This window comes from Panthera pardus, unplaced genomic scaffold, assembly GCF_024362965.1.
Source record: "Panthera pardus isolate Hobbes unplaced genomic scaffold, ASM2436296v1 HiC_scaffold_12, whole genome shotgun sequence".
NCBI lineage: Eukaryota > Metazoa > Chordata > Mammalia > Carnivora > Felidae > Panthera > Panthera pardus.
The window spans coordinates 99,315,432-99,376,379 of record NW_026526677.1 but is presented as its reverse complement, the minus strand read 5'-3'; the positions used below and the strand labels follow the sequence as shown (position 1 = coordinate 99,376,379).

Sequence of the window (60,948 nt, the reverse complement as noted above, 5' to 3'; positions counted from 1 at the left end):
GAGAGAGCGCGAGCGAGGGAGCATGCACGCCTCCGAACATCTCCGTCAGCCAGCACCCGGCTGGGGGGGGGGGGCGGTGGGGGGATGTCATTCAGGCGGGAAGGCTTTTTGCAACATCTTAGGTGTGTCACCTGCTCTGGGGCCAAAGGCCACGAATGACTCCAGGTGTGTCCCAGCCCCTACAATGGGTGTGAGGTTACAAGACACTTAATCATTCCAGTTTGGCAACTTCACCTGTAGGGTTGTTTTAATCAACTGGCCAGCAGTCCCCAAATCACTCCTGGAATGCAGCGGTGGAGGCAGCGGGGTGCTGAGGGGAGAGGGATGCCTGACACGCGGGACCAACGCCTGCCCTGCACTTAGGCCTCTTCCGGCCAGTGCTGCCCAGGGCGGCTCTGACCCGCGGACCAGCCAGGGCCCGATCCAAGGAGGTCCTCCTCCCGACCTCAGCTCCGGCCTGTAGAGAAATATGGAAGATCGCAGAACCGGCATGGTGAGTGTGGGGGTCCCCTGCTCCGAGTCCTGCAGGAGGGCAGGTCTCCCCAGAAAGGGCCCTTCGAGCAGCCTGAGAGTTTTGTAACACCTTCCCGGTTAAAAAAAAAAAAAAAAAAAAAAGAGGGGACAGTGAATCACCCCCACATGCCAGCCCTTGCAAGTCTCCGTGCCCGTCTGCCTTCCTCTCCCTTCCCTGCCAGCAGCCCCTGCACCAGCACCGAGGATGCCGGGACACAGAGGCCAGGCTTCCCCTCCCTGATCCTCCTCCTAAATCCTTCGTGCTCTTTTGTCCAAGGTCTCTTGGTCTGTTGGCTGGAGGTTGGCACTGTTTTTCCAAGGGCAAGGGGCTGTTTTGATGGCCCTCTGCCGCCTCCGTGGGGAAATGGACTCCCTTTCTTCCTACAGAAAACAAGGGACAGTTGCCTCAAAACAATCTAAGATGTTTGTGGAGATCCACTTGGCCTCTTTTTAGACCCTGCCCTCTCTCCTCCTCCTCCGAACGCCCAGAGCACCTGCACTGTCTTGGGACAAAGAGAATCAATCCCATCTCTCAAGGACATCTGAGGACAGGGAGGGGAAGAGATCATATCCGAGTCTGAGGTAGAACTCAGGGAATCTTTCCATCTCTAATTCTTGGCAAAGATGCTGCAGTTACCCAAAAACCAACACGAAAATGAAAGGGGAGGGAAGGGGAAGCTTTCCGTCCAAGGGGAACAGAGGTGACCTGCTGGGGCCCCCCCAAGTGGCATTCTCCTGGCGAAACTCTAGACCCAGGGCTGGGGTAGCTGAGGATCAGAGAGGGGAAGGGCTTGCCTGCTTTCCTCTGTGATCCAGCCAGGATGGAAGCACCAGCTTCCCACAGCCCCATCCAAGGAAGCACCTAGAAGCCGAGCCTGTGTGCCTAGAAGCTGCATCCTGCTGGACTCTCAGGAGAGAAAGGAGGCACTGCCTGCCTGCGCGGCTGTGAGCTGCTTGTTGGTGACACCGAGGCAGTCTGAGTGCCTCTCGAGGGAGTGACGTGGGAGGGGGCAGTTTCTATGGCACTTAACCAGAGCACAAACTGTAGAATCAAAAGGTCGAACAGCCAGCTCCCTTCTTAGCGTATTATTCTTGAGACTTTGCTCTTCCTGAGACTCATTTTCTTCCTCTGTAAAATGGGAATCTTATCCATGCCACGCCTATGCATGCCGACGACTAGTGGAACGATTGGGCTAGTAAGCGTAAGGATGTGGGGCCAAAGAGGAATCCCCTCCAGGAAGTGACAGGTGGGCGGCATGGCCCGACTGAACTTCACCAGCCAGGCAAGGAGCTGGGCGTTGCTGGCAGTGGCATTGCCGGGGTCCCGGTTAGGACCAGAGAGCTTCTGGCCCCTGAGCCAGCCGTGAAACCACCTGTGCCTAATAACCCAGTCATTTCCCTCTAACGAGGCTGGGAGGGCCATAGCGCCCAGCCCTGGGGAAAGATGAAACAATTCATGCTGGGGCCCAGCCCTTCCTTCCCCCTCCCCGCCTCTTCTCACCCCTGCCAGCCCCGCCCTGGACAGACAAGTCCTGCACAGTTACTACCTCATAGCAGTGGGCAGAGGTCTGAGCCCCATCTCTGTCCCCGAGGGGAATGTTTCCCTTGATATTTCAGCTGCGGCTGAGGCCTGGAGGGAAGCCTGGGACCCTGGGACTGGCCATCCTGGTCTTGACTCCTTACTGCCCACGAGGCCCCAGACAGACCATGAGCCACCAGAGTAGAGTGTTAAACACCCGAGGTCAGTCCCAGCCCTCTGGCTGCTCTAGAGGAAGCAGGTTCTTCCTTCCCTCTCCCCTTTTCCAGCTGGTTCAGACCAAGGAGTTTGCTAGGCTTGGCCAGGACTCAGGAATGTGCCAGGTCAGTGGGCCAGCCTGCGGCAATGGGGGGTCTAGGAGCACGGGCAGGCCCACCACTCAGCCCTGGTGATGCCATCCTGGGCTCCGGAAAGACCCTAGAGGGCAAGCTCAGCAAAGAAGGGCTAAGGCCCCTGCCTGCTCCCCTACCTGTGCCCTCCCTACCTGGGTGGGGGGCTTGCTGCTGCTGTGACCCTCGAAGTAGCTCCCTCCACGTAGCCATTTAATCAGTCCCTACAACTGGCCAGCCTCCAGAAGGCAGCAAGGGGGGCACAAGGGTACAATGCCTCAGTTCTGCCCTGGAGCTTGCCCAAATCCAGAGGAAGGAGAGCTCCTTAAGCCAAGGATCCAAAGAGACTGTGGCAAGTCCAATACCAGAGGTGATGACAAGGGACCCCTAGAGCAGAGAAGGCAGTGAATCCTCTCCAGGGTGGTTGTGAAGTTGTCCCAGAAGAAACAGTATTTGCACTGGAATTTGAAGGATGAACAGGCTCTCTCCAGGCAGATAGGGTGGGAAGCGGCAGGCGGGGAAGAGTAAGGGGGAAAATTGGGGGGGGGGGGGGGGGAAGACATGAAAACAGGTCTCAGGAACTCTGGACAAACTTTCCAAAGCCCCAGAGCCAACCCGGGATGGCAAGAGACAGAGGCGCTCAGGCCTGAGAATCTGCGTTTCACATTTCCCAGCAGCTCCCCCCCTGGGGCTTCCTTCTTGCTCACATAAAAACATCTACCCAGTAACACCCCTCAAATGCCCAAGCAACCATCCCCAAGACGGCAAATTCCTCACAACCTAAAATGCATTCCGCTGCCACGTTTTCATGTAAACGTGTGGCCACCAGACTGGGAGCTTCTTGAGGACTGGGTTTTTCCCACTTTTAGCCCCAAACCTGGCACAGGGCCGGACACACAATAGCCATGTGATGAATGCTTGCGAGTGAATAACAAGTAAGTGACAAAAGACTGGATTCCCAGAACCTGCTGATGTATCTGACACTGATAACAAAGTCAGTCAAGTCCGACTGGAAAAGATGCCAGAATCTACCAGGGGTGTCACCAAAGTGCTTTCATCCCAATCAGGGCGGGGGGTGGGAGTCGTGGGGGGCAGGGGGTGCGGAAGTGGAGAGAGACAAGCCCAAGCCTGTCTGGAAACCCCAGGGACTGGAAAGAGAGCCTGAGCAGAACCAATGTGGCAATCCCTCTGCGACGTGCTCAACTCCACCTCACAGCCTGCGGCTCTGTCTTGATTACAGCAGAGAAATCTGTAAACAAGCCTCAAAACCGCAACACCCCTCCCCTACCACTCCTTCCCAAAGCAGCTTCCAGCTCCCGGGCCTAATCCATGCACAAGCAGGGACGCGCACAGGGTAGCGGATGAATGGAACGCTTGAGGGAGGGGGGGCGAGAGACTGACACGGCACCTGTCCAGGGCGGCAGCGGTCTCCCGTTGTGCCATGTCCCGCACATCGGTCAGGCTGGCCTCTGCCCGCTGGTGTGGCTGAGCTCGCCACAGGGTTAGGCACTTCCTGGGATCTCAATTTCTCCTTTACAATACGCATTCACTCGTTCGTTCGTCGCGTGTTCCTCAAGCATCAACTGCGTGCCAGGCACTGGCAAGACTCCGGAAGGTTCAGAGAAGAACACACCCAAGCGAAGCCCTCGGTTCCGTACAGGTGGAACAGAGGCAGAGCCGAGTGCTGACCCCACCCCAGGCAGAACAGGCCACTTATTCACCCACAGACCTCAACACAAAGAGGATGATGCAGCTGAGGTCACCCCACCCCAGCCTACTCTCACCCTGACACCGGGGCCTTCACTCATGATCACGTCTCTGATCCCCAAGGAGGAGGGTACCCCGCCAGGCCATCGGGAGCACCTCTCCCGGTGAGTAGGACTCGCTGAATGTGTCACCCCTACCTGAACGCAGCAAGTGCAGCCTGAGAAGCACGTTCACCTCCCAAATCTCCCCGCATCTTACACCAGCCGAGACATCATGACCCTCGTTCTAGAGATGAGAAATGCCAAGACTCAAGAGGCTCATGACTTGAAAGGGTCACTCCGCCAAGATCTCTACGTTCTGGGACTTCAATATCAAGTGCTCAGATTTTTTCATAATGCCCTCCTTCTCCTCCCAGATGCGAACCCATAGACCTGAACTTGAGACTAAACCTCGAACTTGAACTTGCAGTGGAAACTGCAGAGCCAGGGAGCCCCGTATCTCCCTACCTAGAAGCTGATCAACTTTGTAATATAAAGTGTGCACTGAGTGAAGACTGCATCAGCTGGCGTGACCAAGTGGAGGAAAGACAATGTCCTTTCTGTCCAGAGACCTTCATCCCTCACTACCCTGCCAAAGGTCACTAGGAGGAAAAGGACACACGGCGAAGGAAACCAACGGACAGAATTAACTTAGACTTTCAAGAATACCAGGAAAAAGCTTCATACCCAAAGCCGCTCGGGAAAAAAACACGCAAGTTACCATGAGATCACTGAGGATAGAAAACTAAGTGAGAGAGAGGAAATTATAAGTAAATCAGGCTTTGAACTAGTCTTCTCTGTGGGAGGGGGCAACAGAAGCTGCAGGCTAACATCAAGCGAGCTCTTCGGAGTCACAGGCCCTCAGGAAAGGACCTTAGAGGTCTTCTTGGTCAACGTTTTCCCCAAATTTGTTTCAGCCTCAGAGCCTGTTGCCCAGCAAAATCTAACCTAGAACCCCCACATGGAAAACAGACCCCCACCCACTCCTGCCCTGCCTCCCTCCTCTTGCAACAACCTCACGGGTCTCCATCAAGTCCCCAGGGGTGCCATAGAGCTCTCATCTGGCCTTGCCCTGTCTACTGTGGACATCTACATGAGCTTCTACTCACACACCTTCTGTTGCTTAGATGATCTGCCCTTCACTGAGAGAGAGAGAGAGAGAGAGAGAGAGAGAGAGAGAGAGGAGAGGGAGAGAGAGAGAGTGAGGAGGGGGAGAGAGGGAGGAGGGGGAGAGAGGGAGGGAGGGGGAGAGAGGGAGGGAGGGGGGAGACGGGGGGGGGGGAGAGAGAGAGAGAGAGAGAGAGAGAGAGAGAGAGAGAGAGAGAGAGAGAGAGAGAGATCTTTCCTTTCTGTAATGTCCCTCATTCATCCTGGGCATCCCTTTGGCCACTTCCTTGACACAGCCCTCCACATGGTCAAGGACCACGTTTGTGCTACCAAAGGTCTTTGCTTCTCTGGCCTGAAGCCTCCTCCCTTTGTTCATAGAGAGGTCAGGTGACATCTCAGGACACCTAACTGCCCTGGCGCCTCTCCACCCAGTGCGCTCCACTGCATTCATTGATTCCCTCCTGAAGGCAGGCCTCTGGGCCCAGGGAAATCACAGAAATGGCCACCATCTGCCCAGCACCCGTTACGTGTGAGGCCCCCTGCCAGGCTCTTCCCGCTAATAACTAATGATTTTTTAGCATGGGCTATGCCAAGCCCTTACTAGCTTCTATAGTAATAGTTCTATGGTGATAGTTATTAATTACTTATAAGAAGTAACGGAACATATGCTTCATGGGCACAAGGACTTTGCCTTTTTTATTCACTGCTGTATAACCAGCCCCCAGAACAGGGCTTCACTGGATGGATAAAATAGTCTTGTTGTGGTTATTTTTATTGTTACTGACATTTATCGCATTCTTACTGTATACCAGGCAATGCGCTATAGGCTACGCATATTTGGGTGTCATTAAGACGACTTAGAATCAATCTCTCTGTCGCACGCACGCACGCACACATGTGGCTCCCAGTGCCTAAATAACTTGCGTAGCCAACGGCAGACGGGAGAGGAAAATCTTACGAAGCCTCACTGAGTTACTGAGTGGGCAGGAAAGGTGGTAAAAGTGGTAAAAGGGAGCTTCGGTTATGTAATCCCCAAGCACTAGCTGCAGAGAAGTCACTGGAACACCACGGCAGCACTCTTTATGGGATCACGAGTTCGGAGTTCACAGGAGAGACCCAGGAGTCACTGCAGACGTTGGCCAGGAGACGGCGGCGGCTCTTTGCTGCTGCAGCAGCCAAGCCAGCCCCCTGGGGCCGCTTCCCCGGGAGCATCCAGAACACTCAGTCCTGCCCTTGAACAGCACCGCCATGCACACCCTCCTTGAACGCCATGTGGAGGTCTGCTCCCCAAGCCTCCAAGGTAATTGGAGCTGAGGGCAATGCCCAAGCACTAAATTTAAATTTGTCTCTATGCTGAGCATCTCACCAGGGTCACTACCTTGTTCGTCCATCACCCACAACATCAGGAGGCAGATCACACCCTACCCACTTTACAGATGAGGAAACTAACGTGTCAGAAGCACATGAGTGGTCAGGGCCAGAGCTGGACTCAGGCCAGAGCCCCCGACACAGAGCTCAGAAGAGCAGACACAGGGTCAACCCTCCATCTGCCCAGAGCAGCTGAGACCCCTCGAACCGCAAAGACCAACCGAGGGCGACCGTGAGGAAGTCTGTGAAATCATGAGAGGACCAGACAGGGTTCCTGTGACCTTGAAAACGCACGTCATCAATGGCAGGTAGAACCCCTCCCACAACCTCTCTCTCTCTCTCTCTCTCTCTGGTCTTATCATCACAGGTTTATCACACCCACTTCCAAAGGCAGAAACGGGGTCCGGGAGATGTTAAGTGATTTGCCCAAGGTTGCTGAGCAGGTAAATTGTAGAGTTCGACTTTATGACCCCAGAGCCCCTCTTCTCACCCCACTACTTAAAGGGCAATTTGGAATAAGCAGAAGAGAGCATGATTTTTCAAATGCAGTATAAAATTCACGGGATTCTTTTATAAACGCCAGACTCTACCTGGGGTGGCAGCTCTTTAGTTCAGGTAAATTGCAGTGTTTGGAAACAACCCTCCCCCAAACTTCAGGCTCCATAAGCACCACCTAAAGGCAAACCTCCAAGAGTCCCCATCAGGCAAACCCCTGGGGTCGTCTTCGATCTGAGCAGCCTGACTCCTGATGGCTCTCTCATGGCCCCTTCAGCCACTGCCCACGCAGTGCCCTCGGGTGTGCAAAGGTCCCCCTTTCCAAGAGACCTTCCTGGGAGGGAAGGCGGGGCTGGATTGGCCCGCCACCCTAGGGCAGAAAGTAAGTAGAATGAAATAGAATGGTGGAGAATTCAGGCTGCAGAGAACGGGGCTACTTCCCCACCCCTGCACCACGAGAAGGACCTTGGCGGGATTGGTACCCGTTAGAGTTAACAATAGCATCACCTGGAGGCAAGGTCAACTCAACCCAATGGGCATGTGCTAAGACCTCACTCTGGCACAGCACGTTGTCTTGCCACGTGACCCGGGGAGAGACAACAGGACGAGTCCGTGCCTCGGTTTCCCCATTTGTGAAACAAGAAGAGCTGCTATACCTTCGACCTCACCCCGTAACCCCAGCTGGAATCAAGACCTACGCCTAAACACAAGGTCTGATCCGCAGAGGAGGGCAGCTGAGCAGCAGGCTGGCAGCAGAATAATGGCAGGTCACCCGACACCTCCCGGCTGCCCCAGGCCCCGCCCTGGAGCCATTGTGTGCCGCCGTGGGGGTCGAGGTGCTCAGCTCAAATTGCCAACAGGTCAGCACCTATGTGGCTTAGAACAAGGCCCAGCGGTTTCTCATGTAGCAGCCGAGGCGGAGGTTAGCCCTGAAGGAAAACGCGCCGCCGTGGGCACCTGGCACAAGGCACAGCGAGTGAGAACGTTCGCAGAGACCCCTGCAAGGGAGAGCTTGGTTACCCACCTGTGTGTGGCCCCGGATGGGTGGGGGCGGGGGGGACCTGTCTGGATAGTTCCGAAGGTCCTGGAGAGCCGGCCTGATTTTCCATCTCTGAGAACTTTCTGTACGCTCAGGGCTGCCGTGTCACAGCCAAGCCCATCTCCAGAAACCCATACCCCCTCTTGTGACTCACAACCACCCAGCCCTCGTGGCCCCACTCCTCGCCTTACCTGTCATGGCTGAAGCACCCAAGACAGAGGGTACTTGCTCAGCCCCGGTCAAGGCATCAAACAGCCCTATCTCTGCTGTAGGTGGAGAGCTCACAGCCACCTGCTGCCAGGTCGGGAGCGGGATGTGTTTTCGGGGTCAGGGAACCACGCAAGGCACCCTCGGAGTAGCCCCTGAGCCAGCCAGTGGCCGAGCCCTTCTCTGCGAGCAAAGAGCAACCTCTGGGTCTCCTGGCACACCCGAGAACTCTCCCCACCTGGTCCCCTGGGTCGCCCCTGCTGCCGTGTCCCTGACCTCAGCAACACAGCTGCCACCTGCTAGAGCCACGGAAGGCCTGTTTATCTCATCACCTAGCAACAGAAGCATCCCTGCCTCTAGCCTCTAGGTGTTCCCCGGGAGACCGTGGGAAGCTGGGGCTGGAGCCCCCAAGGGAGCCTGAGATTGTCACACACCAGAGCAGGGCCAGAAAGCCCCTCACCGCGGGCCTCTGCTTCTCTCCCTTCCTCTACACCTGCGGTCATCCGAGCTCTGCCCCTGTGGACTTCTTTCCAGAACAAAGAAGCTCAGAGTCAGCGCTGCAGAGAGGAACAGAGAAATAAGGCCCAGGGGCAGGCCGCCTGGCAAGGAGAGCAGACAAAAGAGCTGGCCAGGCTTTCTGTTCCCTCGGCCTCTACGAGCGGTCACCTCCGCTTCCCCTCATTATTAGGCTGGTGGAGCGCCTGCCTGTGTCGGCGTGTGGTTATTAACCCTCTTACCCGCTTTACCATCCCTCAAAGAGAGTTTCCAATCACCCTGCGGTCCAGAGAGGTTGAGGGGTGTTCCCAAGGCCACACAGGGAGTCACAAGACAAGGCAGTAAGAGAACTTCTACTCCCCGGGCCGGTCTTCTGGGTCGCCTCTGCAGCACACTTAAAAACAAGAGCTGCCTGGTGTCCGGGTTCATCACCTCTGAGCTGGAAGGTTAAAGCCGAGCTAAACCCCATCAGGATTCTCCAAGATCTGCAACACCAGGGGCTGAGGGGAAGCGAGGGGAGGAGGAGGAGCGGAGAAACGTGCAAACCTGACGGAAGAGAGGGAGGAAGGGACGCTGAGAACAGTGAAGTCCCTGCTATCGGCACCAAGCAAGGCAGCGCCTTCCCCAGATAAGGGGACTTCTGACCCTCGTTCTTGGAAGACTCGGCAGAGCCAGGAACCAAGCAGACAGGGGTTTGCCTTCAAACCGATGAAGGGCGGAGGAGATGCCGGGGTGACCTCTGCACGGCAACTGCACGCTGACTATATGCAACCAGACTTCGTGCCAGGGAGTAGAGAACCGAAAGGACCCAGTGCCAGCTAATATCACTTCCCGAAATAGGTTTCTGCAACTGGATAGGGGAGGTGGGGGTGAAAACAATAGTCCACCGAGTCCAAAACCCTGGCCCCAAGAGCTGGATCGGTTACTTACTTGCTCTGAGGCTATAGCAGCCACTTAATCTACATGGGGCTTGCTTTTCTCTTCTGGGAAATGGGGACAGTTTCTCAGAGTTGTTTTGAAGATTAAAAGGGACAGCACTGGGGTACCTGGGTGACTCACTTGGTTACGTATCCGACTTTTGATTTCAGCTCAGGTCACGATCTCCCGGTATGTGGGACTGAGCCCTGCGTTGGGCTCTGCACTGACAGCACAGAGCCTGCTGGCGGTGCTCTCTCTCAAAATAAGTATTTTTTAGGGGCGCCTGGGTGGCTCAGTCGGTTAAGCCTCCGGCTTCGGCTCATGTCATGATCTCGCGGTTTGTGACTTCGAGCCCCGCGTCGGGCCCTGGGCTGACAGCTCAGAGCCTGGACCCTGCTTCAGATTCTGTGTCTCCTCCTCTCTCTCTGCCCCTCCCCTGCTCATGCTCTGTCTCTCTCTCTCTCAAGAGTAAATAAACTTAAAAAAAAATTTTTTTAATATTTTTAAAAAAAGGGACAGCATTTACGAAAGATACCGTAAGCTCTGTAATAATCCCCAAATGTAGTAGTTAATTGTTCTGCCTCAACCTTTGGGTTTTGGATTAACGTCTTTCTGTGACCAGTGACCAACTGAAAAACAGGGAAAGGTGATTCTCTGAGCAATGAGGCAATCAATAGGTGATTTTTCTGCCTTCTAACACCCGCCTGCTAACTTCTCCTTCCCCACTCCCCACCCCCGCCTTGTCCAGTCCAGCACTCCTGGGCTCTGGGGGCCCAGGCATTCCTGCCCTTCCATTGTAATCCAGACAGCAGGAGCTTCCTTCCCAGATGAACCCCTCAGTCCGACACCGGTTGGGCTGGACCCATGAGTCAGGGCTCTGTAGCAGACTGAATCAACACAGCAGACAGGCCTGCCCCGCCAGCAGCCCCAACAACACGGGAAAGGCCGGTGCCTTTCCTAGGGTTGGGCTGGGCTTGGACTGTGGCAGTTGTGGTCTGAGGCTGAGTTCAAGTTGGAGATAAACTGAGACACCTCCCACAAGGCAGAAGGCAGCACAGTTGGTCTTGGGTGGCCTCTCAATCTCCTTCCCTCTATCAACTCCAGGGCTAGGCATCTCCCCCATCTGGCCTGTTATTGGAAATGAGGGAGTTGCCTGGGATGGTCCTCAGAACCCCTTTCGGCTCTGTGCCCTCTGATCACGGCATGGACTCACCCAGTGATGGGGGATGGCCAGGCTCCTGAATCTTACCTGGTGTCCTCGTCTCTCGGCCCCAGCTCGGGATGGATTCTGGACTGAAAGGCAACACGCTACCGTGCATCCCCTCCCATCTCCACCCTCCTCAGGAAGGTCATTGACATGGACATTCCCCAGTTGCCACTCTTAGACCTAAGTGTGCCCACCTCCCTGCCCATGACCCCGGATGCTTGTGACCTTCAGCAGCTCCCCTTCCCAGAAGTTTAGCAACCCAGCATCTCTGATCTCACTGTGTCCGAGATGTGTGCCAGAGAGGCTTCCAGAAAGCCAGACAAAGAGCAGGCCACTTGACAGAAGAACTTGGGCAGCATGAGAGTCAGAGTAGAGCTCAGGAGGATGGGAAGATAGGAGTTTGTCTCCTTAACCGCTCAGCACAGCCAGGCGACTGCTTTCTTATTTTCTCTTTGAACCTCAGGTGCACACCACAGGACAGATCCTAACCCTGGATTCAAGCCATTTTCTTTTTCCACTGTCAGTCCCTGCAGGGCCCCCTTGTAACTCTCCAGCTCATTAGATGGCTCTAACAATGTAAGCCTCCATAAATCCACCTCCCCAGACAAAAGCTGCATCTAACCATGAGATTCCCCTGCGCCCCCCCCCACCCCAACACACACATTCCCTCCCCTGCTCAGGTGGGTGGGCAAGTCTGATGTTTAATAATTCAGCAAATATTGATTATACATCTTTGTGAGGCCAGGATGCCCCCTTGAAAGTAAGCACCATCCCCAACCCCATGTTGATCCTTTCCTTGCTCCCTTATGAAAAAGATTCTGTGTTACGTGTCATCTTTTGGGATTTGCTTTTTCCTCTGACATTAAATTACTAATGCCGTCCGTACTATTCTGTGGCCCCATGGCTCATTTTGACGGCAGTATAATATTCCATTGTATGCATGTGCCACCGTCAGCTTCTTCAAGGCTGGCCTGGGACTGAGCCCTGAAACCAGGATACTTTCCTTAAGTCTTTCGCTCAGCAAATATTGATTAAACGCCCACTCTATGCCGGGCATCGTAGGAGACACCTGGGATGCCATAATTACCGATTAGTCACAGTCTGTAATTCAAGCTTGTGGTTTTGATTTAGTTTATTTTCTGTTTTCAAAAAGGTGTGGGATGTTTTCTGTGCAACCACACTGTTCCGTGGGCCACAGTCGAACACGTATCAGCTAAAGGGGCACTGAGGTCACTTCCACTCACAGACGAGGAACCAAGAGAGCGCAGACCGTAAGCCTCTTTTGTTCTCTCTGTGTCTCGGCCTCCAGCACAGTTCAGGGCCCGTCAAAGGCATACAGTCAATATTTGCTGAATTAATAATAAACAAAAGAGACTCGCCCTACCTACCTCAACTAACGCAGGCATGTAAGCACAGGAAGACTGAGTGAAAAAGAACGAGCGGACAGGGAAGGGCCACTAAATGGGTGTTCTTGACCCCTCTAACCTTCCCCCCCCCCCCCGCAGCCCTTGTATCTCAGCAAATACCCTCCTACCTGCTCACTCAAGACCAAAGAGCGTCCGACCCACTGGCCACGGCTGCCGCTTTTCTCTTCCAAACACACGGTGACTTTCCCCACCACCACCCTCGTTCTCCTTCCTCTTGTCCTTGCTGATCTTCTGTCCCTCCAGTGTCAACCTTGCTCCTCCCTGTCATTCAGATCTCAGCCCGGAGGCTGTCCCTAACCACCCTGGCCCCTTCCCTAGGCCTCCGGCCCTAAGCACCCACCAGGCGTGCTCTCCCATGGCCCGCTTCACTCTGCATGGCACCTGCCACTCGGGCTTCATCTGTTCACACCTGCCCTCCCCCTGCCTCCCAACACCCTCTACTCCCGATTCCCCAGAGGTGAAGGCACGACAGGCCTGGCCCGGCCTGTCTGGGCACCTCTCCCGTCCTATTGTACTTATTTATTAGTCTTTGAATCCACAGCCCCTAGAGCAGGGCCTGGCCAAATATTTAATTGAACACTTAACTACCCGTACTGGTTATCAGACAGCTGGTATCCTTTGCACCCCTGAACTTGAACTGAGTCAGACAAAAGAATCTGGTGAAGCGTTACACGCCAAGATGTAGATTAAGTACCGTTGATGTTATTGTTACCCAACTCTGCAGCCACAGCAATGCAGTGGTGCAGGATTTGTGCTCATCTGTATCCTGGAAATAGTCCCCACCCAGGCCCTGGAGACGGTGGAGGGGAGGTGGCTGGGAGTCATCCACAGGACAGAGCCCAGAGTCCAGTTCCCTCGAACAACCATTGATCCGGTCTTTTGCTGGGGACGAGCCCGGTGCAAAATTCTGAGGGCACAAGGGCAACAAGGGGGTGCCCAGTGGGAAAGTGCTGCAGCAAATGCCAGGGGGCCCAGGAGGGAAGGGAGCTCCCACGCGTGAGCCAGCCCCTTTCCGCTCCACGTCTCACTTTCAGCCTCACGGGAGCATTTCCGAGTAGGTGTCATTTCCCCCACTTTGAGGAGGGTGAACGTGAAGCTCGGAGAGGTTAACCATCTTACACCCAAGGCTCACACGTAATAAGACGCAGGACCTAGAGTCCAACTCAGCCCCTGCAGACTCCACAGCCTGCTGTCTCTGCTACGTCCCCCCGCAGCCCGAGTCCCCACGTCACCGAAGGGCCAAGCCAGGCACGTCCCTCCAGCAGGTTAGAGAGTCCGGGAGATAAGGAAGGGGCTCCCTCTCCCAAAGAGCATGTCTGCCGCGCTAAGCCATGGCAAACACCCAGGGACACGCACACACCACCACCAGACCTAATCCGGGACCCCCACACAGGGGTTAGAAGCAAGCCGGTCACTCCCAAACGGGACTAGAAAAACTCCCAGGCGGAAGTGTTCAGGGTCCTGCAACTCTTCCACCGGCCAGTGGAACCGTCATGACCTCAGCACAATGGGCAGACCGGTCCCAGGATGGAGACCCAGACCTCAGGCAGGCCCGCCGCTCCCCCGGCCCAAGGACTCCAGATCCTGTACCAGCTGGAGACGGAGCAGAGAGGAGAGATTTCTGGGAGGAACAAGAGTGAGGCATGAGCCTTGGCAGTCCCCCCGCACCCACTGCTTCCCCTAAACCTTCGCTTTGCAGGAAAGGGGGTGTATGGACTTCGTATGTGAGCCCTGTGTGCGCGGCGCCTGTGTGTGACCCTGTGTGGCTGTGTGTGTGCTGAGTGCACACGTGAAGTGGTATAAGTGGAAGAACAGAGGCTTGCGTGTATTTGGGGATGTGCGTCAACGGTGACCTAAGGCGACACTTGCAGAAATGCCGTAGTGCTCTCGTATGGCTTTTTGTCTGTTTGTAAATAACTGACGTCATGATGCCATGACACACATTCAGTAAAGTACTCGGATCTAAAGTATCCCCCCTCCATGAATGTTCAACATATGTACCCCCGTGTAACCAACACTTCAATCAAGACCTATGTGTTTTCTAATATTCCGGAAGGTTCTATCGTGCTGCTTCCAATAACTGCCCCACCCCCCAGTGGTAATCCCTATTCTGACTTATATCACCATAGATTAACTTTACCTTGTGAAATTCATACATATGAAATAGTGAATATATTCTCTTGTGTCGCATTTCTTTCCTTCATCATTATGTCTATGAGATTCATCACACTTAGCACTAGGTTATGCTTGTCTATTCTTGAAACACATTCCATGATATGAATATACCACAATTTAGGTATCGATTCCCCCAACGATTGACGCTGGGTTTTGCCAGTTTTTAGCCATTACGAGTGCAGTCACTACACCCATTCACGTACAGATATTTTGCTAGACACACACCCACTCGTTTCTCTTGGCTAATTCCCGGGTCACAGAACCGTAGAACAGTCATACAGCGTGAGCAGATTCAGCCAAACCATTTCCCAAAGTATCCGTGCTAATCGATCCTCCCAACGACAAAGTGTAAGAGCTCCAACTGTTCCACATCTTCGTCAACACTTAGCACTGTCAGTCTCTTGAACGTTAGCCGTTCTGGTGTCCGTGGGGAGCGATCTCATTGCGGTGTGAATTTGCATTTGCCTGGGCGAGTAAGGATACCGAGCACCTTTTGGCGCCGACTGGCCATCGAAGTATCCCCTTTTGTGACGTGTCCAAGTGTTTACAGAACTACAACATCGACTGAAGTAGACAAACGGTGGACCAAAACAGCAGAGCAGAGAATCGCCCTCAGAGACTCAGCAATACAACAGCCCAACGGCCAGTCATTTCTACAGTTGCCGACTAGTTGCTACAATTAGTAAGCGAGTTGTACCAGGTAATATAGATGCATAACTGAATTTTATTTTTTGAACCGATTGGGTATCACAGAGCCCACAGAGCCCTCCCCACTTAGATTCAGCAGGAAAAAGGGGATGGAGATAAGAACCAAGAGCCTCCCCTGGGCTCTTGGCCCCAGCTTGACAGGTTCCCTCACTCAACTCACTGACTGTTTTTCCTTCAATTACAGGATCCTGGCAGCGATCAACCCCTGAACAGCTTTGGTAAGCTCAGGTCCGGCTTTCCCTTGACCACCTCAGCCTCCAAGTTTCAATCAGTTACCAGATAGGTACTAAACCCCTCTTGCATGGCCCTCACTGCCACCACCAACGGCTAAATGGCATGGAAGATATCCATCCACCCACCCATTCATCATTCAACAAAAAAGTATGAAGCAACTCTAAGGTCCAGGATAATTCGAGAAGTAGGAAGCAAATAGGAGAAATAGGACCAACAACCCCAAAAGCAGTTCTTCTCCAACTCATTCGTTCAGTTTCTGCTTTTCTTATTCATTCAACGACACTGTGGGTGCCTGCCATGTGCCAGGCTCCGGGCTAGGTGCTAGACTAAAGCAGGAGATAAGACAGCCAAGTCCCTGCCCTCGTGAAGTTTACACAGTCTGACCATGCTGCCACGGAACAAGCTGGACAAAGCTATTTTCTCTGCTAGACTAGAAAAGTATAGTGTTTGCCTGAATAACTTAAGAGATGAAGTGTTCCCAAATTTAGGGGGCTTTTTCCCCTCCCATTCCATTTTCTTAAACCATTGACAGCTACTCCTGATAGCCCGCTGTATCAGCGAAACAAGGGAGCAAAGAACAAATTAATACGGCAGATCACAAGGAAATAACCGATCCCACTTCCTTCAACAATTTCGGGGTCCCAAGTTAATAATGATCGGAAACCACACAATCTCCCCCAAGTAAGATGGTACCTACTTTGGAACTGGATATAGCAAAAGACCACAGTGTCCCCAGAGAACACCAGACATCCAAGCGCTCCGCCAGCTGAGAAAGCCCCAGAACTGCCAAACCAGAAAACAAGTTAAATTTGCCACCAACGTCCGTGTGAAGGGAGCTCGAGAGCGAGAGATTAGTGCCAAGTGATCAGAGACCATAGCGTCGTGGGTCGGGCGAGCTTTGACGAAGTCCCCACGGGAGTAAAGGATCAGAAGGAAATGATGGGGGTTTCAGGGGCGGAGGAAAGAACAGGTGCCAAAGTTCAGAGGGAAGAATGACCAGGGCATGAGTCGCCTGTGTGGCGCCGGGGGCTGGCGAGGATCGGCAGTGCGGAGTCCACGTGATGAAGAGAGGGAGGCCAAATCACGCTGGCTTTCAAAGTCTGGCAAAGAGTGTGGTCTAGAGACAGAAGCCATGGAGGGTTCTCAAGCAGGGAAATGACAGGACAACGATATTTGGGGGGGCTCTATCTGGCAGCAGTGTGCAGGGCAGGCTGGAGAAAGGAACAGTGGCAGGTGGGGAGGCTCTTCATAGCTCACGGTGGCTTTGTTAACCTTAAGTATGAAACGCAAACCAGGAAAACTCTACCCGTCCTGGTGATGCTCTCCCTGAGAACCTCAGGGAGGCAGAGACAGCAGGACCTGGACACGGGAACTCATTGAAGGGCTCCCCATAGATGATTCACCTCTGAGAAAACAAGCCCACCTCGTGTCCCCAGTGGTAGGTGCTCAGTAAAGAAATCATGCATGAATGGATGCGCAAAATGTCACCAAATCCACGGCCACAGGAAAGAGGACAGTTCTGCACACTGACCACTGGGACTCTAAAACAACATCTGCTAAGATTGATAGCCTCCTCCCCTTGGGGCGCCCGGGTGGCTCAGTCAGTTGAGCAACTGACTTTGGCTCAGGTCATGATCTCACAGTCAGTGAGTTTGAGCCCCGCGTCGGGCTCTATGCTGACCGCTCGGAACCTGGAGCCGGCTTCGGATCCTGTGTCTCCCTCTCTTTCTGCCCCTTCCCCACTCATCGGTCTCTCTCATGTAAACAAACATTTAAAAAAATTAAAAAAAAAAAAAAAAGATTGATCGCCTCCTTCACCCCAGCTCCTGGGGCTAACAGGCAATACCCGTCCACACCCCCCAGGGCCTGCGCTCTGTGTCTAAGGTTTAAACTCTCCCTTTGGAGGAAACACAAAGTTTTCTGTGCTTTCCCTTTCAACAGATTCAATGATATCAGCACTTACCGGGCACCCAGGCTCTGGCTGGGCGCCATTCTCTGCTTTTGAAAAGCTGAGGAAAGAGAGCAAGACAGACGTAGAACTAGCCATCGTTCAAGCCAGAAAACAAGACCCGTAAGAAAGACGGAAAGGATATACTTACAAGATCAAGCCAAGAACAATTCATGTATTCTCTCAGCAAATATCTGTTGAGGCACCAGGGACTCAGCAGTGAACAAAAAAGACAAAAACCCCTCTCTTCGTGGAGCCTTCACTTCAGAGTGTGTTAGAGTTGTAGAGTTATAGAGCGTGTTAGAGCTGATGGGTGTTTAAAAAAAATAGGGGAGGAGGACAGGCAGTTGGAGAAGTACCTTTGAAAACGGGAGGTCAAGAAGGTCTCACGTGGAAGGTGACATTTGAAGGATAACTGGAAGAAGATGAGAGAACAAGCCATGGGAGGTGAGGGGCAGAGAGCTGACCTATTGTTTTCCAGGGATTCTCAGGGTTGCCACACTTCCTGCCCTAGCTCGCCCCGGAGGAGAGGTCCCGAGGCACCTCCTCCAGCTTATTGCCTGCAAGATGAGGGCGTGTCAGAGAACCAATCGCTCTGGGAAACTTCCTGAGAATTTAACTTTTTCAAATCTTTGCCCCCGCACCACCTCCTTGGATAACGATATGAAATGGACAGTCATTATGGCTTCCGTTTTAGGCATCTCCAGGCTCCTACCTGTAACTCCTAACTCCAAACTCTTGTTCATCTTTCTAAGCGTTAATGGGATCGTGTCTCTCTGCTGCTCAAAAGCTTCCCCTAGCTCCACACTGCCTTCAGCATAAAATCCAAACTCCTGGCGTGGTATTCAAGACTCTCTACAAAGTGACGAGGCCAGTCCTGCCTCCACAACATGCGTTTGCCCCCGTCACGTCCCAGGCACATGGGGAGCTCACGGAGGCCCACCCCCGGGCCTTTGCCCAGCTGGTCTAGCCCCCCACCCACCCATCTCCACCTACAGAGACCCATTTAAGAGCTCTGATGATATCTGGGGTTAGCGGCAACTACGTCCTTGTTTGCTTCTTCCCCCAAACCTCCATCGCCTTAAAGACAAGGACCGTTCTAGGGACTCACTGGTTTGTTGAGTTGGAGATGGAGGCCACGAGGACACATTCATTCACAAGTATTTATTAAGAGCTTCAGGTCCCTGCCCTCGTCAAGCTTCTAGTTTCATCAAAAGAGAAGTCAGAAAAGAGGATCAAGGATAGGAAAGTGAGTACTTGCCTCTCCTGGGGCAGGCACGGGGCAGACGGGACAGGGTGAAACACCCCAGAAGAGACTAAGTCAAGACAAGGGAAGGATATCATGGTCTGGAGGCTCATTTGAAGGGCGCAGGTGAAAGATGGCTAAGCCTGGGTAAGTGAAGGAGGTGGAGTGACCCTGTGCCACTGAAGCTAAGCCCAGTCTGCAAGAAGAAACCCCCAGTGCGAAGCAAAACCGTCCCCAAAGCATCCTGTGGCTCAGCACCAGGGCCAGAGGGCAGGGAGGCTGTGGGCCGTGGCAGGGGCAGTCTTCAAGTGCTGACTGTAGGCTCTTTCCGTCTCACAGATGTCACCCCTCTGCGCAAACCCCGCACTCCCCTGGAGACCTTCAAAAAGGTGGGAGTCCCCATCATCGCAGCGCTGCTGAGCCTGGCGACCATCATCATCATGGCTGTCCTCAGTAAGTGGCCGCCCCCACCCGCCTCTCTGAGCACAGTCCTACCCTCCACCCTTCCAGCCAGCAGTCACAGGCAGGTGATCTGCATAAAGCTTGTGTGCTTTGCATCCACCCCTGCGCTGAAGGGAGTGAGAGGGGGAGGTGAGCTCAGCCCCCACCTACCCCCAGATGATCTCTGCCACGGGGAAAACACAGCAGCACATGTTACAAACCCACGCAGGCCACTGGCCGGGCCGGCGGGGGAGGGGGCGGCCTGCAGACCCCTGAGCAGCCCTCCTGGCTAGAGCAGCAGAGAGCCCCCTGGCTTGTGAGATAGACACTGAGAAAAGACCCTGGGGAAGCCACCCCCCACCCCACCCCCGGGGCAGACAGCACACCATCCCTGCCTTTAGTGCTGTCTTCCTCTCGGCCAGTGCCTAGACCCAGTGTGATCTCCCCTAGGCACTCTGACAGAGTGACCCGAATGACCTGTGATGCCCGCAGTCCCTCCTCGCAGCTCCCACTCCTATGACTGCCTTTGCCTTCACCTCCCCATACTCACACTCAGGGTGGGGAGCAGGGCACGGGGGGCCTTGGCAATGGGTTTTCAGCAGCAGCAGCAGACTTGCTGTGGTCCTAGGTCTGTTCTATGGAGACTAGTAAGAAGGAAAGCTTGCTTTCTCTGCACACACGTCCTGCCACACTGGAGAGGGACAACGGAGCCAAATTCCTCCAGGGGACGCCAGGCAGGCAGTGGTGCCAGAGTAAGAACGGGGGTCTCCCCGTCCCACAAGGGCCTGTGGGGCTTCCATGCCCTGGGCCCCCAGGTTCTGCAACCAGAGGAGGTAACCCAAACCTCCGTCCCAGGCTAGGCTCCCTCAACGTCTTGGTTTCTGGGGTCTCGACGGGCGACATGGTGTCCTGGCTTTGTCCCAGGAAGCTGGAGTGATCCTGCCTTACCCTGGCTCCGGACCATGAACCCAAGTCTGAAGGTCTAGGAAATACTCAGCCTGCTCCTCCCTTGCTCACTCGCACCAGAGCCACCAAGGCCAGTGGATCTCATCGCGAAACCCCTCAGGAAAGGTGTGGAGAGGCAGAGAGAGAGCGAGCTTTGGAGTTAGACCCTGGCTGGGATCCCGGCTCTCACCTAAGTGCTGTGTGGCCTTGGGAAATCAACCCTAACTCTCCATACCTCAGCGTCCTCACTTATTTTGTTAAGTTTATCGTCAAGTTAGCTAACATAGTGTATACAGTGAGCTCCTGGTTTGGGGGGAAGGGGGTAGATTCCCATGATTCGTCGCTTACATAAAACACCCAGTGCTCATGCCAGCAAGTGCCCTCCTCAATGCCCATCACCCATTACCCCCCCTCCGCCCTCAGTTTGTTCTCTGCATTCAGGAGTCTCTTATGGGTTGCCTCCCTCCCTCTAACTATTTTTCCCCCTTCCCTTCCCCCATGGTCTTCTGTTAAGTTTCTCAAGTTCCACATATGAGTGAAATCATATGATATCTGTCTTTCTCTGACTGACTCTTTCCACTTAGCATAATACCCTCCAGTTCCATCCACGTGCTTGCAAATGGCAGGATTTCATTCTTTCTCATCGCCGAGTAGTATTCCATTGTATATATAAACCTCATCTTCTTTATCTATTCATCAGCTGATGGATCAGTGTCGTCCCTTACAACGTGAGTTCCTCACGGCACCTGCCTCCGAACTTGTCAAGATTACAGGAGGCACTGCAGGGAAAGCTCTCAGCAGTGACAAGCAAGGCCATGGTCAGACCGAGGACCGCCACTTGTGGGGCCCGCCAGGAGTGATGGTGGACTGCAGGGGGGGAGCTTCGGGCCAGGGGAGGGTTCGGCTAGGCGAGAGGCTCTCTTCCTACCAGGAGACCTTAGAAATGTGTTGAGGTATCTGTTCCCTGAAGAGTTACAAACACGAGACTCATTCCCATCAGCCCGAGACAGCAAAGGAGCCACCGAATTCGAAAGCGGCGGGCAGAAGACCCAACAAAACACCAGCCTCTTCCCGGGTCCTTCAGTCCCAGATAAAAACACCCAGTTCTAGAACGGCACTTAACAGTTACAAGACACTCACAACCACCAGCTTGCCAAATGCCGTCGACGACCTCAGCTCAGATGAGGCCACGAGGCCCCAGGAGGGGAACTGATGGGTCTAAGGTCACACAGGAGGGGGCAGGCCCCGTGCTGTCTTTTCGTTACCAGCACCGGAGAGCAGGAGGCCAGTGGGGGCTGTTTCTAAATTTCTCCCACACATCCTCTCGCTGAACTCCTCACCCATCTCGCAGGTACAGGACAGATGTTACTTGACATCTAAGGAAACTGAGGCTCAGGACCAAGTACACAGACTACCAAGTGGAGTAACTGGGTCTGGAACCCTCATCCGCCTTAGAGCCCAGCATATTTTTAGGGGACACAGCCTCTCCCGCCCCCCCTGGCTGCCTGCTTGACTGTCAGCCCTCACAGCCCCCTCCCTGCCCCTGCCTTCCAGTCAAGGTGATTCTGGACAAATACTACTTCCTGTGCGGGCAGCCTCTCCACTTCATCTCGAGGAAGCAGGTGTGTGACGGCCAGCAGGACTGTGCCTCAGGGGAGGATGAGCAGCTCTGTGTCAAGAACTTCCCCGATGGGTCCCCGGTGACAGGTGAGTCCAGGGGCACGGGCACAGCAGGAAAGCAGCTCAGGTCCCCTTGGTCCACAGCCTAGCATCTGCCAACTGGTCAGTTCCCATCCTTATTGTAAGGTTCTCAAGGACAGGACCAGGTCTTGCCAACTAGATCCTAGTACTTACCATGCAGCAAATACTCAGTGAATATCTGATAACAAGTGGGGGAACCAGAGGGGACAGGAAATTGTAACACAGTCTGTCCCATTCTGCTGCACCGGGGTGGAACTGAGGCAGGGGGCTGGATTGGATGACCCTGGGGAGTTTCCTCCTCTCTACAGGAGACCAGAAAGGGGACTAGGAAAGTAAGGTCAATAGCCATAGCCATTGACTAGCTATTGATTCCTCTATCCATTAGGTAAGTGCTCACTGTAACATGCTATACAACGAGACTGAGCAACAAGGACGCTATGCAACAAGGACTGAGGTCCTTCAAAGGAATAGGGGAGGTTTCATACAAAAACTCCTATTCTTTCTTGGATGGGGCCAGCCCGGCATCATCCATCTAGTACTTGGGCTCTGGAGAGAAAGGATAGCCCAGGAGATGGGTGTTGGGGCTTTTGAGGGGCAGGACGAAGGGACTTCTTGCATATATCCTTTTTTATTTTTTTTTTTAAATCAGAAGTCAAATGCATATGGGCACCTGCCATTCTACTGCCAATAGTACTTCCCTCTCAACCCCTCCCTCTGACCTCACGTGGAAAAAGGAGCTAGGTTCCCCACCGAGAAGTTCCCTAGGCTGGGCAAGCTGTGTGTAACCATGAGGAGAGCCACAACCTATCACCAAAACTGATACCTATAAGAGCAAAAGGAAAAGTTATTAGCAATTGTCCCAGGACAATAGGTCAACATGGAGGTTGTTCCCAGGACATCGGGTCACCCTAGCTACCATCAAAACGAGGCTCAATTGGGCAAAGCCAAATGGAAGAAGTTCCCTTGGGGCTGAAAGGGTCGGTGTTCTATGATGCTCCAGGGTCTGGGTATAGGGAGGGTGTGCTGGTCTCATGATGAATGCTGAGGGAGATGGGCCAGACGGGCCCCTGCCACATGCAGCTGACCCAATTTCTTGCCTTCTCAGTCCGCCTCTCCAGGGACCGATCCACTCTGCAGGTGCTAGACCCGGCCACAAGAAGCTGGGTCTCTGCCTGTTTCGACAACTTCACAGAAGCTCTGGCCAAGATAGCCTGTGGGCAGATGGGCTATGACAGGTACCCAGCCCAAGCCTCCAGAGGCTGTCCCCTCACCCTTAGGACCTCCTCCCTGCCTCCTCCTTTCCCAAAAATATAGATACTGGAGTCAGACAGAACCAGTCTTGAATCTGAGCACTTTCACATACAACAACATGAAGTTCAATCTCATGAGCCTCAGTTTCCCCAAGAGTCAATTGGAGAAACCTCATAGGATGCCTGTGAGGTGCAGCGAGAGAAAGTAAGCCTCACCATGACCCCCAACACACAGTTCCGGCTCCTTGCCAGCTTCGCTCCTTCTTGGCTCTGCAGGAGGCCACCCTGTCCCAGAATATAATTTACTTATTCAATGTCCCATCAATTAAAATCTCGTTTAAATGATCCTGATTTCATTGAGCCCCATCAGCAACCCCAGCTCTCTCAGCAAATTTCAAAAGCAATTTCAAACCTTCGGTGGATGAAGAGTTATGTAATCATAACAAGGGTATCTGCATGATGAGTTTATATTCGTTTGATCCTGGCAAAAGCAAAAAGGTCGTTTTCATTGTATCTATTTTAGAAATAGGTTTGGCGAAAATCAGGAACTTGCTTGGGTAGGAGAGGCCTGGAATTTGTGCCCAAGACCCCTGAACTCCTGGGCATCCCGAGTTCCAGCAGCATCTCTGTTTCTAGCTTGGGTCATTCTCTCCTCTCCCAAGGTTTTACCTGTAAAGGGAGGAGAGGGGAGGCCACTGACCAGAGAGCCTAACCAGAGAGGAGGAAAAAGAACCCGTTTACTCGGCTGCAGAGTGGGGCACCCGCTCCCTGGCAAGCCCCAAGGATTCTAAGAAACTGGACCCAGAGTGGAGGCAAAAATGAGAAATGCCAGGCAGACATCATCAATCAATCACAGAGCCCTCTCCGGTCGACCCTTAAAGCAGCCTCAAGGTCCTTCTTACAATAAATGCTCCAGGCAGCGTCACTGATCCATCAGATCGTTTCGCCCCCTCTGCTTCCTGGTTACCAGGTTTTTGCTGCTCCCCGCTGGCCACAGTGCACAACCCCGGACAGGACACCTCTGCCTCCTTCAGTTCTGAGGCGAGCTGGAAAGGCACGCCCTGCCCCTGCTCTTCCCTGGGCTCCTCCAGCAGCCACCCAGCCCAGCCTCCCCGGCAGCCAGCCCCTCCTCCCCCCTGCAGCCCAGCCCACTGCGGCGTCAGCAGCAGGAGCGCCCGGCCCTGCAGGCTGCTGCGGCTGGGTTATGCAACCAAGGTGTCTCCGGGGCTCCTGAAGGTAATAGGTTCCTGGAGTTTCTGTCCTTCCAGAGTTCACTAATGCACCAAACCAGCCGGCTCTTGAGTTCTACAAAATCAAAGCTGGTCGGTTATTCATTAGGATGTAAGCGGTGAACAGAGGTCAACTGTCCTGAGACTGTCCATTTCCACCCCCGACCCTCCTTCTGGGTCTAGATCTCTCTACTTTCCTTCCTCCGCCTAGACAGGAAGCCCTTCTCGCTCAGGACCGTAAGACCCTAGATGGTTCAAAGTGGGAGGGGCTCTGGAGATCATCAGGTCCACCTATCATTTTACAGAGGGAGAAACTGAGGCTTAAGGAAACCCGGAGAAGGGTGTGTGTGACCTGTCAAGGTTACCCATCAAGCTAGTCTCAGAGCCAGGACAAGAACCTCCATCTCCAGGGCTCTTAAACCCAGCACCAGGGCGCCTGGGTGGCTCAGTCAGTTAAGCACGTCCAACTCTTGATTTCGGCTTAGGTCATGATCTCACGGTTCGTGAGTTTTAAGCCCCGCATCAGGCTCTGCCCTGACAGTGCAGAACCTGCTTGGGTATGCATATAGTCTCTCTCTCTCTCTCTCTCCCCCTCTCCTTCTGCCCCTCCCCCACTTGCCTTGCTACTGGAGAAGCAAGACCACATCCACACTGTGCCCAGAGCAGTGTCCTGGGGCGTGTTCTTTACCACCCCCGTCTCCTGGGAGTGAGGGCCGCTCCCAGCACCTTCTAATCTCCCACCCCACTTCACATCTCTCTCCCTCCCTCCCGACATGAACAGCAAACCCGCCTTCAAAGCTGTGAGGATTGGCCCAGACCAAGATCTGGATGTTGTTGGAATCACAGAGAACAGCCAGGAGCTTCAGGTGCGAAACCTAAGTGGGTAAGTGAGAAAACGCCTTCTGGCCCACAAGAGGCTCTGGTAACAGAGGTTGCCATCAGGGAGGCAGCCAGACTCCCCTGAGCAGGTGCAGCAAAGGGGGATGTAAGCCAGACAACGGGAGGAACTCCAGGCCATGCAGATGGTTAGACAGAAAGGGCTAGGGAATTAGATTACCAGATTTCTGAGAGGTTTTCTGGGTTGACTCCCTTTTTTATATACATAATAGAGAGCAGGACAAAGTGTGCAGTCCACATGTCGGTGGCTAAAACCAACATTTTTCCTACTGCTTTATATTCCCGATTAAACCCAATAGGCAAGACTCCAAAGGCCACTTTGTCCTTCCCAGACACTCACCCAGGCCAGGGGAAGACCTCTTCATACTCCCAGCTCTCCAGAGAAAAGACTGCATGGCCTTCGGCAGTGGCCTGTTCCTATGCCTCACTGCCCTGCATTAGAGCCCAGCAGCTAGATAAAAAATGGTCACAATGCAGCAGAAAGCCTCAGAGAGGATGCGAGCTTCTCAGCGTTCAAGGATGCTGCTGAGGGCTGCTTATTCATCAAAGAGTGAATCTTAAAAAGGACCAAGATGATAGCAGAGTGATCCTTTGCCTCTAATTCCATTGTAATCCCCTCCCCCCCCCCTTTTTTTGGTCCATTTGGAAAGCCCACAGTCCAACAGGCACTGTCCCAGGCTCTCCTCTTCCACTCCAGGCTGCCGAGAGCTCAGGATGGGCTCGGACACAGGCAGAACTGTACTAAGTGGTCAAGCCATCTCTATGCAGTCCCCCAGTATGTGGGTTCCAGATTTCCCAAGTGTCGGGAGGGGGCTGGGGTCAACAGTGTCAGGGGACCCGAGTCCTCGCCTCCCATCCAAGGGAGCGACAGAAACCACAAGGCCCCGTCTGTCCCTTCCAGGCCCTGTCTCTCAGGCTCCCTGGTCTCCTTGCACTGTCTTGGTGAGTACGCCCCATCTCTGAGGGTTTGGGCCCTGGGCCAGCAATGAGCAGGGAGACATTCAGCCTCACTCTTAGATCTCCCAGACTAAGTTTCTCTCCGTTTCGTCCCAAACTTCCTTCTTCGGCCCTTGGGCTTGTAGGTCAACGCTCCTTCAAGTGGGTGACATTAAGAACTCTTCCACACCATCCACACACATCCCTCCAACCTAAGCAGAGAGCCAGCAGGGAACAGAAAACTGGAAAGGACGGAACGGGGCCGCCCCATGCTCCCTCTCCAGTCACTGGGTCACAGTCTGCCCCGTTATCCAAGATCAAATTATCCACATCCAGTTTAGCAAAAATACACTGAACACTTAGACTGTGTCTAGCACGGTCAGATGCTGCTGAGCAATAGAAAATACCTGACAAGTGAAAGAATTGGCCACTCTCCTCAGGAGCTTATGTCTGAGCAGAGAGCGAGAGGCAAGGCTACACGTGTGGCCCCCAGCTGAGTAGTGGTCACAGCTGACATGCCACAGAGAGAGCTTCGCGGAGGCCAGGAGACCCACTGGCTTCCAGTGTGACCTTGAGTAACGCACTTGACCTCTGTGAGGTCCCACTTCCCAAGAAGGCCTTTCGTCCAACGGCCCAAGGGGATCCTGGGAGACTCCCTGCTCTTATAGAGGAGATCAGAAGAGACAACAAGTGCTGTGGTCCAGCTCACCCAATCAGCCTCATGGTAGACCCGAACAGAGCCTGGAAGGATGGCCAGAAACTGGACGGGCTGAGTAGAACGAGGTCATCATCACTGCTTTTGCAGTCGGGCAGTATACATGCCTCCCCACTGGGTGTTAAGACTTTTTGTCGTTATGTGACACCCACGACCCCTGGCGTGGGTGGGCTGACGCATGGTGGCTAGCCAATGACCGAACCGTCACGTCATCTGATGTCTGCGCTGAATGGCACTGAAGTCACAAAGAGGTTTAAGTCACAGACCCTCCCTTGAGTCTCACTGGGAAGACTGAGGCACAGCCAAAACGAACGTCTGGCCGACACCCAAGACAGGCTGCGGAAATTCCAAGCCAAGAAAAATGCCCAGGGGTTGGGTGGCCTGGAGGTGGTGCCCAGGCCGAACCTTGAGCTGTAGGCTCCCGGAAGGGAGAGACCACATCTGTTGGTCTGTCTGGTCCTCTGCTCTCTTCCCTGCATCCTTGAACACAGTAGGCACTCAATACAAATTTGCCGAATGAATCAATGGTTTAGATAAACAGCAAAGAGGACAGCATCTCAGGGACAGGGGCTTCCTTGAGCAAAAACAGAATGACTCTCTAGGGAGCTATAAGCAGATCAATTCGGCTAGACAGAAACCTGATAGAAGGACAGCAGGCAGCTGCCGGAGGAGGGACTTTAAACTCTACCCTCAAAAGAGAGATACCTCGGGGCTCTGAGGAGGTGAGGTGACTCAGAGAGAAAGCAGAGTTTGGAATAAGAGGTGTCCGAAAAGCCCCTGGCTAGCCCAGGCCCCGAAAGTATAGCAGGCTTTTTCTTTTCCTCTGAGGAGCACGGCTGTGGCAGTGACCTCCAGGACTGGAGAGGTGGAGAGCAGGTCAGGGAGGTGGAAACGGAGGCTTTTACAAGAGCTTGAGGGGCACGATGGAAAAGCCAAGGACGGTAGCGTGGGAAAGAAAGGTGTCAAACTGGGAGACTCACACAGCGTGGGGGGCGGGGGGGGAAGGGACTTCGGGAGCGGGGAGTTTAAGATTGGAAGATCCAGTGTGTAGAACTTCCTTCCCACTCTCCCAGGACGGTTCGTGGGCATCTGTTTGCCTACACTCAGCAGCAACGGCTGGGGACGCTCCACCTGGGCAGGACTTTCCTAATTCTGCATCCCTGTTTGGTTTGAAGGTCGTGAATTCCCAGCACACGATTCCCACGATAGAAACTCTTCAACACACCCAAAGCTGAACAAAGGAGGGGGGAGATGGGGGGGGGGGGACGCCTATGGTCTGGAGATTCTCACAGCCTTCCTATGAATAGCTCAAAACTGGCCTGGTCCTCCCCACCCCTCCAGGCCCCCGTCATCAGGGCCCTGTTCTAAGGGGACAGACTCTGGGCTCCAAGGGGAGGCCATCCCCTCCAGAGCCTGACTTCTGATCTCTCCCTCCTTCCTCCTGCCTCCAGCCTGCGGGGAGAGCCTGAAGTCCCCTCGGGTGGTGGGAGGGGAGGCGGCCTCCGTGGATTCTTGGCCTTGGCAGGTCAGCATCCAGTACGACAAACAACACATCTGTGGAGGGAGCATCCTGGACCCCCACTGGATCCTCACCGCAGCCCACTGCTTCAGGTGAGGCCCACACTGCAAGGAGGCCTTGGGGGATCAAAGCCTTGGAGGGGCCGGAGTGCCTGGGTCCCCTGTCTCCCAGCCTGTGTTTCGATGCCCTCACCTTCCCTTACAGGTTAGCAGAGCCCTGCCCACACCTCTGGGGAAGGACTACTCCCAGGCCCTCTTCACTTCCTTCCTTTCCTTCCTTCCTTCCACTCAACGTCAAATGATGAGTACTGTATTATGTGCCCATGTGTGTGAGATCCCATCAGTGCCTTAGAGGAACTCACAGGGTAGGCCAGTGATTCTTAACCTTTTCTGGGATCTGATGAACTCCAAGTTCTTTCTTGCAATCCCCCCACACACACACACACACTCAGCGGGCAGGAGTTTCTGGAGTCAGGAGGAAGAAAGCCAGGTACGTAACGCAACTGACAAGTACCACGTGAGTAACACAGACCGTAGAAAGCATCGTGGGAGAGAGTGCCAGGACCCCAGAGCTCAGGCACAGGGAGCAGTTCTTCCCCAGGCCTCCAGTTAGAAGCTTCCTTGGAGAGGTTTCACCAGGGGAAAGGATCAAATCCCCTTTTAGAATTGGGCCTTTGGTAGGCGATTCCTCAGACCCGCTCCTTCTCTGCCACCCCTGCCCCCACCATCATTGTCTCCTAAAGCAGGGACATGCAGCACCCCAGTCTCCAGGGCCCTGAGGACCCAGCTTTTGGCAGAGGCTGCACAGCGCAGGCCTGAACCCTGCCGTCTCTGCCCCTAGGAAGCATCTCGATGTACCCAACTGGAAGGTGAGGGCTGGCTCGGACAAACTGGGCAACTTCCCATCCCTGCCTGTGGCCGACATCTTCGTCATTGAGCTCAACACCACGTACCCCAAAGAGAAGGACATTGCCCTCGTGAAGCTGCAATCCCCGCTCACGTTCTCCGGTGAGAGGCGGCATCTGGGAACAGACCCCCGTAGGGCAGGCTATTCTCCCATTCTGCCACTCGTTCACCAAGTGACCTCGGCACCTCACTTGTCCTCTCAAGCCCTCAGCTGCGCATTTGTTTCCCGTGAATATACCAGCCTAACGTCAGTGATGCCCTGAGGCCCCCTCAAGCCATCAGCTCCTGCTGGGTTCTTTTGGGGTCTGTTTTCTCCATGTGCAGCACCTCAAGTGGGAACCGTAGATTCATCCGATCTTGGAGTCGTGAGGGACCTAAAAGATCGTCTAGCCCATCCGCCACCCCAACCAATGCCAAGAGCCCGCACGATATCTCTGCCAAGGGGTTGTGCCCATCTGGTCTCCCCCAGGGGTGGGGAGCTCATTACCTTTAGGGCAGCCCGTGGAATCTTGGAACAGCTTGGTAGATGACTCATGCTTGCATAGTATTTATATCAGCACTTCTAAATGTCATTCCCACAGGACACTCGTCCCTCGGGAGAAAAGAGGGCTCTATTCCCCAAGTAAGTTTGGGAAACATTTTTATAGCAGAGCTCTCTTCTTGGGCCATACTAGTGTATTAAAGATATGGGTTTTTTTTAATATTTAATTTGCTTTATTATGTCTAACCCCTATCTCCTCAACTTATCTGACCACAGAACTTTTTTCCTCGTGCCATTTTTGTTAACGTCCTCTGGAACATATGTCCTAGAAACCCTGCTGTCAACCTTTTCAGAGGGCTTAGCCACCAGGCTCTCCCCCTCTTTCTCTCTGCTCCTGGCAGGCACAGTCAGGCCCATCTGCCTGCCCTTCTTTGATGAGGAGCTCCCTCCAGCCACCCCACTCTGGGTCATTGGATGGGGCTTTACGGAGCAGGATGGAGGTGAGTCCTGGGCTCGGGACCACAGGGCTGAGGGAGCAGCTCTTGGAAGTGATGGGAAGGAGCGCCGTGCTTCAGAAAAATCATCCTGGAAGTCCAAGCAGCAAGGTGCCAGGCAACCCAGAGAATTGTCCCGGGCTGGGGGTAGAAGGCAAAAATGGGAACGTGAGTGTGTTTTCAACTTCCTAGGAAAGATGTCGGACACGTTGCTGCAGGCCTCAGTGCAGCTAATCGACCACGCTCGGTGCAACGCAGAGGACGCCTACCAGGGGGAGGTGACCGAGAAGATGCTGTGCGCGGGCATCCTGGAGGGCGGCGTGGACACCTGCCAGGTGGGATCCCGAGGGAGTTCCTTGGATGGGATGTTAGTCTTGGAGAGACAAAGTCCAGAGGCGGACTGCCCCGCCTGAGGCCTTGCGTGCGGTGGGCACTCAATGTGCGAGGAAGGGGGACAGAGAGAAGGCAAGGATGGAAGGATGGAAACAAGCAGAAAGATTTCAAATGTGTATTTCGCATACCAAGATGGCGTTACCCGCCTCACCTGCTCTTACTTCCCTTCATCTTACTTCCTGTCACTCGAGGGCAGGAACACCGGGTCTATGTTCTCTAGAACCGTCAAGATGCCGAACTACACTAGAGAAAACCATCTGATGCTGGATAAGCCCTGGCGCAACTCCCCCCACCGACCCCACTGATGGGTCCCTGAATACATGTTCCCAGAGGATCTCCCGATCCCTTTGCATTAAAGCCCCTCGCCCTATTCCTGCCCCCATTCTCGGTCATTCAATTCCTCCACTCAAGAGGGATCTCTTGGTCATCTCTTGAATGCCAGGTAAATAGGTTTGGGGGACAGTGTCTTCTTCCCTCAGGGAGCTCACAGTGGTGGGGGAAGGAGCAGTCAGGCTATGGTGTTATTGGGGGGAGGAAGTCTCAGGGGCTCTAGGAGCTGGGACAGACACCCAAATAAGCACACTTTTCACTATCTGCCATGTTCATAATCTGTTTTGTTGTGTTTTCTCTCTCTCTCTTCTCCACTTGACTCTAAGCTCCCCAAGGACAGGGATCTTTGTTCTTTTCATTGATCGAACCCCAGTTGTCTAGGACAGTAGGTGGCACACAGCAGGCACCCCAAGAGAAGCTAAATAAATTTGGGAAATGCTAGGTTAAACAAAGATAATCAGGCTTCTCACCGCAGAACCCCTTAGAGCCTTCAGTTTGCTAGTGTGTGTTGTGAATGCCTGCGAGAAGGCTAACAGCAGCCAACAACTTACTGGACCACAAACAGACCCTTTTGCCCCAACTGGAAGGCCATTCCAGGCTGCAGGAACAGCATGAGCAAAGTCAGTGAGGGCAGAACAGCACCGAGCACTGGGAAGCAGAGAATAGATGGGTCAAGGCCGGGGGGTGGGGGTGGGGAGTGGGAAAGAGAAGCCCACCCTTCCACCCCACCCCTGCCTGCCCTCTCCAGCAGCCCCTGTTCTGGTGTCTCACAGGGTGACAGCGGTGGGCCCCTGATGTATCACTCTGACCTGTGGCAAGTGGTGGGCATCGTGAGCTGGGGCCATGGCTGTGGGGGTCCAAGTACCCCGGGAGTATACACCAAGGTCACAAGCTATCTCGACTGGATCTACAGCGTCCGGAAGGTGAGCTTCCCTGTTGTGTCCTCCTTCCCTTCCTCTACCCTCAAGGTATCAAACCATCGTCAGGTTTGGTTCAAATGGCTCTGAGATAACGCCTTGCATCCTAAGTAATTTTCCCTACCAGTGACAGCCTGAGATTCCACCATGAAGAACTCAAAGTCCCTAGGATCAGAGATTCCCCTTCAATGCAAACCGCCTAGGGTACGGAACACACCCAGCTTTATCACTCTCTATTCCCTGGCAGAATGCGACTCTCAGAGAGTTTCCAGAGAACAGATTCTGTTGAGGAGGGTGCAAAGGCTTAAGAAACTTTCCTCAAAAATAGAGAGAGGAGCAAAGCGCTTCAGAAAAGGCAGGCTATTTTTGCACACGTCACCACCTTGTCCGGTTTCAAATCACCTGCCTCTCTGTTGGTGTTTCGTTGTAGTCTACACTATGATGCTTCCGCCCCTCCGTACTGCTGGGAGCTCCTTCCCCCCTGTCCTGCCTCCCTGGGGATCCCCCAGAGGTCAGACGGAGCAAGAGACCCCTTGGGCGCACCTCTCTGCCCACAGCCTCAGCATTTCTTGGTGCAGCGAAGGGCCTCCATTCCTGTCAAAGACCTCACAGGCCACAGGCCCCCAGAAGAAAGTCAGCAGCCCCAGCCCGGCCACCCCTGGGGCTCCGGGCATCCCAAAGAGAAAGACTGAACAGGCCAGCCTTCCCGCCGAGATCTCAGAAGGCATTGCTAAGCCAAGAAATTCTCCTCCTCTACTGAACGGAAGTAGGCTCTCTGGTGAGAGCCCAGATCACCAAGGGCTGGAGCGGAAGGAGGAGAGGTCTGAGCCAGCCCTCCCCTCCTCCACCCCTCCCCAAGCACACTCAGAGCAAGAAACCAAATGTAACGCAAGATGCACTGTCCTGCTGTTGACACAACTAACGTCACTGTTGTCATTGTTAGCCCCGTGGCTGCTGCTATTCAAAAGGCCTGCGAAGCCTTTGACACAGGCTGACTGGGCTGCGTGGTAAGAACTGAGCGAGGACTACTGCACCCCTACTGCATCATCCTTGGGCCGGGGCAGGGAAAGGTCCTGGGGAGCCCAGTGATTCTCAAAGAAGGAGAAAGGAGACCCAAGACTGGAGCTGCTGAGTGAGGGCAACAGTGAACTTGCAGACTGGGGAAGCCAGGGTGAGCACGGCTCCTTCCCACACAAGGCCGTCTCCCACTGCCCTCCTCCCGTTTCTCCTGCCTGCTCTACCCAGCCATGGGCCAGAGATAACACCTAGGATTTGGGAGGGAGGTAATTTAGGCATTCAAGGCTGAAGTCAATCATGGCTCCCCCAGTGGCTGCAAGGAGGTACTGCACCTCTGAGTCCTGCCTGGAGAGCCCAGGGCGTGGTTGCTTGCGACGGGAACTCAAACCCCAGAGCCAGTGCTCACAATCAAAGATCAGCCAAGATTTATCAAAAAGAAAACCCCATGAGGGACGCCCGGGCAGCTCAATCGGTCTGCAGCCTAGGTCAAGATCTCACCGTTCCTCAAGGTCGTGCCCTGCATCGGGCTCTGTGCTGACAGCTCAGAGCACCGCCCAGAATGGTGCTCTGTCTCTCTCTCTCTCAAAAATACACATTAAAAAAAAATTTTTTTTAACCCCACGGTGGGAATCATCAAAAACAGAAAATCGTCAGAAAACCAAGCACTTTACATGTTCGCATTACTGGATTATAATAAAAAACCCATAGGGTACCTGGGTGGCTCAGGCAGTGGAGCATCCGACTTCAGCTCAGGTCACGATCTCACAGTCTGGGAGTTCGATCCCCATATCGGGCTCCATGTGGAGCCTGCTTGAGATTCTCTCTCTCTCTCTCTCTCTCTCTCTCTCTCTCTCTCTCTCTCTCTCTCTCTCCCCCCCCCCCTGCCCCTCTCCTACTTGCTTGCGCACTCTCTCTCTCTCCCCACAATAAATAAATAAACTTAAAAAAATAATCATCATCAAGAACGGATACCATAGGATATTTCTATATGCCAGACACTATTCTAAGCACCTCACTCCATCCCGAGTCATTTAACACTCACCCAAACCTATGAGAGAGGTGCCATCCGTATCCTCTTTTTACGGGTAAGAAAACTAAGACGCAATGAGGCTGGTACCTTGCGTGAGGTTACACACGGGTAAGTTGAATAAGAGCATTCAGACTCCGGGGTGCTATGAACCGTCACACCGTAGGGCTTCTAATACAAGAGCTTATAAATCTTTCATTAAAAATGGGCACTTTTCCACATTTTAAAATATTTTTTAAACACTTTTAAAACACACATAAAATCTATCTTAACCACGTTTTAAGGATACGGTTCAATGATTTTAAGTCCATTCGCACTGTTGTGTGGCCATCAATCCCGTCCATCTCCAGGACTGTTTTTCCCTTCCAGAACTCCGTATCCCCTTCAACAATAACTCCCGATCTTTTCCTCCCGCCAGATACCGGAAGCCACCCTCCTACCTTCTGTCTCTATAAATTTGGCGACTCTAGGTCCCTCATGTAAGTGGAATCATATAGTATTTGCCTTTTTGAGCCTGGCTCATTTCAGCTAGCACACGGTCTTTGAGGTTTACCCATGGTTATAGCCATGTATCAGATTTTCCTTCTTTTTTTAAACAAATTTTTTTATTTAAAAAAAAATTTTTAATGTTTATTGAGAGACAGAGAGAGATAGAGCATGAGCAGGGGAAGGACAGAGAGAGGAGGAGACAAATCATCTGAAGCAGGCTCCAGGCTCTTGAGCTGTCAGCACAGAGCCCGATGCGGGGCTCGAACCCATGAGCCGCAAGATCGTGACCTGAGCCGAAGTCAGACGCTCAACCGACTGAGCCACCCAGGCGCCCCAGATTTTCCTTCCTTTTTAAGGGTGAATAATATGCCATTATTTATACCACATTTTGTTTCTCCATCCATTTATTGACGAACATCTGGGTTGCATCTACCTCTTGGCGATTGCGAATAAGCTGGGGTAAACATGGGTGCATAAATGTCTCAAGACCCTGCTTTTGATTCTTTGGGTGTATACCCAGAAGCAGAATTGCTGGATCATATGGTATCGGTTTTTCATTATTCATTGCTTTCCCTAAGGATCACACCATTTTACGTTCCCACCCACCGTGCACAAGGTTCCAATTTCTCCACATCCTCACCAACACTTCACTTCCTGTTAAAAAAAAAAAAAAAAGTAGGTATTTCCATAATCAAGCAAATGTGACAAGCAGATTTGAAGAAGAACTAAATGGAGCCCTTAGAAATAAGAACTATAATTATTAAAATGAAAAACAGAATGTTTGGGGTAAATAGCGTTTAAGATGGAGACCAAGAGAGGAGTAATAAACTGGAAGGTAAATTGAAGACGTCACTAAGGTTGCTGCAGAAAGAGATAAGGAGATAAAATATGCATGTATACAAAAACAAGGCTATGGACAGTGGAGGCTAGAATAATAAGGTCTAACGTATCCAGCTAAACCCTCAGAGGCAGAGAGTGGAAGTATTAAAGAGAAATAATATCTAAAGAGATAACAGCAGAGACTGTCCAGAACCCAATAAAAGGTATGAATCTACAAAGCGTTTGCACATACAAGGTAGAAACATGCCAATATAACCCTCACCTAGGGAGGGTAGTGAAGCTTCAAAACACCAAAGATGAACAGAAACTCTTTAGAGCAGCCAGGGAAACGAGCCAGACTGTCTACAGCACCAGAAAGACGCCAGTTAGACTGCCAGCAGACTTCCCCCACGGCCGTAAGAGAAGATTCTGTCTTCGGTGTGCCAAGACAGTAGAGGTCCATCGAGAATTGTGAACCCCACAAAACTATCCTTCAAGAATAAAGACATGTTCAGGAAAGTGACAACCGCGAGTTTGCCCCCGCCCCCCCCCCCCCCCCCCCCCGCCGCCAGGTCTTCTCTGAAGGAAAATCTCAAGTATGTACTTTAAGTTTGATTTAAATTCCAGGTAGTTAACATCCCGTGTATATTAGTTTCAGGTGTACAATGTAGCGATTCAACACTTCTATACAACAACTGGCGCTCATCGCAAGTGCCCTCCTTAACCCCCACCACCTGCTGTACCCAGCACCGCCCCCCCCCCCCCCCTGGTAACCATCAGTTTTGTTCTATATGGTTAAGAGACTGTTCCTTGGTTTGTCTCTCCCTCTCCCCCCGCCCCGCTCATTTGTTTTGTTTCTTAATACATACGAGGGGCGCCTGGGTGGGTGAGCATTCAACTTTTCATTTCGGCTCAGGTCAGGATCCCACGGTCAGCCCCACATCAGCCCCTGTGCCTGCTTAAGCCTGCTTAAGATCCCCTCTCTCTCCCACCGCCCCCTCCTGCTCGTGCTCGCGCTCTTAAAAAAATTTTGTTTCCCACATTAGAAGTGAAATCATATTTGTCTTTCTGTAATTTATTTCCCTTAGCATAATACTCTCTAGCTCCACATCATTGCAAGTAACAAGGTTTCACTCGTCTTGATGGCTGAATAATATCCTATCATGTGTGTGTGTGTGTATATATATATATATATATACATACATATACATATACATACATACACACACACACACACACACACACACACACACACCACATCTTCTTTACCCATTCATCAGTAGATGGAGCCATGGGCTGTCGCCATAATTTGGCTATTGTAAACAACATTGCTATCAACATTGGGATGCATGTATCCCTTTGAATTCGCGTTTTTGCATCCTTTGGGTAAATTCAGGTATGTATTTTAGAAAGAAGAAATCTACCTTCAGGTAACATGGTGGCTCAAGGTGGCGAGGGGAAGCTCTTTACAGAAAAATGTAGCTTATCAATATAAGTGAATGATAGAAAATTTGCAACTTCTAATGATATAATGGACTCAGGCAAGAATCCTCAGTGGAGGCGAAACCCGTTAAATGAAAGGTTTATGGAGACCTGGATATTTGCTTAACGCCCAAGTGTCACCCCACAGATGCCTTGCTGATCTCAAGAGGAAAACCTAACTTTAAAAATTAAGGAGGGGCTCCCGGGTGGCTCAGTCGGTTAAACATCCGACTTGGGATCAGGTCATGATCTCGCAGTCCAGGGGTTCAAGCCCCACGTCAGGCTCTGTGCTGACAGCTCAGAGCCTAGAGTCTGCTTTGGATTCTGTATCTCCCTCACTCTCTGTCCCTCCCCCCGCTCACATTCTCTCGCTCTCAAAAATAAATGAACAAAAAAATTTTTTTTAAATCAAGGAATCAGGCTGCCATCACACCGCCCAGCGGAATAACCAGATATTATGCACCTCCCAATAGGAGTATGAATTATGCAGGTGACATCACCTAAAGGCACCTTATCAAAAATGCTTAACCTACACCTTTACATCTAATTTCCAGCTTCTAGGAAATATAAAAGTTGGATACCACTTGCGAGCTCGAAGACAAACCCAGAAGGAAGGACATTCTACCACACAGGTGGCCCAATCTCTTCAATAAGACAATGTCACGAAAGGGCTCTTAAGAGGCCTGACAACCAGCAGCAAAGGACATTTGTGCAAAGGGGTAATTGGGGCAACGTGAATAGGATCCGGGGATTAGAGGACAGGAAGGGATTGTTCGTTATGTGTGACAATGACATTATACTTTATAAAAACATTCTTCATGTGTAGACACACCATGCAGAAGTATTTAGGATAAAATAACATGAAGTTGTCATTTACTTTGGGGGAAAAGTAACAGTTGACACAGTTATGACAAAACGTCATCGAGTGAAATCGAAGAGATACTTAGGATTCTACTTTTCTGTACATTTGAAATGTTTCTCAGCAAATAGATTTTTTTTTACTTATATAAACAGAACAAAAATAGCCCCAAAAGTGATACAACTCCAAAGAAAGGTCGATAAATGCACCATCGCAGAGGACGCCTGCAGTATACTTCTCTCAGTTATTGATGGGTCAGGCAGGCACAGTATTAGTATAGAAGATGAAATAATCCGATTAGCAGGCTATCACAGACAAGTGTAGAACCTACCACTCAACCCTTAGAAAATAAACATCCTTCTCAAGCGCATTTGCACAAAGTTAACTATGTCCCAGGCCACAAAGTCTCGACACATTTCAGAAGTAGGTATGGGCACCCCACACCCTGTTTTGTGCCACCAATCCCCACCCAGCCTTGCCTGCGTCCCCCACGCTCCCCACCTCTAGGCCCCACCTTCCTGCCTCGCGTGGACCCAGCTCTTTCGTGTCCAAGGTTCTAGATACCTGGGAACTGCCATCATTTCTAACACCGCACCAGTCTCCTCCCCACCCCCTCACTGGGGCCAGGGCCGGGCTTTGGCTTTGCTTTGGTCTTCATGGCGCCCACCATGGTGGGAGCCACGGGCAGCTTTAGCACCCAGAGCCAGCAGACTGTGTCCCCACTGGCTTCCCCAGGCCTGCCCGGAAAGGCTGAGTAACGAAACACGGAAATTATCACCTACAGGACAAATGTTGAATAATGGAAGATGAGACAGGATGGAGCCAGCAGATAAATTACTCCTCCTCCTTCCCAGGATGGAACTATTCAGAGAAGCCTAGCTCCCCAGGGACGGTCCTGTGAGTCAGCTTATGGAGCTGTGGTCAGCTCAGGAACACCTCACCTTGTGTTTTCTTTGTCTCCGTCCCTGCCTCCCAGCCCTTTCCCTCTAACTCCTGCCTCCCCGGGACGGAACCCCACGCTAAAGCGTTAAGTTGTACATTTAATTTAGACAAGTTTTCTAAGAAACCTAGGCTAAAACCCATAATTCACCCTGAAAGCCAGCTATCAGAGAGAGCGTGACAGAGGCCCGAGTGTGACCCTGACAGGGAGAGGGGGGTGCAGCCCATCAGGGCGGTGGGGGAGCTAAGGGGAGACCTGATGTGGCGAGCTCTGTAATCCAGGTGTGCGTAAATGCCCCAGAAGGCAGCATCTGAAGTAGAGCTAATGGCCGAATAAGGCGATTCCAGTTACGGGAACAGCAGGAACAAAAGCAGGGAAGGAGAAGCCCTGTGCTCCGAGGACAGGGCGAGAGAGGACAGAACGGGAAGGTGAAAAGAGCTCTAAGATGGCTTCGCAGCGAAAAGAATCTGGGCTTTAGAGGCAGGCACGCCTCCACCCAAAACTCCGTGCGTGTGTGCGTATTGTGAATGGATTACCCAGTTCTAAATAAGGCTGAAGGGTTCAAGTAAAGAGAAAAAGCTCCCCCTTCAATCCCCGACCTCCCTCCTCAGAGGCAGCCACTGACCTCAGTCGGATGCGTATCTTTCCAGACTCTGTACAAATACTGAGCCTCTCTGGGTTTCCATTTCCTCATCTGTAAAAATGGGGCCAATAACACTGGTGCTCCCCCTCGTAGGGTTTCGCCATCAGAGTTAAATAACCAGATCCGTGTAAGGTACTCAGAGAAGCCCCTGGTCCAGCAGGGGCTCATTGTAGGTCAGTGACGATCATGTCGTTATTACTTACAGACTTCTGTAAATGGTTGTCTGCTTGTTCTACAAAATGCACTGGCTTTAAATTCCAGTTCTGCTACACAAGAGTTACATCTTCGGGAAGGGCGTTTTTTTGTTTTTGTTTTTCTTTTTCTTAACGTCGCAGTGCTTGGCTTCTATCACGGGTAAAATGGGGATAATGATACTTGCCTTCCAGGAATACAAGGACACTTCAATATGCTGTAGGAAGGGCACTTGGGACCCTAGGGATTCGATCCATATTTGCCTTCGTCATTACCACGCCGTGTCGAGGTCTCTCTAGCTTGCTCCCAGAGGCCTCCGCGCTTCCCGTTTAGGGCCAAAGGAGAAGAGAACACTGGGCAGGACAAACCCCCCGCTTTTTTTTTTAATTTTTTTTTAACGTTTCTTTATTTTTGAGACAGAGAGAGACAGAGCATGAACAGGGGAGGGGCAGAGAGAGAGGGAGACACAGAATCTGAAACAGGCTCCAGGCTCTGAGCTGTCAGCACAGAGCCCGACGCGGGGCTCGAACTCACGAACCGCGAGATCATGACCTGAGCCGAAGTCGGACGCTTAACCGACCGAGCCACCCAGGCGCCCCACCCCCTGCTTTTCTAAGCCTCTGGAAAGGCAGTGCCCAGGGCGAGAGACAGGTTTGGGCCAGGGACCCACACCTGTAGTTTTAACTAGGACTTCTCAAATGTGCGCGCAAAGTCACCTGGCGAAACTTGTTACGAAGCAAATTCTGCTTCAGTAGATTTGAGGGTGGGGCCTGAAATCCTTTCTAACAAAGCGGACTGGTGATGCTCATGCTGCGGGTCCCCAGACCGTACTTTAAGAAGCCAGGGCCCAGGACCCCTGCCCCTCCCATGGCCCACCCTGAAAGCCATGTCCAGATGCTCCTGCCTTGCAATGTCAAGGGCTCCAACAACGGACCCTCACAGTCCATTCTGGCCTCAAAGGGCTGCCTTCCCTCTGAGCAGACGAGACACGTCGTTAGAGACCCCAGGCCTCTCTGTAGATCCCATCCCTTCAAGGAAAGGGCAGGGGGAGGAATCTAGATTTCCCCCAGAGAATAGACATAGCTCTTGCTCCCATGGAATTCACATCCTAGTTAGAGAAGATACATAATAAACAAGTAAACAAACATAGGCCTCCTAGAGATAAATGCTTTGAAGTAAATCAAACGGGTTAAGTAGCAAGTGTCTGAGCTGTGGGGAGGTATGATTGTAGATACGATGGCCAGAGAAATCTCTAAGGAGAGGACATTTGAGCAGAGACCTGATTGAAACAAGAGAATGACTCCTGTGGGTATGCGGGGGAAGAGCATTCCAGCAGAGGCACAGCATGTGCAAAGGCCCTGAGACAAGAGGACCTGATGTTTGAGGCACAGCAACGAGAACGATGAGGCTATGAGTCAGCAGAAGGAGAGTATTGGAAAAAGATATCAAAGAGGCAACAGGGGCAGAACAATAAAGCCTTCTAGGCAGTTGTGAGGGGTAAAATATACCGGAAAGTTCTGAGCAAAAGAGATCTAATTTTTTGTGATTTTTTTTAAGACGTCCTTTACGTACGATAAAATTCATCCTTGCTAGTCTAGAGGCCTGCCAATTTTGACAACTGTGTACAAACAAGCGATCATAGCCCCATCACCCCCCAAAAGACTCTCTTGCTATTTACAGCCTTCCCCACACCCACCTAATCTGTTTCTGTCCCTACAGTTTTGCTTCTCCCAGGATGGCATAGAACTGGAACAATATAGTAGGCGCTTTCTTGAGGCTGAAGTCTTTCACTTAGCATAACGCATTAGAGATTCATCCACACTGGCACACGGAACTTTTTATTGCTGACGAGCACGCCACATATGGACGTACGATGGTTTGTCCACCCGTTCACCAGCTGAGGAACATTGGCGTTGTTCCCATTTTGGGCGATCACAAATAAAGCTCCTACAAACATTTGCGTACAGGTTTTTACACGCCCATAACCTTTCACAAATTTCTTCTGACAAAGACGGGGAGTAAATTCACTCTCCCCTCTGAAACGACTCAAAAGCTGGGGAAGTGATACACAGAACGGCTTTCAGACGTGGGACACGAGGCAACACAGGACAGTGAGCCCTGAGAGAGGTGCACCCTACGGTACAGGAGGGGGGCCCGGGCACAGCCTGGCAACCTCCAGGAGTCAAGGAGATGGGGGTAGGAAGCAGGTAGGGCTCACCTCGGAAAGTCCTGGAGCAGAGAGAGCTTCACGGCGAGAACTCTGGAGACCCACAGAGGGTCCCCTGGGGGTCTTTGGCTTCTAATGGGGGCCGCGTGTGTGAGGATATCACCCGGGACTGAGAAAGACCCACCGGAGAGGGGTGGCGAGAATGATCTGGAGCTCACACCGGCCCAGAATAGAAACATTGCCACCAACTGGCATGGGAAAACTTTGTAATTCATGGGAGATGGGAAGGGTATTGAAAGGTACTGCCACAGTAGTGGGGCGAGATCACCCCAAGATGAAAGTCTGCCCCGTCAGCCTCAGGGTCCTCACCCCCCTGCCTCTCTGGTGGTTCTTGCCCTGGCTTCACGGGGTCTGCTCCCACACCCCACCATGAGTATCAGCTGAGGACTCAAGAGGACCGTGGGCAGGTACCCGGCCCTGTGAATCCTAATTGCCTTCACCTTCCAGTTTCTCAGCGCCTCTCATCAACTCAGAGAAACACCGGGCTTGGCCGAAATTCCCCTCCCTGCACTGCAGCCTGGAAATCCTCTCCAGGCTGTAAGCTTGGCCGATAAGTAGTAGGGCCACCTCGCCTGTTTGTCCCTCTCGGGAGTCACCGTCTTCCAATCCCTGTTGTCCTACCTCTGAAAACCACCATATCATAAACTCTTTCCAGTGTTGCAGCCGTTTGAGGTCCAAAGGTACAGGGTCCCCAAGTCTCTATCTTGTCTGGAATCTCAATTTGTGCCGAAAGGACCACTCGAGAGGGCAGATCAAGGACAAGCAAGGGCAGAAGGAGGAAGAGCGGTGAGGAAGGTACTGTAGTGATGCAGGTGAGAGGCAACGGTGGCCTGGTCCCGGATTGCACAGATGGCTGTGGTGACAGACAATTGAGTTCAGGATGTATTCTGAACATAGAGCTGATGAGATCTGCTGATAGAAGGGTTTCAGGTATGAGAAAAAAAAAAGTACAGAGTCATAGTAGACTCTACTCTGTTGGGTCCAAACACACACACACGACCCCCAATTCCTTCCCAGCCTGGCCTTATGCCCAGCAGAAACTCTTCTAAAGTCAGGAACGCTTGGGTAATCCATCCATGCTCAGGATAGTTCAAGATCAACAATATGGAATGTGCATGGGTAGAGGTAAAGAGCCTGTCCCCTGGAACAGCCAGCTGGAGGGACCAGCCAAGCAAAGCCCGACCAGAATCATCGCCAAGGTCATCAGTATAGGGAGGGCCCTGGCAGTGATTCCAGTGTTAAAGGGCCAGCTTTCCAACTTCCCTATGAATGAACGTGCCCCACGTTCTTAGACATTTTCCACGTATGATCATACCAGGGCAGGTAACATTTCAGACCAGGAGACCGGGGCTCGGGAGGGAAAGGAACCTGTCCCCATTACAGCTGGCAGGTAATGAAACTGGAACCCAACTCCCCAAAAGCCAAAAATGGAAGCCCCAAGCCGTTTCTATTAAACATAATTTTTATTTCATCCAAGGCAAAGCTAAATAAAGTTCTACAATGCCAAACGTGGTATAAAGGCAAGAGAGTTGATTGCATCCATCTTTCTGTGCTTGGACACAAGTCATGGCTGGGGGTGTGCATATCCGTGCCTCCCAGAGGCGCCAACGGACCAGAGGCCTCCCGGACCCATTGCGGCACTGTTTTGATCTATAGTTATATTTAAAAAGTTGACTATGGGTATTGTCATCCAAGCCAGAGGAATAAACCATGCATAAGATAGTCAAAAGCTCTGAATATCAGGTGGGAGGGGAGGGACTCCAACCCGGGACAGAGTAAGGTGAAGCAAGCTGTAGGATTTTCTCGAGAAGTTCCCCTCCTTGCTCTCCCCACCCACCCCACCCCCCCCACTCCCAGCACTCATGGCAGCTGCCTGCGACCGTGGGAGGGAGTCATGGGGTAATGGGGCCCAGAAGCATGGCTGCTCTTCCCCTCTGTCTCTTATCCTCTCTCAGCCTCCAGGTGGCCCAACAGCTATAGCCCAGGCCAGGAAAGATGACTCCCCAAATGTGCCGAGTCTCCCCCCATCTCAGGCACACTCAGCCTTCACACACGCCTCCTACACAACCGCGCTTCCGTGCACAGCCCCTCACCCCCCTCCCAACTCCACGGGCACACCCTCACCTGCCACCATGTCAGGAGCACGCTTTCACACCCCTCCCTTCACACCCCAGCTCTGGTCAGCCAGCCAGGAGGGAAAAGTCTGCGCTCCGTCGGCCCCCTCTCCCAGACCTCTCTAGCCTTACAGGTTCGTTCTGGCGGCCTTTTGCTCAATTCCGGCCCAGGGAGAGACGCAAGGCCTAGAATGCTGAGGTCCTCATTTGAGGCCAAGGATGGGGAATTGGAAGAGACTCTCATGTTGGGTCTCGCGGACTTTACTGTGGGCACAGCTGCGTGCCTCCAGGGCTCCCAACGCTAACTCCGTGAATGGCTCTCTCTAGCCCAGGAGCCCTGGAGACACCCTCACCAACCCCTGCACATCACCCTCTGAGATCTGCGCGCACTGAGGGACGGCCTGGGAACATGGCTTTGCCCGTCTACATTCTATGGCAAACCCATGCCAGTGTGCCTCCCGGGTGCCCTCCCAGCACGGGGGCAGAACATTCTCTGTTGCGGGGACAAAGCTGAGCATTCTTAGTCCCCACTCGCTCAACGCCCGTAGTGCCCCCAGGCACCGGGGCAACCCAAAGTGTCCCCCCCTCCGGTCCCCATTCTACCCCCTCTATTGAAAACTCCCAAACAGAAGCCGTGGATAAGAAGCTTCAAGCATCAGAGCCAAGGTTTCTAATATTGCAGAGACTAAAATAATTCCAAGGGGGAGGAGTGGGAAGAGAGCGAGAGTGGGTGAGAAAGAGAAAGTGCATGCGTGCGTGTGCATCGATGTGGGTCTGTGTCTGTCTCGTGGGGAAGGGACACAGGTGAGGACAGGACAGACTTGGAACGACTCCTCCAATGATAAGGCCTGGCCTCCTAGATCCCTTTCCAAGCCAAAGAGATTTTTTTAAACAAAAACCCGTCAAGCCTCACAACAGTCCTGGGAGGTAGGTAAGTATCATTACACCCACTTTATAGACGGGAAAAGCGGAGCCCAGAGCAGATGCGTGACCACCTATCAGTCAGCAGTAGACCCCGGAGCGGACAGGATGATGCTTTTCCCCCCCACCACCCCCCTGCTCTGGAAACCCTGGCCTCCTCTGAAGAGAGTAAGAGGAGCCCAACCGACTCGGATTCAGCTCGTTCAAATGTTGAAACCGGGAAGGAGAAGCAAGCAGCTTTCACGAAGGTGGCCACAAGAAGTTTTCCAAAAGGCTGGCAGTCTGTGTGTTCGCAAAGCCGCAAAAATCTGAGCCCGAGCCTAGAGTTCTGGGGGGTCAAGGATGGGAGCCCTAGAGGCAGATCAGAGTGGGACCCTGTAAACCCGTCAGGTGGGGTGAGGGCCACGGGTCACAGCCAGGCACCTGTTATTCAGCCCCCATCCCCTCCACCCTGGAGGAAGCCTGCGGCTGCTTTTGGATAGGGAGAATCTGGTGGCAGCCCCCTAACCTCTGGGAAAGGGGGCTACTCCCTTCCTATCCCTCCCAGGCCCAGAGGACAGAGCGCCAGAGAGGGGGCTAGCGGGAACAGATTGTGGAGGCCTCCCCTAACCGCACACGGCTCTCTTCACCCCTCCTCCCGCCCCATGGGGACACCACCCGCCGAATTCCCTGTCAGGGACCCTGAGAGTTCCATGATCCCATCACTGTCCAAGGGGCCACTGGTGGGCCCCCTCAGCTCCCTGGTCCCCAGCATGGTCTTGGGAGGAGGCAGCACTACACCAGAGATGGCCATCGCGTCCAGGCTGGAGACGGGACAGAGGGGATGAGCCGGGACATGAGGAGCTAAGGCACAGTCCAGCCCCACACACAGGGGGGTGTGCAAACCAGTTCTTAGAAAAGCAGAGAAGACTGCGAGAACTCTCTCCCTGCTCCTCCCCCACCCTCGGGGGGCGAGGGGGGAGGGTGGCACAGCTGAACGGGAAGCAGCCAGGAAACCCAAGGGCCCTCTCTTCCAAAGCGAGAGGATCCCGGAGGTGAAAGCAAGGCTTGACCCCAAGTTGGAGGTGAACAACCCAGGGCCAGGGGAGAAGGTGTGATGGATGGGCACGGGCACGGGTGGGGGAGTGAGCCCACGGGAAGGGAGGGTCTGAGAGTGCAACACCTCAAGCAAGATGATGCCACCTGCCGCATCAGGGAAAGAGGAGCAGAGGGGAGCCAAGCTCGGGAGTTCCCAGGGGCGGCCATGGTCCCGCCATGCCGAGGAGAAGGGGCAGCCCGCACTGGAGGTGCCGGGGCGGGCATCCCAGTGGCCGAGGGTCCCTGGACACCGGCTCGCCCACGTCCGCAGTGCTGGTTCCCCGAGAAGAAATGCTAGGAAAGGCTTCAGTAGCACCCCCAGTGCTCCAGGAAGGCCGGGACCCCCCCCTCCAAGACCAAGACGGTCAGCCCCAGTTGGGAAGGTTCACGGACTCCAAGCAGCAGTGGGGGACGGGGGGTCTGGGGGGGGTGGAGATGGGACAGGGGCTGTGGGACACCCTGTGGAGGGGAGGAAGCGCCTCCCCAGAGGGACCTGGCGGGTCAGGTGTCCATCAAAGCTACTCACGGTAGGACCCCCGCTAGCAGGCTCCCACCCCCGACCCTGAACAGAGGGCTGTAGGCCACAGCCACCACCGAAAGGGTTAGATCTCCACATTATTGTTCACTTGGGTCCAGCTACCGGGGCAGGCCTCACTGATCGCCCGCCAAGCCTCTCTTAAACAGAAATCTGGAGGAAAACCAAGGTGTTGCTCATACAAGGTAGGGAGACTGAAGAAGACCGCATGTACCCAGGTGTTGGGGGACCCACCTTCCACACCGCGGAGCCTTCCTTTGCTTCCCTGAACTTTCCATAGGCCCCCTCCCCTGGCCGGCCCTCATCCCTGGGGAGCCCCGGCTGGGAGGGGGGCAGGCAGGCTGGCCAGGACCCCGGTTTCTCCCCAGAAAGACTACAGCTGGAGCCAAGCAGCAGGTGTCTCAGGCACGTGGGTTCACGGACACGGCTCAAGCATCAGTTCCATCATCAGAAAGTGAGGCCCCCGGCAGCTGCTCGGCCCCCAGCAAGGGCTCACACTTTGGTTGGTGCTTTCTCTTCCGCCTTAGAGCCAGGTAACCCATTCTCTGTGTTATCATTCCCTGAGGAACTCATGAGGCACTCTTTCCTGGAGAGGGAGAGAGCAGGAGAGGGCACTGGTGAGGTGGTGAGGACAGGAGCAAGAGTAAGGGGTCAGCTCTGGAGAGAAGCGGTGGGCCCCACAACCCGCCCCAGGCCCTCTCTCTGGCCTTCCGGAGGGCACAGGTGGCGAGACGTCAAGTCATCTAACCTCTCTGGGCCTCAGTTTCCTCATCTATAAAATGGACGTAACGATGACACCTTCTTCGTGGGGGTGCCACAAGGCATCAACGAGTACCTGGAACGGTGCCTGCCACGTGGACAGGACCCGGGAAGGCTCACCATCACCTAGTCGCCCCAATGTGGCAAAAGGCAAGAAAGAGTACCAGGCGCTGTTCCCAGGGGTCAGGGCTCCGGGGAAGCCAAGCCAGGTTAATTCCCAGGCTGGGCCAGCCCAGGGGAAGGGTGCAGGCCAGCGGGCAGTACGTCAAGGACAAAGAGCTCCTCCCCAGGCCCCCGGCGGGCCCTTCAAGGCTCCCTGAGCCGGCTGTGACCAGAGGTGGAGGAACACTCAAGGAAGAGGAGGAGAGAAAGAGCAGGGCATCGAGGACGGCAGGTGTGGACAGAGTATGGTGGGATGGGGAGACGGCAGGAGGAAGGAGAGATGGTTACACGGGAAGACATCCCCCAGGAGTGCCACCACCCTGCCTGCCCAGAACTGGTCGTGTTCCAGGATAAGAATGTCCCACCTCAAAACAATTAAAAAATAAAAGGGGGGGGGGGCCTGGATGGCTCAGTCAGTTAAGCGTCCGACTTCGGCTCAGGTCACGATCGCACGGTTCGTGAGTTCGAGCCCCGTGTCGGGCTCTGTGCCGACAGCTCAGCGCCCGGAGCCTGCTTCGGATTCTGTGCCTCCCTCTCTCTCTGCCCCTCCCCTGCTCGTGCTCTGTCTCTCTCTCTTTCTCAAAAATAAACAAACATTAAAAAAAAAAAGATGCCCCACCTCAATGCCCGTACCCAGGCTGCATACGGCTCTCCAGAGAAGCCCTGACCGCTACATCACTCCGAGCTCTCTGCTTGTGAAAGCTTCCGAGGCTTTTTCATGGCTGCTGTGGCCACAGACTATCTTCGCCTCACCCCGGACTTGTGCAGCCAGCTTCGAGGCCTTCGGGAAGGACTTGCTATTTTGTCCTCATCGGTTTTGTCTTGCAAAATTTACTCCAGAGCTGCAGCCTACCGAGCTCCTCCTAGATCCCAATTCTGTTCTCTAATAGTCACTCGGTTCCTGGAAATTTGATATTCTTGGTGTCACTCAAATCCTAGTAACAATGAATAAGCAGGGCCCGGTGGCATACCACTAAAGACCTCTATTCAGATGGATCTATCTACCTTTCTGTCTATCTTTCTGTCTGTCTGTCTATCTATCTATCTATCTACCTACCTGCCTGCCTACCTACCTATCCCTATACCTATAGCCAACCAGACAACCACAATCTACCTAATTGTACTCCCAAGCACTCCAGATTTCTTTACTGAAAAGCCACTCGGTACCCAGCACTGTGTCAGGCTAGCGGGCGCTGAGTGCCTGCTCTCAGAAAATTTGCAGTCTTCCAGAGAAAGTGACATTAAACACATGACCCCAACACAATGATAGGGTGAAGGGTGTGCCGAGGAGGGATTCCCCGAGGAGGCCTCCTCCTAGGGATCGGGGAGGGCTCTTTGGACATGTCACAGAAGTTGAGTCCGACAAAGATGAGCAGGAAAAAGGGAGGAGACATTCCAGGCAAAGGGAACTGCGCCTTTGAGGAGAAGCCCAGAATTGATCCCAAGATGCTGTCCCGCATCTCCCTTCTGCTCGGGAAGCCACCCCATCTCTGCTGTTAATGCAGGATTTCCTGCACTCAGAGGACCCTTGCAGGCTTCCCCGGGGTCTGAATCCCACCTCCAGCCTCCCCTCCCACCCAGTCCCTGTGCTCACCGAGGCCAGACCCATTCTTCCAAAGCCCTCTGATCATGCCAGGCCCTGAGAGCTCTCACAGGCTCCAATGCAGCCAGAAGGAAAACCGATCTCAACCCGGACTCCCAGGTCCCCAGGGGTCTCCCCGCAGCCCCCTCTGCAGGCTTTTTCTCTCCTTCCCCCCGCCCCCCAACCACACGCCCCGCTCTCCCAACCAACAAAATGCCTTGTTCTTCAGACACATCCCTCCTCCCAGACTGACCTCTTCTGCTCTCAGCAGTTCTGGAACACCCTTCTCCTGACCCTCCCCAAGGCTTAAATTACATCCATCTCGCAAGGCCTATCACAAATGTCCCTTTGGCCAGAAATCCTTCCCTAGTGTTCCACCCTCTCCTGAACCCCTGAAGCATTCTACTGCACCTCTGTGTGAAGTGTTACCATCTGCAGCAACCTCTTGATTTACCAGCGCCCTAGCAAGAAAACATTTGGTCTGCCTTGTCCTTGAGGAACCCCTGGTGGTTCCCGAGAACCACTGTTTTCTTTTCTAAATGCTTTTAAACCATATGCTGAACAGTCCGTTCTCCAATTTTGCTAACCGTCAATAGCAAAACTGGTTATTAAAAACAAAATGCGGTCCAACTCCATGCTCCTGGTCCCTCTCCAAACTCTCCAAAACCCTGGTCATGATGCAGGGAGACAGTCCAAGATTTCTTCATCCCAGCCAGTGCTGGAGGTGATACCCCGGGCCTCCCGCTCTCTACCCCCAGCGCTGTTCCCTTAATGTCCCCCCGGCCTTCAGCTTCCCTCCCTTCTCACCAGTACAGTTTCTGCCCTTTCCAGCCTAACTCCCTCTTCTCAACAAAGCGGAATGACGGGAAGAGAAACAGAGCAGTTCTGGGGCGCCTGGGTGGCTCAGACGGTTAAGCACCCAACTTCAGCTCAGGTCATGACCTCTCTCTCGGTTCATGGGTTCGAGCCCCACATTCCAAATGCCTTTTCACATTCTCCTCCTGCTGTTCAGGAGCCCGACACAGTTCTGGCAATTCCAGGCCCCGGGGGCTGGGCTCGTACCCTCCCTCCCTTCCCATCCGTCTTAAACCTGAGCTCGCCCTGGGGTTTCCGGCAAGGCCCTGTCGGCCTTCTTAGATTTTAGTCTCCCCCGTGTGAACTTTCAGAATAAGGGTCTTCCCATTTTAGAGTTTCTGTACACGGAATCTCGCATTTTCTGTGATTTGACAAAGCAGGCGTCGTCAGTCCTCTGGTAAGACTTAGGCTGGGGAGGTGCACATGGAAAGAGAGGAGCTAACGGGACGGACAGGAAGACCGCTAGAGGAGAAAGAGCAGGCAGGTTGTATTCGTGTACTCGGGGAACTCAATAAATTCCTCCAGGAGGGAGAGGAAGAGGGGCTGGGAGGCGGGAGGAGGGGCACAGGGATGGGGAGGAGGGGTAGGAGTGGGAAGCGACGATGGGGTGAGGGGACACATGGAAGGATGCAGGCGGACGGGGGGCAGACGGCAGTGGGATGAGACAACCCCGGCAACACCCACGAGAGAAGACGGGACGGGGCGGTGGGCCCGTGGCGGGGACAGGAGCGTGCAGTGGAGCCAACTCACTTTTTCTCCTGAGTCTTCTTGATGACGAAGGCGATGAACTTCTTGAGCAACAGAATGCAGATGAGGAGCCCGATGACCCCGCCCACGACGCCCAAGATGATGAGGGTCACCGTGTTGTCCACTTCTTCCACTGCATGGCCAGAGCAGGGAGAGGAGGGGGTGGGTGAGGGGAGCGGGAGTCACCTGGAGCCCGGCATTATGGCAGCCCGGCGGCTACAGCCCTCCAACCCCGGGTCCGCGGCCCTCCCCAGGCCTTGCAGCAGGAAGTAGAAGCTGGAACATGGCGTCCACCAGGCTAAGGCACGACACGAAGAGGGCCCTCCCCCGACCCCCTCCGTGCACACACCCTCTCACAGGCACACACGCCGTTCTGGAATAATCCAGACGCGGGGCCACAGCGGCTTTTGAGCCCCAAATTGCCACATCGAATGTCACTGCTTCTTTCTGGGCCTCTTTTGTCCGTGCAGGAAAAATGAAGCATCTCCCTCTAACAACTTCTCTGCGGCAGGAAGTCTTCAGGGTCAGGTCGTCCGGATTTTAACTACAGGCTTTCAACAGTCACTAACGAGCTGGTAACTGGAGCTGGTCACTAACCCTTCTACCTCGGTTGCCTCCGCTGAACTCCTGACTTCCGGAACCCCCTCCACTCCCTGTACCCCGACCTCCGTCGAGAAAATTCCACCCTTCCGGTTGTTTTGGCCAAAATGCTTGCAGTCATCCTTGACCCCTCCCTTCTCCAAACCCCACATCCCATTCACCTGAGAATCCTGATGGCCCTAACTTAAAAATCCCAGAATCTGACCTCTCAGTGCCACACTGGCCCAAGACATCCTGGCCTGGATGTTTGCAGGAGCCTCTTAACCGGACTCCTTACTTCATCATCTATTCTTGGCCCTGCAGAGAGCTTGTTCCAGGTTAATTCTTCTTCTCAGAGCTCTTTAGTGGCTCCCGTCTCCCTCAGGCCCCACACAATATGGCTTAATCTGACTCATTTCTAATTGCTCTGCTCCAGCCACAGTGGCCTCTCTCTCTTTTTTTGTTTTTCTTCCCAGCCACAGTGGTCTCTTTGATGTTCAAGTATCTGCCTCAGGGCCTTTGCCCTTGCTGTTCCCTCTGCCTAGACTATCTTCCCAAAGATATCCCCATTGCTTCCTCAAATGTCCTTCTTCTCTGTTGCCTTTTTGGTGCGGCCTTCCCCTCTTTCCTTCCCCGTTTTGCTTTTTCTTCACAACGCCAGCTATGTTCTCTTCGACGACCTCATTTTCTTCTTTATTTTGTTTACTATATATCTCCCCTGACTGGAAGGACATCGCCAGAAGGGCGCAACTTCGTCTACCTTGTTCGTGCTGTGTCTTCGGCACCTGGAACAACGTCTGCCACACGGTAGGTACTCAATAACTATCTGGTGAATAGAGGAATGAAGGAGTCTATAAAAACGGAGAAAAGATCCCTTCAAGGGGACGTGTGAGGATCAAAGGAGCGAAGGTAAGACCCAGCGCCTAACTCAGGGTCTGGCACCCAGAAATGCTCCGTAAATGTGGCTTCCCTGCCTCTCCTCTTCCCTCATGGAAAGGCTGCGCACAAAGTGGGATAACATCCAAACATAGTAGAAGAGGTGATGCTCTACACAGCATTGACCCAGATGGCTCCAGGCTCATGGCGAGCTGCCTGGACGGCCGCTGGCTCTGCCCCTGACACGGCCAACAGTGAACCCACGGGCATCTCTCTCTCCAGGCCCCACATCATCCGGGAGGGCAGTGAACCCCCAGGAACACAAGAAATGCAGCACAAGCAGGATCCTTGATCAGCTTCCCTCCCTTTTCTTCTCTGCTTCTGTGCCTCCTTAGCCTGGCAGACGCCCCATCCGCGAAGCCCAGCCTAACACCTCCAGCCCCTTCTCTAACCACCTCTAGCGCCTGGAGTCATGTGACCACCTGGCTCCTCACCACCGGCTTCTTCACCGCCCAACCGTTCCATCTGTGCCAGACGGCAACCCCCAACTGGGGTTTAAGCTCCAGAGGGGAGCAATCGTTCTTATCAATCTCGGTTGCCTGTGCCTCTCCACGCTCCACCCCTACTTCAGGTCTCTGCTCACCCGTCTTCTGTCCTACCCTGAACTCTAAACTCCTCAAGGGAGACCACTGTGGATCAGTCGTAGCCCTTTTGGTCGGATACGTGGCATGCGACCAGCAGTTGCTAAGGGAATCCACAAGAGCAGTAATGATCGGCACACCCCACGAACGTCCCCCCCCCCACAAAACACTCCTAGCTCGCGTCTCTACTTCTCATGGGTACCCTAGGAGAACGCAGATTTTACAGATGAGGAAAACCAGCTCAGAGGAGCGAAATGTATATCACGAGCTGTTCAGCAGCAGAATGAAGTTCTCCTGCTCAGTGATTTGAGCTTCCAGATGTGACCCCAGTAACTCTCGAGAGCACAAAACAACAGAAAACACCAGTGGGGTCCATTTTGCCATTTCAGTGTAACACTGAGTGGGGTATCCCTGGTCCCAGCCCCCACTGCTTACGTTTATCGACGACTTGGAGGGTGATGGTGGCCTGGTGATGAATATTTTTCTCCTTGGGGTTCCTCACATGACAGGTGTATTTGCCCGTGTCGCTGAATTCTAGGTTCCTCAGCAGAATGGAAATGTTGTTCATCTTCTCCTTAGTGGAGCCCTCCAGAGTGATGCGATCATCGTCTTTTGACTTCACCTTGGGGTCAGACTTCTCATTCTTCACTGTCCCGTCTATGATCTATAGGGGGAAGGAGGGGGGGAAGAGATGGCCGAGAAAGAATCAGAGTCCTCAGAAGTCACGGCATCACTTCAAGCCCATCCCTTAGGTGCCTCCCTGCCCAGGTCCAGAAAGAGCCAGAGACGCTCCCCCCACTTGGTTTCCTCCCAATATCGATGACTCCGCCTGTCTAACCTGAATTTTGCTTGCTTCACGCTAAACCCATTTTCTGTCATAAGGTCTCCCTGGAACGCAGCACAGCGCTTACTGCTTTCTTCTTAAAAGCCTTTTACATAATGACTCCGGCAAATCCCACACTCGTTTCCCTCTGTCAACACCCCCCACCCCAGCCTTTGCTGACGCCTTGTCCCCTGTCCATCTGAATTCTGGCCCTCCGTCAAGACCTGGGTCAATCCCAATCCTACGGCACTGTCCGTCAACAGCCTCTGAGTTCGGCGTTTAATTACATCCAGAGTTGGTCTCTTGTGGCTTCCTTACTTACACCTTGGGACCCCTACCGGACCACGCGGTGACTCCTCCCTGAGCCCCTGTTGACTGATCCACCCCACCCCCAGCCCACAGCCCTGCCAGATACTCCTGGAGAGCTTCCTCTTGCCTCCCTTCAGGTACAGCTCCCCAGCCCTTCTCCCCTTGGCCTCTTCTCGTTTCCTCTCTGCAAGCCTTCCAGAGGTCTTTTCCCTCTCCCGTTTTTTAAATTATTTTCACACAAGCAATCCAAGTTTCAGGTATTCCTTCAGACCAGACAAGGACTCTAGCCAAGAATGCCAACAAATCCCCCAATTCTGGAAACACAGTCTAAGCATTCCTCCCATTGGATCCTTCTGGACAGCTCTGGGAAGAATGCTAGGAGCAAGGGTGACACAAGGTGGATCCTGGGGACCACTGCAGGGATGTCATTCCAGAAGGGACCAGACCAGGGGAATGGGAGGCAGGGGTAAGGCACAGGGAGCTGAGCTGTCCCCTCCCCTCCCCCCACGACTTACAGTCCTGAATGTGTCACTGCTGTTGTACGACCACCAGAAGTAGAGGTCCTGGAAACCAAAGCAGCTGGAGAACGTGCAGGGCAGCAAGATCTCCGTGCCGTTGACGGCGTAGATGGTGGTGGCTTTTCCCACGGACACCTCCAGCGACAGGGACACGGGGAGCAGGAAGAGACCTGTGTGAGAGACACCACCCCCCTGAATAAAACCCCACGGGAATCCCCAGCCTGGAGCTCTGGAAGAGGACACTCGGGCAGGGAGGAGTGGCTTGGCCGGGCAGGGAGGTCTCTGTCACCCTCGGTATCAACTTGGGGAGGACGGTCCTCTTCACTGCAGCTCACGCTGCCTGAGCCACCCGCCCTCATTCATTTCTCCCGCCTGGCCCGGGCCGGTGAGCCGCCCTTGTGGCACACGGAATGACCACCAGGGGTCACCCCAACCCAAGAAAAAGGGGCCCTCGCCGCGAGTCGGCGCCCCCTAACCTGCGGGGCAGTCCCTGAAAGTGCCACTCCCGCACCCCGCAGGTGCCGGACGGGCTCGGCCTATTGGCGGCGGGAATGGCCCCTGGGACGCTGCGCGGCCCCCTCGTTACATTTCCCGGATTGGGGGGTGGGGACGAGGCGAGGTCCCGCGCGGGGAAGAAGGGAAAATGGGCAAACCCCGTCCCCGACACCGCGCAGCGGCCTCTTCGTCCTGAGCCCTGGACCCTCGCACCGGCCCCCGGGGGCTGAGAGGCTGAGGGCCACCTCGCGCCGGACCGTGCCTGCCTGGCCGGGTCCCACGGCCCCTGGACACCTGCCGGACCCTGAGAACAGGAGGAAGGCGACCCCCCCGGGGCAGGACCGACGGGGGGTGGGGGGGCACCAGGGGACCGGGGGAGGGGGTGGGGTGGCTCGGGGGCTCAGGTCAGGCGAATGTAGGAGGAAAAGGGAGCGGGCAGACCCCGCTGGAGGCAGAGTCCAGACGACAGGGATGCACGGGATACGGGCGGTGTGGAGGGTGCCGGACCGCTGTCCCCTCCCGGCCCGGAGTAGCCCGGACTGTCCCCCACACATCACAGCCCTTCTCGGCCCTCCTTCCGGGAACGTTCCTCGAGCGCCCCCCCCCCCCCCCCCCCCCCCCCCCCCCCCCGTCTCTTTCTGCCAACCTCGCACCCACTACTCAGGACATCATTGGGCCTGGGAACCACCAGTCTCCACTCGCCTCTGGGACCCACCTCGTGGCCCTGGCCCTCCTCCTGTCCCACAGAGTCCTTTGAGGAGCCCCGCGATAGGGGGCGTGGGGAGGAGGGGCGTCAGAATAAGATGCCTAGCTGTCCTTGCCCCTAAGTGAAAGGGGCACCTGGGGTGGCCCTGAGCGAGGTCTCAGAGAGGGTCCTACTCAGGTTCCCAGCCATCCCCGGAATAATGACCCTTTTTCCTGGGCCCAGAGCTCTGCTACAGGCCACACGTGGGTGATCCCATTTCATTCCCAACTCACACCTGGAAGATGGGTATTTCTGTAAGACTGAGCCACTCAGGCACCCGGACTTCCGGCTCAGGTCAGGATCTCACTGTGGGTTCCACCCCTGCCTCCGGCGCCAGCTGAGGGCTCGGAACCTGGAGCCTGCTTCCCATTCTGGGTCTCCCTCTCGCTCTTTCCCTCCCCTGCTCTCGCTCTGTCTCACCCTCTCAAAAATAAAAATAAGCATTACAAATAAAAAGGTGGGTATTAGCAATCCTACACTTTACAGACGGGAAAAGTGAGACTCAGAAAAGCAAAGCGTGTTGCCCAAAGTTGTACAACTCGTGGGGTTCTGGAAACGTGAACCCAGGTCTGACTCAAGAGCTAGCGCGCAGGAGGGAGCAGCCCTGTGGCGGCACTGACTCCTGTCCCGAAGTTTCCCTGATTTTTCTTCCCAGACTGCAGCTCCTCCCAGCTGCTTGGACCTCCGGCCTGGCGTTCCCAGAGTGCCCGAGCTAGAGGCCCCAGGCTGATCCGTTACTCTCACTGCCCATCTTAGAGACGGGACAGCAAGGCCCCACATGGGAAGTGACTTGGCTGCACTGACCGAGGCGTGATGGCTGGGCCCCCTGAGACACCCCCCCCCCCCCCCCCCCCCCCGCCCAGCCCAGATCCGCTCTGCAGACAGTCCGTAGATGGGTGTTGTTCCCAAGACAGCCAGGGTCAGTCCTTGTCTTAGGGGTCACCAACCTCTCTCTTTGTCCCATCCTGACTCTCAGGGACCTCTTTTGTCTACCGTGATTCCTTCATGGTCCCTAATCAGTTTCCCCTTGCTTTGCTCACCGGAGGTAATGATGCACCTAAGCAGTGCTTTTTATTTTTTTATTTATTTTTTTTTTTTTTATTTTTTTTTTTCAACGTTTTTTATTTATTTTTGGGACAGAGAGAGACACAGCATGAGCGGGGGAGGGGCAGAGAGAGAGGGAGACACAGAATCGGAAACAGGCTCCAGGCTCCGAGCCATCAGCCCAGAGCCTGACGCGGGGCTCGAACTCACGGACTCACGGACCGCAAGATCGTGACCTGGCTGAAGTCGGACGCTTAACCGACTGCGCCACCCAGGCGCCCCAAAGCAGTGCTTTTTAAATGACAGCGAAGGGCTCCAAGGAGAGCCAACGGCCCCGCTTCTTGCACTCAGGGCTCCACTCAGCTTCTTCACGTCCCCTCAGCTGCTGAAGGCAACGTGGAGGGCTCTCACCTCGAAGGTCAGAAAGAACACGCAATGGTCCAGGAACCCATCGTGGCCCCTGCCAGTGTCGATCACAGTCGATACTTACTGAGCATGTACTATGTGCCAGGCACATCGGATCTATACCCATCCTGTGAGCGACGTGCTATGATAAGTCCATATTATAGATGAGACAACTAGCACAGAGAGGTTAAGTGGCTCGCCTTTCGATCAACAAGAAACATTTCCAGCATTCCAAAGCCCCAAAGCAAGAAACTCCTTTCTCACATCCTAGTAGAGAAGGGTTTGCCCGCCAAGGTTCCCATGAGTGTTGAGAAGTTAGCCCTCATTCTTCGATCAGCTCTTATGTGCCAGGAATTGTTCTAGAATGTGGCTTTCCAACTTGAGACAGCATGGGAATCACCAAGATGGCTTGGCCCACCTCTGGAGTTTCTGATTCAGTCCAGAGAGCCTACCGGAAATTAGAAATTTGCATTTCTAGGGGCGCCTTGGGGGGCTCGGTGGGTTAAGTTTCTGAAGCTTGATTTCGGCTCAGGTCATGATCTCATGGTTCCTGGGTTCGAGCCCCACATTGGGCTCGGTGCTGACAGTGCAGAGCCTGCTGGGGAGTCTCTCTCTCTCTCTCTCTCTCTTTCAAAATAAATAAACATTTTTAAAAAAAGAAATTTGCATTTCTTCATGTTCTCAGGGAATACTTTGGTCAGCAACAACACTTTGAAAACCACTGTCCTAGAGGATTTATCCATATTAACGCCAGCTTTTATTAGAACACCAAAAGGTAGGTATAATTTTTCTCATTTTACAGATGGTGAAACTGAGGCTCAGAGAGCTTACATAACTTGCCCAGGGCCACATAGTAACTGGTGAATCTGGGACTGAGCCCAGGGCATGTTATATGCCCTGTCTCATTTAATCCTCATAATAATCCTAGGAGGTAGTTATTTTTATCCTTAATATACAAAATGAAAGGAACAGGCTCAGAGAAAATCACTTGCTCAAGGCCACACACCCGGTGAGTGGAATAAGCAGCATTCACACTCTCAAGGCTAGCTTGGCTCACTGCTCCTGGTTTCCTTTTTCCCTCTGCCCCTGCCCTGCAACACACCTCCCCTAGAGGTCTGGGGACAGCAGCCAGACAGGAGCAAGCGGCTGACTTCGGCTCAGGTCACGATCTCACAGTTTGTGAGTTCGAGCCCCGCACCGGGCTCTGTGCTGACATCTCAGAGCCTGGAGCCTGCTTCAGATTCTGTCTCTCTCTCTCTGCCCTTCTCTTACTCTTTCTCTCTCTTTCTCTCTCAAATGTAAATAAACATTTAAAAAAAAATTTTTTTAAAAGATGGCCCTTCTGTAGGCAACACGAGCTCTGCTTCTGACCCCCATTGTTCCCCCAAACCAAGGAACAGAGTGCGGAACTATGACGGGGAAGCCTTCAGAAGCTTCCTAATAACCACAGGCCTCCCTCGGTGCCCAAGCTCCAAGGACAGCCATAGCTCCAGCCTCCAGTGCTCACTGGCACCTCTGGCCAGGAACCCGCATCCTGAGGCAGATGGGGGGGAACTCAAGTCAAGGGTGACATCCCCTCCCCAACCCCCGCCAGAATGGGATATCCAAGAACACCAAAAATACACATCGAAAGCAAAATCTTTCTGACTGCTTTAAATAGGGAGAGGCCAAAAAGGGCAAAAGAAGAGTCCAGAACGGAGGACAGGCTATTTCTTTAAGGTCTAGCTCATGACAATGCATATTTCTGCCTGATTAGCGTGTGCCTATGTGGATGACTTAACTCTAATACACTCAGGACTCCCACAGTGAAACATTGCCATTCCCAGCATAGCCTGGAGGGGACAAAGGAAAGGCAGAGAGGCTTCCACGGAAAAGTCCAAAGCCCTGCCCAAGTTCAGACATCAGAGACGGCGGGCAAGCCTGGGCTCTGCACCGCACAGCCTCCCAGCGGTCTGGAAGTCCTGGCCGCTATGCCTGGGAGGCTCGTGCACAGAAAAGCCAGGGGCCTGTCTCCTGTGTTCTCCCATTGGCAATGCTCTACTGGGGGGACAGGAGGGAACAAGGGCAGATGTTGGTCCACTAGAGGCCCCCGGAAGAGTGCTTCAGTAGGATGACCAAGCCAGGAGCGGACTGGTCAGCAGGTGCCAAGCAGGCCCCACGCTGCCTGCTGACCTTGATAAAGTCAGAGACGCCACGGCCCGCATGCACACCCCAGACCAGGGACGCCTGTCTTTCCTACCTCCTGAGCTTGGTATAAAGACAAAACATGAGCTCACAAAGTCCAAGAAGGGCCTCGGTGAGGCCACCCCTCTGACCTAGGCACCTCGAAGGGAGAGGAGGATGGTATTTGAAAGGAGGGAGGGGGACAGGGCTCACCCCCATCACAGGTCTGGACGCGACCAGGGGACCTCTAGGTCAATGGCCGGTGTCAGCCGAAAATGCCCCCAGGCCGTTTGCACACTACTTTGTACTCGTGCCCTATATCACCACTTGGAGGTGATTGTGTCTGTGCGGCCATTTCCCCGGAGTGAAGACGTTGCTTAGAATTTCAACTGTTTAGAATTTCAGTGTGTGCCTGTATTTGGGACTGGGGGCCTCTTTCTGGCTCAGGGGTCGATGAACAAGGTCTCACCCTGTGGAATACCACCCTGAGCCCCAAATCTTTGCCTTTGCTCCCTGAAAGGCCCTGACTACCCAGCGACTCTTGAAGCCTCCATTTTCTTTGCCCTTCTGGGAAGCCTTCGGTCCCTCCACTCTCATCTGGGTGCTGCGGGTATTGTCTGAGGAGTCACTCGAGCTGCCCAAGTTTTAGTAAAGTAAAAAAAGCCCTAGGGGTGCCTGGGTGGCTCAGTGGGTGAAGCGTCCGACTTTGACTCAGGTCATGATCTCACGGTTTGTGAATTCGAGCCCCGCGATGGGCTCTGTGCTGACAGCTCGGAGCCTAGAGCCTGCTTCCAATTCTGTGTCTCCCTCTCTCTCTGCTCCTCCCCTGTTGATGCTCTGTCTCTCTCTCTCTCTCTCTCTCTCTCTCTCTCTCAAAAATAAATAAACATTAAAAAAAAATTTTTTTTAAGTCCTTGGCGCATGCAGATGTTATCATTAAATATTCACACCAGCGGGAATCTTACGGTCACCATCAAACATTCCAAGGCAAATGCCAAGGCAGGAAATGGTCTGCCACCTCTCCCCAAATCCAAGGATCAATCACTCACACACACACACACACACACACACACCCCGCCAGAGGGGAGGGAGCAAAGAGGGGCAAGGTGGCATGGGCTCTAAGTTTAGCTCCGAGGGCTGGCCTGGCAGCACGGGAGGCGGAAGCAGGCTGACTGTAACAGGGAAGCTGATACACTCTGGTCCCTGGCCCCGGGGGAGTCAGACAGAGACAGGCTCAAAGTTAGAGCTGAGTAGCAGAAAGTGGGCCGAGGCAGCAGGACAAGACCCCTCCTGAGGAGCAGGGCCCTGGGGACCGTGGGAGGCAGGGCTGGGCCAACCAAGGCCCCTGGGCCCAGAGACAAAGGAAAGATTTCAGCTCCCTCTCCCTAGGCAACCTGCCTACTTCCTGCCCACCCCCAGGAGCTTTGCTGAGACAGAAGTGTGCCCCCGAGAGAGTACTGGATGCTCAGCAAAATCAGCTTTGCCAACAAGTCCAAACAGCGAGCCTGCCCCCCCCCCCCCCCTTGCAGCCACGGAATGGGTGTGTGGGCACAACCAGCCTGCGGCTTATGCAGAGATCCCTGCACTCTCAGCAAGCGGTGGGAGTACCTGTGCCCAGGGCCTACCTTTCGCACTGATCCTAGCACTAGGGCGGGGGGAGGGAGGGCTTTGGGATACCCCCACGGCCCGCATCTCCGGAAAACCAGCCCATCACCCAGTCCAGCTCAAAACCAAGGGCATCTCTCCACTCCTCCTCTTTCCCGCCCTCTTCTCCGTGAACTCCTTACCTCACCCTTTCCTTTCCTTTTCTCTGAGCGGGTCTGAGCACCTTCTCCTTAATTGTGTTCTCATTAAACAAGCCCTTAATAAATACATACCAAGGGAAAGAGGGTTGTGCAACATAGCACCCTCACAAGTGATAATTAAACACAGATCACAGCAATTAAGCAAATCGGGGAACAAGGAAGGGGCGGGCAGGACAGACATATTACCAGTTACAAGCTCAGGAAGGGACTGGCACCCACGTAAACCCCAGCCGCAACAATACGACCT

General features: G+C 53.7%; 2 protein-coding genes and 1 long non-coding RNA gene across 6 annotated transcripts in view; 1 reads left to right on the top strand and 2 right to left on the bottom strand.

Moving 5' to 3' along the window:
- Nucleotides 1-214: 214 nt before the first annotated feature.
- On the top strand, nt 215-34,770 carry TMPRSS4 (transmembrane serine protease 4). Of its 3 annotated transcripts, XM_019469020.2 has the most exons (13): nt 219-493; nt 15,455-15,488; nt 19,038-19,151; nt 21,639-21,791; nt 22,891-23,020; nt 25,046-25,147; nt 26,063-26,103; nt 28,264-28,423; nt 29,172-29,338; nt 30,119-30,217; nt 30,404-30,546; nt 31,708-31,857; nt 32,282-34,770. In XM_019469020.2, the coding sequence occupies exons 1-13, from the start codon at nt 470-472 to the stop codon at nt 32,291-32,293; spliced, it is 1,329 nt and encodes a 442-aa protein (XP_019324565.2). In that variant the 5' UTR covers nt 219-469; the 3' UTR covers nt 32,294-34,770. The 3 variants fall into 3 exon arrangements, with proteins under 3 accessions (XP_019324566.2, XP_019324565.2, XP_053756396.1); XM_019469021.2 differs by lacking the exons at nt 31,708-31,857; nt 32,282-34,770 and adding an exon at nt 31,261-31,672 and having other exon boundaries at nt 215-493; XM_053900421.1 differs by lacking the exons at nt 219-493; nt 15,455-15,488; nt 19,038-19,151 and adding an exon at nt 20,672-20,812.
- On the bottom strand, nt 23,485-24,136 carry LOC109278573 (uncharacterized). The gene is made up of 2 exons (XR_002085725.2): nt 24,003-24,136; nt 23,485-23,704 (listed from the first exon to the last, which is right to left on the bottom strand). It is a non-coding gene; the product is annotated as an uncharacterized LOC109278573 (long non-coding RNA).
- An 8,220-nt stretch (nt 34,771-42,990) lies between the features above and the next one.
- Nucleotides 42,991-60,948, bottom strand: part of SCN4B (sodium voltage-gated channel beta subunit 4) — a 25,033-nt gene continuing 7,075 nt past the window's right edge. For both annotated transcript variants that reach the window (XM_053900423.1, XM_053900422.1), the window contains exons 2-5: nt 54,042-54,214; nt 52,830-53,058; nt 50,302-50,431; nt 42,991-46,779 (exon numbers count right to left, since the gene is read on the bottom strand). In XM_053900423.1, the coding sequence (XP_053756398.1) occupies nt 46,686-46,779; nt 50,302-50,431; nt 52,830-52,962 (357 nt within the window). In that variant the 5' untranslated portion in view covers nt 52,963-53,058; nt 54,042-54,214 and the 3' untranslated portion in view covers nt 42,991-46,685. The remainder of the gene's footprint in view (nt 46,780-50,301; nt 50,432-52,829; nt 53,059-54,041; nt 54,215-60,948) is intronic.

Excerpts from the sequence above, each read along its gene's own strand:
- TMPRSS4 (XM_019469020.2), top strand. The coding sequence starts at position 470 with ATGGAAGATCGCAGAACCGGCATG. Across the intron at positions 23,021-25,045 it reads GGGCAGATGGGCTATGACAG|CAAACCCGCCTTCAAAGCTG; the intron begins GTACCCAGCCCA and ends CGACATGAACAG. Across the intron at positions 25,148-26,062 it reads CAGGTGCGAAACCTAAGTGG|GCCCTGTCTCTCAGGCTCCC; the intron begins GTAAGTGAGAAA and ends TGTCCCTTCCAG.